This window comes from Bos mutus, chromosome 16 (genome assembly GCF_027580195.1).
Source record: "Bos mutus isolate GX-2022 chromosome 16, NWIPB_WYAK_1.1, whole genome shotgun sequence".
In the NCBI taxonomy this organism is placed as follows: domain Eukaryota; kingdom Metazoa; phylum Chordata; class Mammalia; order Artiodactyla; family Bovidae; genus Bos; species Bos mutus.
This window is the reverse complement of record NC_091632.1, coordinates 71,653,140-71,725,228: the sequence shown is the minus strand read 5'-3', so window position 1 is coordinate 71,725,228 and position 72,089 is coordinate 71,653,140. Positions and strand designations below refer to the sequence as shown.

The window sequence follows — 72,089 nt, the reverse complement described above, 5'->3', positions numbered from 1 at the left end:
CTAAGGATGGTGTTACATGTAAAAATTGTAAAGATATTCTGTAAGGCATTAAGACAGCATTCGTCAAACTAGTTAAAATCTGGAGATTTAAAGTTATTTTCTCTTTTTATTTCTTGATATATTTAAATGTACCCTCTCTCCCTCCCTCCCTCTCTCCCTCTCTCTCTCTCTCACTCTGCACATTTGTAAACCAACAAGCATTATTAAATAACTTGAAGCTGTCTCTGCCACGTGATTTAGAACTTTATGGAAATCTTATTGTTACTGTTGTGGTTTCTGTGTTTTTCCCTTTAAACATATAAAACTGTTTATAAATGATTGGGTTTTCTCTATCCCTTTTATCCATAATAATGAAAAAAAAAATTCTTTAAATCTTCATTTTCTTACTGATTGAATGAACTACTTTTCAAAATTCACCATGTGATTAAATTTGGAGTGGGAAGAAATTCTCAAATTGCCTGGAAGACTCTGTTATGGTAAATATAAAATGATATTTATAATGACTGTTGTAGAAACTGATATATTCTATCGAGTTTCATTCAGCATGTCATTCATTTCATTGTATGTCACCAATGACACTCAACATGTCATAATTGTACATAGGAAAAATAATTTTCTATTAGGCTTCTTTCTAAAATAACATAAGACCATATATTCCATATCATAGAACCAAGAAAGGCCTTAGACTTAAAATAGTCCTATTCCCTTTATTCTATGAGAAAGAAAATGAAAAAATAGAGACTATTGCAACATTTGTTCGAGTCACATCTTATTAACAGGAAATGGAGTAAAAATAATTTTATATTTATTTTTCTATTGAAGTATAACTGATTTACAATGTTGAGTTACATTCTGCTGTACAGCAAAGTGGTTCAGTTTATATATATATAAATTATATATAGTATATATGTAGTTTATGATTGTTCAGTCACTTTGTTGTATCTGACTTTATATATATATATATAATTTATATGTTATATAAATTGTTTATATATGTATAATTATTTTAAAATATTTTTCCATTGTGGTTTATCACAGAATATTGACTCGAGCTCCCTACCTATACCTTATTATCTATTCTATATATAATAGTTTGCATCTGCTGAACCCAAACTCCCATTCCATCCCTCCCTCCACCTACTTAGCAACCACAAGTCTGTCTTCTATATCTGAGAGCCTGTTTCTGTTTTGAAGATAGAGTCATTTATGTCATATTTTATAATCCACATATAGCTGAAGTCTAATTATAATCTATTATATGGTGTTTGTCTTTCTCTTCCTGACTTCACCTAGTATGGTAATCTAGATCCATCCATGTTGCTGCAAATGACATTATTTTGTTCCTTTTTTATGGCTGAGTAGTATTCCATTGTATATATGCACCACATCTTTATCCATTGATCTATTGATGGACATTTAGGTGGTTTCCATGTCTTGGCTATTGTGAATAGTGCTCCTATGAACATAGGGGTGCATATATCTTTTTGAATTATAGTTTTGTCCTGATATATGCCCAGGAGTGGAATTGCTGGATCATATGGCAACTCTATTTTTAGTTTTTTGAGGAACCTCCATACTGTTTTCCATAGTGGCTGCACCCGTTTATATTTACACCAACAATGCCAGAAAGCTCCCCTTTTCTCCACACCCTCTCCAGCATTTGTTATTTGTACAGTTTTTAATGATTGTCATTATGATCAGGGTCAGGCAGTGGCTCATTGTAGTTTTGACTTGGATTTCTCTAATAATTAGCAACAATGAGCATTTTTTCATGTGCCTATTGGCCATCTGTATGTCTTTTTTGGAGAGATGTCTATTTCATTCTTCCCCATTATTCAGTTGGTTTATTGTTATTGAGTTGTGTGAGCTGTTTGGTTATTTTTGAAATTAAGCTTTTGTTGCTCATGTTGTTTGCAAATGTTTTGTTTCAATCCTTATATTGTCTATTTTGTTTGTTTATTTGTTTGTTTATTATTTCCTTTGCTATGCAAAAGCTTATAAGTTTGATTTTGCCTCAGGAGGCTAACCTAAGAAAATATATTGGTATTATATATGTCAGAGATTGTTTTGCCTATTTTCTCTTTAGGAGTTTTATGATGTTATGTCTTATATTTGTCTTTAAGCCATTTTGAGTTTATTTGTGTGTGTGTGTGTTGTGAGAATGCGTTCTAACTTCATTGACTTACATGTGACTGTCCAGTTTTCCCAACATCATTTGCTGAAGTGATTGCCTTTATGGAAGATTAATTGACCATAGGTGTATGGGTTTATTTCTATGCTCCTTATTCTGCTACATTGATCATGTTTGTTTCTGTGCCAATACCTCACTATTTTGATTATTGTAGCTTTGTAGTATTGTTTGAAATTAGGGCAGAGGGGTTATGCTTCCTGCTTTGCTTTTTGTTCATTTTGTCCTTTTTCTGGAAATTCTGGATCTTTTATTGTTTCATACAATTTTAGGATTGTTTGTTCTAGTTCAGTTAAAAAATGTAATGGGTGATTTGATAGGGACTACTTAAATCTATAGATTGCTTTGAGTAAATATAAATATTGACTTATTTTATATGCTTTTTCAACTCTTCCAAACAGTCTTATTTAGGGAAATTTATGAAAACTATGTGGAGAAGGCAATGGCACCCCACTCCAGTACTCTTGCCTGGAAAATCCCATGGATGGAGGAGCCTGGTAGACTGCAGTCCATGGGGTCGCACAGAATCGGACACAACTGAGCAACTTCACTTTCACTTTTCACCTTCATGCATTGGAGACGGAAATGGCAACCCACTCCAGTGTTCTTGCCTGGAGAATCCCAGGGATGGAGGAGCCTGTTGGGCTGCCGTCTGTGGGGTAGCACAGAGTCGGACACGACTGAAGCGACTTAGCAGCAGCAGCAGCATGAAAACTATGTAACCTAGTTGAAATAATTGTGAACACCAGAAGGCTTAGAGGTGCTGTTTTGCTCAGACTGAGAGTTTTTCAGTGGCTAGGTATTATATTGGCTATTTAATTCATTTTGCCTATATATTTAGTGAATATTAGTGAGAATGGACTTTTGGCCAGAGCATAAATTTCTGTAGCAAAGGAAATACAGGGAAAAGAAGCCATATTCCTAATACCAATTGATAAAACTAATTAAAAACTAAAACATAGAGACCAAAAGCATATGTGTATCATTTCATCCCAATTTTTTTTTTACTTCAGTTAATTTTCCCATAGTTCTTAAATGTCATCACTAAAGAAAATGAACGATGGTCTTACTAAATTTCTTTTACTATGTCTCATTCGCCTATATCATTTAAAACTCAGTTTTCATCAACCAACCAACAAATAAATAATCTAAAATAAAAATCTACTTAGAGCTTTCTCCTTTTGGATAATGTCAATCTCTTATTTCTCTTTGTTATAAACAGATAATAAAATCTGCCTCTCAACTTTGCCATGATAATTAAATGGCTTATAACAAGAACTCAGGGTATCTCCCTCCCATCTTCTCTCTTTGTTTCTCTCTATCTCTCACCACTTCCACCTTCAAAGATTTTTTTTTTTTTTTTTTTTTTACTTCAGAAAACATTTCACTTAATACAGCATACTTGGAGTGAGGTATTTTCATTAATTCCAATTATACACCAGAAATTGTAAATGTAATTCTTATTTATCTCTGGACTATGTGCAACACAAGCCTGTGTTGTTCTGTTTCTTCACCATATTCCTCTATCTGTCCTGCTTTGCTCTTCCCCACCAAAACCATCTGAGCACTGATTTTCAAGCCATCCCATTATACTTTCTGAAATGTAGTTTCCTTTACTGTAAATTTTTTGTAGTATGTAAACCATCAGAGATTTTAAGCATTCTGGTGGTTTTGTTGTAACCTGAAGTGAGAACTTATTCTTTCACATCTATCTAAATCCTTTGCATGTTAAAAGCATTACTAGATATTCCATCTCCTTGTGTAAAATGTGTCAATTACAAATGCCAGACAAAGCAGTCTGTATATATATTATCCTTGATTTGCCATTTGTCAATATCTTTGACATTTCCTCAAATTGTAGTTAATTTCATAATCCACTGATATTGGGTCATTCCTCCTCATTTCAAAAGTATTATGGCTTACAGTTCATTTTAACTCTAATACTAATCCATCTTAATTTTTTTGTCATTTCAGTGTAGATGCATATAAAGGATTTTCCCTTTCCTTGAATCAATTTTTTGTCTCATTAATTATTTTCATCAGTGTAATTTCATGCTGGTGTTTCTCTCATCTTAAAACCAACCAACAAACAAATAAGCAACTAGCCAATGCCTCATTTTTCCCCCGCTTTGGCTATTCTTTTCAAAAGCAAAAGCAAAAGGATTATTTATAGCCTTTCTCCAGTTCTTCTTCTCTTTTATGATCTCTTTCCAAATCAAGATTCATACACTTCACCAGTTAATGTCATTGTTCTTACAAAGTTTGATAGTGATCTTCATTTTGCTAATCCCAGCAACCAGTTATCAGTTTTTATTTCAGCTAATGTATATCCTTCCTCCTTGATGTGTTTTGTCCTGTCTGGTTTCTAATCTCTCACATTTGTGCTTTTGCTCTCAGTGCTCTTCAGTCTCTATCAAGTCCTCTGCCTCTTCCTGCTCCATTAACATGAACACTTCAACCCTCCTCCACCCCAGTGGACACTCCTAGGTCTTAATTGTTGATTTTCTTCTTTATACCCTTGCCTTTTGTGATCCCACTTAGTATGTGAGATTAAATATCATCTATATGCCAATAATTAACAATTTCCGCACAGGTATCTCACCCTAATACCAGACCTTTGCTTTAACTTGTACAGTGGACGGTTGACATTTTACACTTGATAGATATCTCAAAATCTATATTTCAAGGATAACTTAATCTGAGCCATCAAACATATATTTCCTCCTGCTCCCTACAAGCACATACACATACATCTCTCATTTTGATGGCAGCTTTTTTTTGGGGCAGATTATTGAGTTCATCACTGACATCTTGCTTTATTTCACATTCTGTATTTAATGTGGGCTTCTGTGGTGGCTCAGTGATAAAGAATCCATCTGCCAATGGAGGAGATGTGAGTTTCAATCCCTGGGTGGGGAAGATCCCCTGGAGAAGGAAATGGCAACCCACTCCAGTATTCTTGCTTGATAAATGCCATGGACAGAGGAGCCTGGTGGGCTATCATCCACAGGATCTCAAAAGAGTCAAAGACAGCTTAGCTACTAAACAACAACAACATCTAATGTACCAGAAAATCTGTCTCTATCTTCATATATTAGAATTTTGCCACATCTCAATTCCTATTCTCATCATCACATTTTCCACTTTGGTACTATAATTTGCAGACTTGAAGTTTAAAGGTTATATTAAAAAAGTTGTGTAGGGTAGCTCTGTGTATGTGTGTGTGTTTAATGGTGTCTTGACTCAGGTCTAAGGCCTTGATTAGAAACTGACCAGTTCCCTTTTTGAGTAGTAAGTGAAGGTCACAGTCCAACCACAATGCCTGGTTGGGTTCTCCCACTCTGGGCCACTATGCAGTTGCCTTCATTGCCATGGGGCCCAGTACCAGATAGCTGGGGACAGTTCTTTGTCCTGATTCTAGGGAAATTATTCAAATTAGGTAATCAACAGGGAGCCCAGGAAACAGCCAACTGTACCCCAGTTACCATAGAGAAGCTTCCCCCCAAACTCCAGCTTGTTGTCCTCTCCCCACTATAGCCATCTCTGTAGCTCTGCTTGACATCCTTCTTTTGTTCAGAGGTGTAACCAAGAGTTCAGCTTTTCATCTATTCAGGTGACATATATTGTGTCCTACATCAAAGAATCTTTAAATCGCAAAAAGCACTTTGCCTTCTGAATTCTTCTTACTTTCTTCAAAATGGAGAAACTTACAGAACAGCAGATGAGAAAAGAAATTGGTTGGAGCATTCATTCCCTAGTTTCTTCTCTGGTGAAAGTGATTTTGGAGGGAGAGCAGTGATCAGTCCTGAAGAGAGATCTTAGTTCCCAGTCCAGGAATTAAACCAGGGTAACCTGGATGAAAATCAAGTGTCTTAGCCACTAGAATGCCAGGGGCTAGAGGCAAGAAGCAAAGTGGCCCTGGCTTTTGCCCCTGTTTGAAAGCAAGAATGTTTCAAGGAGGCAAAAATGGTAAAAACAGGTACAAAGTTTATTATTAGAGACACAGAACAATGCATGGGAGAGCACAGAGGAAAATAGTTTGTTTATCCAACTCAGAAGCAGGGCAGAGATGCACACCCAGAGAGAAAGGGTATAGGCATCCTCTCGAATGAAGGGGAGGGCAGTAAGTCAGGCACTAGGCAGACACACACCCAGAGAGAAGTGCGAGCATCCTGAGTGATGAGGAGCACAGTGCAGAGGTGATGTCAATCACTTATATAGGATGGTCCTTCTGGACGTTGTTCAGTTCAGTCACTCAGTTGTGTCCGACTCTTTGTGACCCCATGGAACACAGCATGCCAGGCCTCCCTGTCCATCACCAACTCCTGGAGTCCACCCAACTTCATGTCCATTGAGTCGATGAAGCCATCTAACCATCTCATCCTCTGTCGTCCCCTTCTCCTCCCACCTTCAGTCTTTCCCAGCATCAGGGTCTTTTCAAATGAGTCACTTCTTTGCATCAGGTGGCCAAAGTATTGGAGTTTTAGCTTCAGCATCAGTCCTTCCAATGAACACTCAGGACTGATCTCCTTTAGGATGGACTGGTTGGATCTCCTTGCAGTCCAAGGGACTCTCAAGAGTCTTCTCCAATGCCACAGCTCAAAAGCATCAATTCTTCGGCACTCAGGATCTTCGTTTACCTTTGGCCAATTATCTTTCTTCTTTCTTTACATCTGTTTGGTCCATGGATCCTCCCCAAGATGAATGAGCAAATTTTTGCTAAGGTAGATCCCACCACAGAAGCCTATGGGTGTATGTCCACGTTTATTATGGGATGTGTTCCCTCTCTTTTTGACCCCCAAGAAGCCTTCCCGTGCATGTGCAGATAAAGAAGTCTTCCTTGACCTCAGAAGTGGACACCTTATCTCTTTGTTCTAGTAGAGCTCAGCTTTTACCACTAACTTTGTCCTTGGAGAATCTTGGGGAGAACGAAGCTTAAATTTTACTTCCCTTGATAAATACAGGGTGTCTGGCTTAGAGACCACCTGTCTTGTACCTCAGAAGTTCAAAAGTGATTATGTTTCTCTACCAAAGGGCACAGCTCATAAGGTGACTTTTTCTATGGCTAAAAGTTTCACCGAGTTCTGTTCACTACTCATTCTCCTGATCTTTTAGGTGTGTGGTAGGTGTTTTCTTCTTGACTCATCATGCCTTGTTTCTTTTTATTTTTTCCTTTAAACAAGGAAGCAATTTTGTAAAAGTTTTCTTTATTATATTACATTTAATTATTTATAAATTAATATTTATTACTTTAAGAGTGCGATTTGTTTCCTCCTTGGACCCTGACTGATACTATTACTGCCATGCAAAATTGAACCATTGTCATATGTGCCTGGATTATAGTCTCCCAACAGGCATTCTTGCTTCCACCATTGTCCCTTTATAAGTTCTCTGCAAAACAGCCATAGGTTCAAAAACATATCCTTTTATCTATTACTCCTCTGCTCAAAGCCTTCCAGCAGATCTCCATTCTGCTCAAAGTAAAAGCCAAATTTTAAAAAGTAACTTTAAATAAAATGGACCATATTATCACTCTGATATTAGCTCCTATTGTCCTTTCTCTTTACTTAACCCAGAAATACAATCCAGATTGATTCCTCAGTGGTATAAGCATCTTCTAATGCTGGGCTTCCCTGGTAGCTCAGTGGTAAAGAATCCCCTGATCCCTGATTAGGGAAGATCCCCTGGAGAAGGAAATGGCAAACTACTCCAGGGTTCTTGCCTGGGAAATCCCACGGACAGAAGAGCGCTGTGGACCACAATCCATGGGGTTGCAAAAGAGTCGGACAAGACTTAACAACTAAAACAAAAAACAACAAATCTTCTGACTCTAGACAATTTCAGTATTAATTATATAAATATTTAAGACAATAAAATTACCTTCAATAAGTTTTCCTTAAAGAATCAAAAAATATATGTGATTTCAATTATTTGTCATTTTTGTGATTAAGAGAATTTAAACTATTGGATAATAGTTCAGTCTTTTAATTCCATTTATGATATCATATTGTGCAACTGAATTATATGTGTTTAAAGTGATATTTTGCTGATATAATTATATAATTTTAGGTATATTTCTACAAATATATCCCTTCTGCATACTCATGTTCATATAATTAAGAAATATCTTGTTAAAATTTTAATTTATTATAACCTATCAATTATTTTTTAAAGTTATGATAAGTCATTAAAACAGAAACATATTTGTTAAGGAAATTATCTATAGCAACTTTCAGTGCACTTAAAGTAATTAACAGTATAAACCAATTCAATAAATAGATTGAACACTAATTCAAATACTCCTAAAAGGAGTTGCAAATATTTACTAGACTTATAAATAGAAAAATAATATTTAGAAACTGAGCTTAAAAGACTTAGGAAGGACATGGATTTCGAACATAAATCCTGACTGAACTGATGGTACATTTATAAGACTCTAGTAACTTCTAAAAATTTTTTATTTGTACATAGAAACCGCCCTGAGGTTTCAGCTTTTGCTTGAATTGTATAAATCTACAAAGAGCAGTGCCCACCTTTAAGCAAAAGCAGACAATCTAAAAAAGTCACTTCCTTCCTTGATCCCATCAGAGAGGGAAGGGTGAGAGACAGGGGAAAGCTTCCACAGTCATGCAGGCATGGGGAGGGGAAAGAGAAGACATAGCAGGAGATGCACAAACCAGAATCATTCTTCTCATTTTCCCTGTGGAACAAAAGCCTTCGGCCATTGGAGAAAGGGCAGATTTAGTGTCACCTTATGGGGATAGGTGAAGGCTCATTAGATCTAAAGAAGGATAATAACTTCAAAAAAAAAGACCAATATAAGGGGCAACAAATACAAGTATTTCCTTCAATCGCTCTTCTGTTTTCCCCTGGAAATAAAAACATGCACACATGCTCCTTCTTAAAACCTGAACAAACGAAAAATATGTACTTTTTTTTTAAAGTGCTGCTCCTTTTCTCTTTTATCTCTGTGTGTATTTTCTTATTCTTCATCCACTCCTCAATTCGGTACAATCTGGCATCACTCCCCTAGCCCTCTATTGAGAACGCCAGTCCTAATTGCAGCAGCAGCCTCTGATTTGTCAGTCCTTAGCTTTTATACCCTACACTTTCTGTAGCACTTTGCTTTATGAAAATATGTCAACATTTCTATTTTTAAATGTCCAGTCCTTTAACTTCATTAATTGTACATTGTTTCTTGGTTTTCTGCTTATTCTATGAGAGGTTCACCTGCCTTCATTTGCAAGGGATTCTTTTCTTACACCTGTCCTTTCTCAGTTAAAATCTTATCTACTGTTCTCAGACCAACCCCTTTGTGATCTTTTTCTTGCATTAATGTCACTTCATGGGTACATTAATTCAAGACCCATCTTTCATGTTTCCTTGATTAGTGCATTAACTTTTTCAACCATTTTCTATTCAATACCTGTTATAAATGAAGCAGTGTGTTAGGCAGAGAAGGTAGAAAGATGAGTTAAGATATAGTTCCTTCTTCCACTAAGCTTATTGTTTATAGAAAGAAATGTTTTAATATAAAATAATACAGTTGCAACGATAGATATCTGTATAATAAATGCAAAAGGTTAGATTACTTCTTCAAAAAGGAAGAGCAATCACCATTGGTTTTTAAAAGGTGTTGATGATGGACTTGACTTGTAAATGATGAATATCTTTGGTTTCTGGGTGGTCTAACTGGGTAGGTACATTCTCTAACTGATCTTGCCTTCATTCTGAATATTCCTAACATCATTATCCACAAAGTAATAAGATATCTTTTCAAGAATTAAATTCTGATCATATCATTCCCCAGTTTACAATCTGTCAATGATGCCTATTGCTTTCTGAAAACATAACAGGAAGTGCAGTGACCACTTGGTTTGTCCCAGCCATCATCCCTTTCTACCCTTCCCCATTTCAGGATAATTTCACTACCCTGAAATGTGGCATGTTCTTTTTCCTAGTGACCAGAATGCTCTCCTCGGACTTTGTCACCTAACCAACTGCAATACATCCTTCAGATTACAGCTTTAATGTTGGTTCCTCAGAGAAGTCTTCTATAGCTCCTTAGGTAATGTCACCCCTGTTTATGCTCTCAGGAGCATAATGCATTTTCTCTTGAAAGAAATTGTGTCTACTGCAATTCAGTACTTGTAGTGATGATTTTATTTTTCAGTCTTTTTCCCCCCATTCTATGTTCAACAAAGGCATAGGTGATTTAGCTCAACACACAACTTTCTATATGGTATGTACCAGACATTCGATAAATGCTAAATGAATCATGAAAGACTACAAATTACCAACACTTTAGGCCCACATTTCATGAGCCCTTTATATACTTTAGCTGGAATATTAATGAAACAGGCATTTTAGTAATAGTCTTCAAAAGAAATAAAATGATCCAAATAATTATATATGTACACAGAGCATAAGCACATGCACATTCACCAGCGTTTAGTTGAGTGATATGATACAGAAGGGAAACTTATCAACTTGAAACCATGGATCACATTTAATTCCAACTTATAGTCACTTTGCTAAAGAGAAAATACCTCAAGGGCAGGGTAAAAAGTAAAAAAAACCAAGGATATGTAAATTTTTTGATATTAAAATTGGAGAAGTAAAATTAATTCACATTTATTGTGTTAGAATACATACAGACAGATGTAGTAAATTATTATATTGATAGGAAAAACATTAAAAGAGCTGTCTTAATTTTTACATTAGTTATGCTGTTATTGGTTACCAATGGATCATAAAAATCAAAGAATGAGAAAATGAGATACCATTTATGTCATAAAACCAATGCCAATCAATTAATTAGGTCTTTACTGCTTGTTGAGAATACTTCTAAAAGGTGGAAATATGAATGTGAATTCAGTTAGAAATAAGTTTGTACTTGAAGTAATAGTGATCCTCTCCCAAATATATGTGTACAGAAAAGTGCATACTATAGAGCAGAACAGAATTTTTATGACAGGTACAAAATTTGGAATCATATGCCCTGTTATTCCACTAGCTCCCTTACTTACTAACAATGTGACCTTTGCTGAATTAATCTCTTATGTTCTAGATTTCTTATCTACAAAATACAGATAATAAAATAACATTTCATATAGTTGATTTGCTCTCCTAATGAATTTACCAATGATAAGAACTTACTAAAACTCCTAACACATAGTAAGTACTAAAATGTTAGCTAGTATTATTGTTATCACTGTCTATCCAGTATTGTATGCACTAAAATACAGTCTTTAATTATTCAGATTTCATGTAATACAATTGTTTTGTTATTTCACTCAATTTTTACAAATAGGCAAGAGAAGAGAAGAAAGGATATTTTTCAAGAATGGGCTGGTGTGAAGTTTGAATTACTAAAAGAAAGCTTACAGATTTTAGATTTTAGAAGATAACATAGTAGAAAACCTAGATGACTTTGGGAATGACAGTTATACTTTAGCTACAACACCAAGGACAGGCTCTATGAAAGAAAAAATTAATAAGCTGGCCATCATCAAAATGAAGTTTCTTCTCTGTGAAAGCTTATGTCAAGGAAATAAGAAAACAAGCCACAGACTCGGAGAACTACTTGCAATAACATACCTGAATAAGGACTCTAAAAACACAAAGAACTCTTGAATGCAAACTAGTACAGCCACTATGGAGAACAGTGTGGAGATTCCTTAAAAAACTGGAAATAGAACTGCCTTATGATCCAGCAATCCCACTACTGGGCATACACACTGAGGAAACCAGAAGGGAAAGAGACACGTGTACCCCAATGTTCATCGCAGCACTGTTTATAATAGCCAGGACATGGAAGCAACCTAGATGCCCATCAGCAGATGAATGGATAAGAGAGCTGTGGTACATATACACAATGGAGTATTACTCAGCCATTAAAAAGAATACATTTGAATCAGTTCTAATGAGATGGATGAAACTGGAACCTATTATACAGAGTGAAGTAAGCCAGAAAGAAAAACACCAATACAGTATACTAACACATATATATGGAATTTAGAAAGATGGTAACAATAACCCTGTGTACGAGACAGCAAAAGAGACACTGATGTATAGATCAGTCTTATGGACTCTGTGGGAGAGGGAGAGGGTGGGGAGATTTGGGAGAATGACATTGAAACATGTATAAAATCATGTATGAAACGAGTCGCCAGTCCAGGTTCGATGCGCGATACTGGATGCTTGGGGCTGGTGCACTGGGATGACCCAGAGGGATGGTATGGGGAGGGAGGAGGGAGGAGGGTTCAGGATGGGGAACACAGGTATACCTGTGGCAGATTCATTTCAATATTTGGCAAAACTAATACAATATTGTAAAGTTTAAAAATAAAATAAAAATTTTAAAAATATTGTTAAAATTAAAAACACAAAGAACTCTTTAAAAATATATACAAAATATACAGAAGGTCTTAAAACACAGTAAGAATTTAAAGAACCTGATTTTTAAAAATAAGCTAAAGTACTTAAGAGACACTTTACCAAAGAAAAGATACAGATAATTGAAAAGATGCTCCGCGTTGTCATCAGGAAAATGCAAATTAAACCAAGATATCACTACACACCGATAAGAATGGAAACAACTTGGAACTCTGATGACAACAAATTTTGGCAGAGATGTGAAACAATAAGAATTCTCATTCATATTCAGAGGAATGCAGAACGGTACAGCTAGACTGAAAGATTGTTTCAAGATTTCTTACAAAGCTGAACATTCTTTCAACATATGATTCATCAATTATGTTCCTGTAGTCTATGCAAAGTATTTTAAAACTTGTATGTATGAAAACCCACATGTGTATTTTGTACCAGTCTTACTCATAGTCACCATGACTTGGAAGCAACCAAATTATATAATTCAGTAGGTGAATGGATACATAAACTTTGGTAAATCTAAACAACGGAATATTCAATTCAGTTCAGTTGCTCAGTCATGTCCGACTCTTTGTGACCCCATGAATCGCAGCACACCAGGCCTCCCTGTCCATCATCAACTCCCGGAGTTCACTGAGACTCACATCCATTGAGTCAGTGATGCCATCCAGCCATCTCATCCTCTGTCATCCCCTTCTCCTCCTGCCCTCAATCCCTCCCAGCATCAGAGTCTCTTCCAGTGAGTCAACTCTTCGCATGAGGTGGCCAAAGTACTGGAGTTTCAGCTTCAGCATCATTCCTTCCAAAGAAATCCCAGGGCTGACTCCTTCAGAATGGACTGGTTGGATCTCCTTGCAGTTCAAGGGACTCTCAAGAGTCTTCTCCAACACCACAGTTCAAAAGCATCAATTCTTTGGTGCTCAGACTTCTTCACAGTCCAAATCTCACATGACCACAGGAAAAACCATAGCCTTGACTAGACGGACCTTTGTTGGCAAAGTAATGTCTCTGCTTTTGAATATGCTATCTAGGTTGGTCATAACTTTCCTTCCAAGGAGTAAGCGTCTTTTAATTTCATGGTTGCAGTCACCATCTGCAGTAATTTTGGAGCCCAGAAAAATAAAGTCTGACATTGTTTCCACTGTTTCCCCATCTATTTCCCATGAAGTGATGGGACCAGATGCCATGATCTTCGTTCTCTGAATGTTGAGTTTTAAGCCAACTTTTTCACTCTCTTCTTTCATTTTCATCAAGAGGCTTTTTAGTTCCTCTTCACTTTCTGCCATAAGGGTGGTGTCATCTGCGTATCTGAGGTTATTGATATTTCTCCTGGCAATCTTGATTCCAGCTTGTGTTTCTTCCAGTCCAGCATTTCTCATGATGTACTCTGAAAATAAGTTAAATAAGCAGGGTGACAATATACAGTCTTGATGTACTCCTTTTCCTATTTGGAACCAGTATGTTGTTCTATGTCCAGTTCTAACTGTTGCTTCCTGACCTGCACACAGATTTCTCAAGAGGCAGGTCAGGTGGTCTGGTATTCCCATCTCTTTCAGAATTTTCCACAGTTTATTGTGATCCACACAGTCAAAGGCTTTGGCATAGTCAATAAAGCAGAAATAGATGTTTTCCTGGAACTCTCTTGCTTTTTCCATGATCCAGCGGATGTTGGCAATTTGATCTCTGGTTCCTCTGCCTTTTCTAAAACCAGTTTGAACATCAGGAAGTACACGGTTCACGTATTGCTCAACCCTGGCTTGGAGAATTTTGAACATTACTTTACTAGCGTGTGAGATGAGTGCAATTGTGCAGTAGTTTGAGCATTCTTTGGCATTGCCTTTCTTTGCAATTGGAATGAAAACTGACCTTTTCCAGTCCTGTGGCCACTGCTGAGTTTTCTAAATTTGCTGGCATATTGAGTGCAGCACTTTCACAGCATCATCTTTCAGGATTTGGAATAGCTCCACTGGAATTCCATCACCTCCACTAGCCTTGTTTGTAGTGATGCTTTCTACCCACTTGACTTTACATTTCAGGATATCTGGCTGTAGATGAGTGATCACACCATCATGATTATCTGTTTCATGAAGATTTTTTTTGTACAGTTCTTCTGTGTATTCTTGCCACCTCTTCTTAATATCTTCTGCTTCTGTTAGGTCCCTACCATTTCTGTCCTTTATTGAGCCCATCTTTGCATGAAACGTTCCCTTGGTATCTCTTATTTTCTTGAAGAGATCTCTAGTCTTTCCCATTCTGTTGTTTTCCTCTATTTCTTGGCATTGATTGCTGAGGAAGGCTTTCTTATCTCTTCTTGCTATTCTTTGAAACTCTGCATTAAGATGTTTATATCTTTCCTTTTCTCCTTTGCTTTTTGCTTCTCTTCTTTTCATAGCTATTTGTAAGGCCTCCCCAGACAGCCATTTTGCTTTTTTGCATTTCTTTTCCATGAGGATGGTCTTGATCCCTGTCTCCTGTACAATGTCACAAACCTCATTCCATAGTTTATCAGGCACTCTATCTATCAGATCTAGGCCCTTCAATCTATTTCTCACTTCTACTGTATAATCATAAGGGATTTGATTTAGGTCATACCTGAATGGTCTAGTGGTTTTCCCTACTTTCTTCAATTTAATTCTGAATTTAGTAATAAAGAGTTCATGATCTGAGGCACAGTCAGCTCCTAGTCTTGTTTTTTTGACCATATAGGGCTTCTCCATCTTTGGCTGCAAAGAATATAATCAATCTGATTTTGGTGTTGACCATCTGGTGATGTCCAAGTGTAGCGTCTTCTCTTGTGTTTTTGGAAGAGGGTGTTTGCTATGACCAGTACATTTTCTTGACAAAACTCTATTAGTCTTTGCCGTGCTTCATTCTGTATTCCAAGGCCAAATTTGCCTGTTACTCCAGGTGTTTCTTGACTTCCTACTTTTGCATTCCAGTCCCCTATAATGAAAAGGACATCTTTTTTGGGTGTTAGTTCTAAAAGGTCTTGTACATCTTTGTAGAACTGTCAACTTCAGCTTCTTCAGCATTACTGGTTGGGGCATAGACTTGGATTACTGTGATATTGAATGGTTTGCCTTGGAAATGAACAGAGATCATTCTGTCGTTTTTGAGATTGCATCCAAGTACTGCATTTAGGACTCTTTTGTTGACCATGATGGCTACTCCATTTCTTCTGAGGGATTCCTGCCGGCAGTAGTAGATATAATGGTCATCTGAGTTAAATTCACCCATTCTAGTCCATTTTAGTTCGCTGATTGCTGGAATGTCGACATTCAATCTTGCCATCTCTTGTTTGACCACTTCCAATTTGCCTTGATTCATGGACCTGACATTCCAGGTTCCTATGGCATCTGGTCCTATCACTTCATGGGAAACGGATGGGGAAACAGTGGAAACAGTGTCAGACTTTATTTTTCTGGGCTCCAAAATCACTACAGATGGTGACTGCAGCCATGAGATTAAAAGACCCTTACTCCTTGGAAGGAAAGTTATGACCAACCTAGATAGCATATTCAAAAGCAGAGACATTACTTTGCCAAGAAAGGTCTGTCTAGTCAAGGCTATGGTTTTTCCTGTGGTCATGTATGGATGTGAGTGTTGGACTGTGAAGAAGGCTGAGCACCAAAGAATGGATGCTTTTGAACTGTGGTGTTGGAGAAGACTCTTGAGAGTCCCTTGGACTGCAAGGAGATCCAACCAGTCCATTCTGAAGGAGATCAGCCCTGGGATTTCTTTGGAAGTAATGATGCTAAAGCTGAAACTCCAGTACTTTGGCCACCTTATGCGAAGAGTTGACTCATTGGAAAATACTCTGTTGCTGGGAGGGATTAGGGGCAGGAGGAGAAGGGGATGACAGAGGATGAGATGGCTGGATGGCATCACTGACTCGATGGACGTGAGTCTGAGTGAACTCCGTGAGTTGGTGATGGACAGGGAGGCCTGGCGTGCTGCAATTCATGGGGTCGCAAAGAGTCGGACACAACTGAGCAACTGATCTGATCTGATCTGATCTGATGCAATATTTGTCTTTACAGCATTGGACCTTGCTTCTATCACTAGTCACATCCACAGCTGGGTATTGTCTGTGCTTTGGCTCCATCTCTTCATTCTTTCTGGAGTTATTTCTCCACGATACCCAGTAGCATATTGGGCACCTACTGACTTGGGGAGTTCCTCTTTCAGTTTCCATCTTATCATTTTCCCTTTTCATACTGTTCGTGGGTTTCTCAACGCGAGAATACTGAAGTGGTTTGCCATTCCCTTCTCAGTGGACCACATTCTGTCAGACCTCTCCACCACGACCCGCCAGTCTTGGGTTGCCCCACAGGCATGGCTTAGTTTCATTGAGTTAGACAAGGCTGTGGTCCTAGTGTGATTAGATTGACTAGTTTTCTGTGAGCACGGTTTCAGTGTGTCTGCCCTCTGATGCTCTCTTGCAACACCTACTGTCTTACTTGGGTTTCTCTTACCTTGGGCTTGGGGTATCTCTTCACGGCTGCTCTAGCAAAGCGCACGCTGCTCCTCACCTTGGAAGAGGGGTATCTCCTCACCACCGCCCTTCCTCACCTTCAACGTGGGATAGTTCCTCTAGGCCCTCCTGCACCTGCACAGCCACCGCTCCTTGGATGTGGGGTTGGTCCTCCCAGACGCCGCCCCTGGCATCGGGCATGGGGGAGCTCCTCCCGGCCATCGCCCCTGACCTTGAACATCAGGTAGCTCTTCTCGGCCGTTCCTGAGCCATTGCAGACTGGCACTCTCGGCCGCTGCTCCTGACCTCGGACGTGGGGTAACTCCTCTTGGCTGCCGCCCTTCGGGTATGGGGTCCTCCCAGCTTCTGCCTCTGACCTCGGACGTGGGGTAGCTCCTCTTGGCCATGCTTAGTGTAGCCGCCCGCACTTAGTGTGGAATATTATTTAGCATTAAAAAGTGGGTAGTTTCTATTGTGTGTGTGTGTATCTGTCACACCTTCTTTATCCATTCATCTGTAGATGGATGTTTGGGTTACTTCAGTGTCTTAATTATAGAAAATAATGCTGGTTTAAACACTGGGGTGCATGTATCTTTTTGAATTTGAGTTTTCTCTGGATCATGAGGCATATAACCATGATGGTGTGATTACTCACCTAGAGCCAGACATCCTGGAGTACAAAGTTAAGTGGACCTTAGGAAGCATCACTCTGAACAAAGCTAGCAGAGGTGATGGAATTCCAGCAGAATTATTTCAAATCCTAAAAGATAATGCTGTTAAAGTGATGCACTCAATATGCCAGCAAATTTGGAAAATTCAGCAGTGGCATTTTCACAGGACTGGAAAATGTCTGTTTTCATTTCAATCACAAAGAAAGGCAATGCCATAGAATGTTCAAACTACTGCAGAATTGCACGCATCTAACATGCTAGCATGGAGAAGGAAATAGCAACCCACTCCAGTGTCCTTGCCTGGAGAATCCCAGGGACAGGGGAGCCTGGTGGGCTGCTGTCTATGGGGTCGCACAGAGTCGGACACGACTGAAGCGACTTAGCAGCAGCAGCAGCAGCAACATGCTAGCAAATAAATGCTCAAAATTCTCCAAGCAAGACTTTAACAATATTTGAACCAAGAACCTCCAGACATTCAAGCTGGATTTAAAAAGGCAGAGGAACCAGAGATCAAATGGCTAACATCCTTTGGAATATAGAAAAGCAAGAGTTCCAGAAAAACATCTATTTCTGCTTTTTTGACTATGTCAAAGCCTTTGACTGTATGGATGACAACAATCTGTGGAAAATTCTGAAAGAGATAGAAATACCAGACCGCCTGACCTGCCTCCTGAGAAATCTGTTTAGAGGTCAAGAAGCAGGAGTTAGAACTGGACATGGAACAACAGACTGGCTTCAAACTAGGAAAGGAGTATGTCAAGGGTGCATATTGTCACCCTGTTTATTTAATTTACATGCAGAGTACATCATGTGAAATGCCTGGTTGGATGAAGCACAAGCTGGAATTAAGATTGCTGGGAGAAATATCAATAACTTCAGATATGCAGATGACACCACCCTAATGGTAGAGAGTGAATAGGAACTAAAAAGCCTCTTGATGAAAGGAAAGAGGAGAGTAAAAAAGTTGACTTAAAACTCAACATTCAAAAAACTAAGATCATTGCATCTGGTCCCATTACTTCATGGCAAAGAGATGGGGAAACAATGGAAACATTAACACACTATTTTCTTGAGCTACAAAATCGCAGCAGATGGAGATTGCAGCCATGAAATTAAAAGAGGCTTGCTCCATGAAAGAAAAGCTATGAACAACCTGCTGCTGCTAAGTCGCTTCAGTCGTGTCCGACTCTGTGCGACCCCACAGACGGCAGCCCACCAGGCTCCACCGTCCCTGGGATTCTCCAGGCAAGAACACTGGAGTGGGTTGCCATTTCCTTCTCCAATGCATGAAAGTGAAAAGTGAAAGCGAAGTCGCTCAGTCAGGTCTGACCCTCAGCGACCCCATGGACTGCAGCCTTCCAGGCTCCTCTGTCCATGGGATTTTCCAGGCAAGAGTACTGGAGTGGGGTGCCATTGCCTTCTCCAATGAACAACCTAGACAGCATATTAAAAAAAAAAGTCCGTCTAGTCAAAGCTATGGTTTTTCCAATTGTCACATATGGATGTGAAATTTGGACCATAAAGAAATCTAAGCACTGGAGAATTGATGCTCTTGAACTGTGGTGTTAGAAAAGACTCTTGAGTGTCCCTTGGGCTGCAAGGAAATCAAACCAGTCCATCCTAAAGGAAATCAGTCCTGAATGTTCATTGGAAGGACTAATGCTGAAGCTGAAGCTTCAATACTTTGGCTACCTGATGTGAAGAGCTGACTCATTAGAAAAGACCCTCATGCTGGGAAAGATTGAAGGCAGGAGGAAATGGAAATGACAGAGGATCAGATGGTTGGATAGCATCACCAATTCAATGGACATGAGTTTCAGCAAGCTGCAGGAGGTGGTGAAGGACAGGGAAGCTTGTTGCAGTCCATGGGGTTGCAAAAAGTCAGACATGACTAAGGGACTGAAGAACAACAATGCCCAGCAGTGTGATTGTTGGATCATATGGCAGCACTATTTTTATTTTTTTTAAGGAACCTCCATGTTTTTTTTTTCTTCAATAATGGCTATACCAATTTACATTGCCACCAACGGTGTAGTAGGATTCTCCTCTCTCCACATCCTTTCAAGCTTTTGTTATTTATAAACTTTTTAAGTTTGATAGGGATCACATTAAATATATAGATTTCTTTGGGTATTGTGAACATTTTAACAATATTAATTCTTTGAATTCAAGATTATGGGATATTTTTCCATTTCCTTGATTACCTTTAATTTTATCGATGTGTTATAGCTGTCAGCTTATGTTTTTCATCTCTTTGGTCAGGTATATTCCCAAGTAGTCAATACTTTATTTTTAATGCAATTTTAAAAGGGATTGTCTTTTGCTTTCCTTTCCTGATATCTCATTGCAACTGATTTCTGTAAGCTAATCTTAGATCCTGCTACCTTGCTGAATTCATTTATCAGTTCCAGTAGTTTTTGTGTTGAGTCTTTAGAGTTTTCTATATATAGTCATGTCATTTGCATATAATGACAATTTTACCTCTTCTCTTTCAAGTTGGTTACTTTGGGTTTTTTTTCCCTCATCAATTCTCTGGATAAGATTTCCAATACAATATTAAATATAAATGGTGAGAGTGGGCATCTTTGTCTCATCACAGATTTTAGTAGGAAGAATTTCAGCTTTGCACCATTGAGTATTATGTTGTCTGTTGGTTTGTCACAAAATGCCATTTGCAGCAATATGGGTGGATCTAAAGATTATTATGGAGAAGGCAATGGCACCCCACTCCAGTACTCTTGCCTGGAAAATCCCATGGACAGAGGAGCCTGGTAGGCTGCAGTCCATGGGGTCGCAAAGAGTCAGACATGACTGAACGACTTCACTTTCACTTTTCACTTTCATGCATTGGAGAAGGAAATGGCAACCCACTCCAGTGTTCTTGCCTGGAGAATCCCAGGGACAGGGGAGCCTGGTGGGCTGCCGTCTATGGGGTCACACAGAGTCGGACACGACTGAAGGACTTAGCAGTAGCAGCAAAGATTATCATACTGAGTGAAGAAAGAATAATCCAAATACCATGTTATCACTTATATGTAGAATCTAAAATATGATACAAATGAACGTATTTACAAAATAGAAGTAGACTTACAGAAAACAAATAAATGGTTACCAAAGGAGAAAGGGGGTGTTGTTGTTGTTGGGTAGGTATCTAAGTCATGTCGACTCTGCCATCCCATGGGCTGCAGCACCCCAAAGGAGAGATAAGTTAGGAGTTTAGGATTAGCAGATACAAACTACTATATATGAAATAAACAGTGCCCTACTGTATAGTATTGGGAAGTGTCTTTTTCTGACTTTTTTCACTTAGCATAATGTCATCATAGTCTATCTGTGTTGTCACAAATGACAAAATGTCCTTCTCTTTTATGGCTGAGTAATATTTCTGTGTGTGTCATATTTTTAAAATCTATTCATTCATCACTAGTCACTTAGGTTTTTACCATATCTTGGCTATTATAAATAATGCTGCAATGAATATGGGAGTGCAGATAACTTTTCAAGTTACTGTTTTTGTATTCTTTGAATGAATACCCAGAAGTGGAATGCTGCATTTTATTGCAGTTCTATTTTTAACTTTTTTGAGGAACCTCCGTATTGTTTCCTATGGTGGCTTCACCAATTACTTTTACTAATGTACTAAATTCATTAGAGTATGTTAAAGTTCTTATGTTCCTTATCATGAAAGAACTTATAAATGTGAATAAAAAAACACATGAGGTAGAAAACTAGCCTTGGAAAATCATCTGGAAATGAAACCTATTTGTGAATAACAAATTATCTTGATTACAAACATAATTATTTTATTAGTTCGTAAAATGTGGAACTCATTTAAGCATCAATTGTTAACAAAATTGGTATTATTTGATACCAAAGATAAAAACTTATAAGACCATAAGCCTTCAGTATAAAGTTTATAATTTTTCCATACCAAATTAAATAATTCATATAGCAGAGCAAAAATTCCATGTATTCAAATGAAATAGAAATATAATAGAGTATGACTTACATTTCTTATTTTCTTAGAATCTTACTTTTAAATAAGAAATTAGGAAGGACACATTTTGATGAGGATCATTATCACATATTATAAAATCAAAATTGCTGGAAGATTATAAGACATAACATTATTTTCTGTAACACTGTTTTTTTTTTTAAACTCCTCATTAAAGTTATTTCAATAATTATAAGATGCATCATGATTCAAAGATGTTGAAGTGTGGGGCATAAGTGCATCTTAGAGTCTTTAATTTATATGGTAATTTAGTAGGTATAAAGAAACGATTGAGTTTGGGTCCTGATTCACAAAATGAAGCTTTTCCCCTCTACCAAAAATCTTATGCTGAAATAGTGAATTAGAATCCTTTCTATAATTCTGTGCTTTTTTACCCTTTAATTTTTATTTTATATTAGAATATAATTGATTTACAATGCTGTGCTAGTTTCATGTGTACAGCAAAATTAGTTATAGTTATGTCTTTTTTTTTTTCAGATTCCTTTCCCTTCTAGGTTATTACAGAATATTGAGTAGAGTTCTCTGTGCTGTACAGTAGCTACTTACTGATTATTTTATTTTATATATAATAGCATGTGTATGGTAATCCCAAGCTTTTCATTTATCTCTCTCTACCTGCACCTTTCATCTTTGATGACTATAAGTTTGTTTTCTTTGTCTGTGAGTCTATTTTTGTTTTGTAAATAAGTTATTTGTATCATTTTTCAAAATTCCACATACAAGTGATATTGTGATATTTTTATTACTCTGTCTGACTTACTTCACTTAATATAATAATCTCTAGATCATCCTTGTTGCTGCAAATGGTATTTTTTCATCCTTTTCATGGCTGAGTAATGTTCCATTGTATTTATGTACCACATCTTCTTTATCTATTCCTCTCTAAATGGATGTTTAGGTTTCTTTTATGTATTGACAATTGTAAATAGTACTGCAATGAACATTGGGGTGCATGTATCTTTTCATTATGGTTTTATCTAGATATACACCATGTAGTGGGATTCCTGGATCACAGTGTAGCTATATTTTTAGTTTTATAAGGAACCTCCATACTGTTCTCCATAGTGGTTGCACTAATCCCCATCATCTCACTGGCTAGTAAAGTAATGCTCAAAATTCTCCAAGCCAGGCTTCAGCAATACGTGAACCGTGAACTTCCAAATTCCAAGCTGGTTTAAGAAAAGGCAGAGGAACCAGAGACCAAATTGCCAACATCCGCTGGATTATCGAAAAGGCAAGAGAGTTCCAGAAAAACATCTATTTCTGCTTTATTGACTATGTCAAAACCTTTGACTGTGTGGATCACAAGAAACTGTGGAAAATTCTGAAAGAGATGGGAATACCAGACCACCTGACCTGCCTTTTGAGAAATTTGTATGCAAGTCACGAAGCAACAGTTAGAACTGGACATGGAACAACAGACTGGTTCCAAATAGGAAAAGGAGTACGTCAAGGTTGTATATTGTCACCCTGCTTATTTAACTTCTATACAAAGTACATCATGAGAAATGCTAGGCTGGAAGAAACACAAGCTGGAATCAAGATTGCCAGGAGAAATATCAATAACCTCAGATATGCAGATGACACCACCCTTATGGCAGAAAGTGAAGAGGAACTAAAAAGCCTCTTGATGAAAGTGAAAGAAGACAGTGAAAAAGTTGGCTTAAAACTCAACATTCAGAAAATGAAGATCATGGCATCCGGTCCCATCACTTCATGAGAAATAGATAGGGAAACAGTGGAAACAGTGTCAGACTATTTTGGGGGGCTCCAAAATCACTGCAGATGGTGACTGCAGCCATGAAATTAAAAGATGCTTACTCCTTGGAAGAAAAGTTATTTCCAACCTAGATAGCATATTGAAAAGCAGAGACATTACTTTGCCAACAAAGGTCCATCTAGTCAAGGCTATGGTTTTTCCATGGTCATGTATGGCTGTGAGACTTGGACTGTGAAGAAAGCTGAGCGCTGTAGAATTGATGCTTTTGAACTGTGGTGTTGGAGAAGACTCGTGAGAGTCCCTTGGACTGCAAGGAGATCCAACCAGTCCATTCTGAAGGAGATCAGCCCTGGGATTTCTTTGGAAGGAATGATGCTAAAGCTGAAACTCCAGTATTTTGGCCACCTCATGGGAAGAGTTGACTCATTGGAAAAGACCCTGATGCTGGGAGGGATTGAGGGCAGGAGGAGAAGGGGACGACAGAGGATGAGATGGCTGGATGGCATCACTGACTCGATGGACGTGAGTCTGAGTGAACTCCGGGAGTTGGTGATGGACAGGGAGGCCTGGCCTGCTGCGATTCATGGGGTAGCAAAGAGTTGGACACAACTGAGTGACTGAACTGAACTGAACTGAACTGAATCCCCATCAACAGTGTAGGAGGGTTCCCTTTTCTTCACACCCTGTTCAGCATTTATTTTTCATACACTTTTTGATGATGGTCATTCTGACTGGTGTGAAGTGATACCTCACTGTAGTTTTGACTTGCTTTTCTCTAATAATTAATGATGTTGAGCATCTTTTCATGTGTTTGTTGGCCCCCTGTATATCCAAAGTATGATCTCTCCTAGTGGAGATCACTGAATACATCTTGTAATTTTTGTATGTTACAAACTGCCCACATACAACACTTTTCTTTGTATTTTGTGAAACAGTTTGTGAAATGCTAATTGACTTAGTCTACACTTTATGAAACAAAATATATATTACACAGATTGTGGTAGGCACAATAATGCCCACCCCCAATTTCCACATTCTAATCTTTGAAACCTATTAATATGCTAGGTGACATGTCAGGGGGAATGAAAGTTGCAGATGAAATTAAAGTTTGCTAATCATCTATCCTTAAAATAGGAATTACTCTGGATTATCCAGGTAGACTCAGTGCAATCACAAGGATTCTTAGAAGTAAAAGAGGTATACAAAACCAAGAAAATGCCTGAGTGATACTGGGTGAGAAAGACTCTACCAGTGCTAAGGGCTGTGAAGATAGATGGGGGCCACTAGCTAGAAAAGGCAAGGAAATAAATTCCACTCCAGAACCTCCACAAAGAAGTCAGCCCTGATGACAGCTTGCTTTTAGCTCAGTCAGAATTGTATCAGATTTCTGACCTACAAAAATTTAAGATAATAATTGTATGTGTTGTAACCCCTTGTGTGTGGTCATTTGCTATTGCAGCAATAGGAATCTAATACACAGATTCCTGTGTATTTTTTTCCCCTCAAAATAGTCCCTCAAAATCTCATACTCCTTAGAGTGTGGTATAATAATAATAATGTATTGAGAAAATATAGGTTAAACCCTAGATTCTTTATATGATTTCATAAATCCTCATAGTAATCCTTCAAGTTAAATGTTTTTATTCTTCATCTTTCAGTTGAGGAAACTTTTTCAAAGATACTAAATAAATTTCCCAGCATTGTAGCAGTAATTGGCTGAGCCAAGATTTGCAATTGGGCATTTGACTCCAGATCTCATAAATATATCTTTCTTGATTGACTTTTATTTAAAAACATTATTTAACATTTTAGGACCTTCCACTCATTCCCAACAGAAACTACATTGTCCAAAAGAGCAGAGCAGGTATAAATTCTATCACCTTTGTTTATATTCTTAGACTTTCAGAAATCTAATTCCATTTCCTTTAAAAAGTAGAATGTTATGTAACTATTATAATTACCATAAATATAATTTACTTTTTAATAAGTTCTAAAATTGACAATACTAGTAACTGAAACCCAATCTTGTAATTTTTTCTCTCTTCAGTGGTATATGTTAATTAATCCTAAAATTCCATATTGCAGTTTTTGTTACCAAATATCAGATTAAGTTAATAGAGTCATATATACATATATATGGGCTTCTCAGGTGGCACTAGTGGTGAAAAACCCACACGCAAATTCAGGAGACATAAGAGATGTGGGTTCCATCCCTGGGTTGGGAAGATCCCCTGAAGGAGGGCATGGCAGCCTACTGCAGTATCCTTGCCTGGAGAATCCCATGGACAGAGAAGAATGGCGGGCTATAGTCCATGAGGTCATGGAGAGTCAGACAGGACTAGAGCAACTTAGCATGCATACATATACACACACACACACACACACACACACACACATATATATATATATACACACATATATATGTGTGTCTGTGTATGAAAGTGAAAATGTTAGTCACTCAGTTGTGTCTGACTCTTTGTGACCCCATGAATGGTAGACTGCCAGACTCCTCTGTCCATGGAATGTCCATGTGAGAATCCTGGAGTGGATTGCCATTCCCTTCTCCAGGGGATCTTCTTGACCCAGAGATGGGACCTGGGTCTCCCTCATGGCAGGCAGATTCTTTACAATCTGAGCCACCAGGGAAGCCCATGTCTGTGTGTGTGTGTGTGTGTGTGTAATATATGTATATATGTATGTGTATGTATGAAGTGAAAGAAAGTGAAAGTGAAAATCACTCAGTCGTATCCAACTCTTTGCAACCCCATGAACTATACAGTCCATAGAATTCTCCATGCCAGAACACTGGAGTGGGTAGCCTTTCCCTTCTCCAGGGGATCTTCCCAACCCAGGGATCAAATCCAGGTCTCCCACATTGCAGGCGGATTCTTTACCAGCTGAGCCACAAGAGAAGCCTGAATTTCAATCAAAGAGTCACAAATTTCCTAGAAATCAGAAAGCAATGAAAATACTCAGTTTTGCAAGTAAGAAGATAATCCAACCCCTGCTTATTAATATTGCAGTCAAATATCTAGAGTTTAACTTCACTTCATGCTGCTGCTGCTGCTGCTAAGTCTCTTCAGTCATGTCTGACTCTGTGCAACCCCATAGATGGCAGCCCACCACGCTCCCCCGTCCCTGGGATTCTCCAGGCAAGAACACTGGAGTGGGTTGCCATTTCCTTCTCCAATGCATGAAAGTGAAAAGTGAAAGGGAAGTCGCTCAGTTGTGTCTGACTCTAGCGACCCCATGGACTGCAGCCTACCAGTCTCCTCCATCCATGGGATTTTCCAGGCAAGAGTACTGGAGTGGGGTGCCATTGCCTTCTCCGTCACTTCATGCATCACACAGTATATTTTCTGAAATTATAAGCATTTATTATTGGAGAAGTTAATTTTTATAATATAAACAGCAATATCAAATTAAGCTTTGACATGAGAATAGCTGTTTTAAGTTTCCTAAAAATAACATGGTCATTTTGTTAAATGTTAGCTAGCAAAGACAATAAAAGATCAAAAGACAAGGGTATACAGATATCTAATTATAGCAACAAGAGAGGATGCAGGAGAATCTGTGTTGAAAATGTGTAACAACAATGACTAACATGTTCATGAAAATGAACTCTCCCCCAAATAGCTAGAAGGGATATTTATTTATAATATTTGATACTGAAATCACATTTGAGAGGAAGAAGAAATTATTTCTTCCTGATACATGTGACACAAATCAAAAGAGTTTAAAGACCTTCAACTATTTCTGGATCTTAACTCTACTCATCCTACGATCAAATATTTCTATAACAACACAAATTCACTGTTTTCTAATGCATACTATTGATCATGAATGTCAAAGGAAGATAAATATATGCCTCAGTTTAAAGTTTCATCAACCACCACTAAACAAAGAAATGGATGCTGCTATTGTATGTATTTCAAGAACATATTTGCATATGTAGAAATAATGTGGAGGGCCTGCTGCTTGTCACAATGAAAGAGTTTTTCATTAAAAGCAGTAATTGTTGGTGATAATACAATATGGCATGGTAAATGGGTGTTTCAGATGTATAACTAAAAATTATTCTAGGAATTATTCTTTGATTGTCCAAAATTTTTATCTAGAATATCCTAGCAAAATAAAAATCAAGGAAAATAGAAAAGGAAAAAGCTTGTCTTTCAAAATATGAGAGAAAAATGATGCTTTAACATGTTTCTCTGTTACTTGGTATGATACTCCACTAAAAATTTTCACAACATTCATAAGGGATCAGTGTTTACAAAAGCTCTTGTATATGGGGAAATTTCAAGTTATTTTAGGGATCTTTATCAAATTAGCTTTCAAGATAATAAATAATGCATATTTGTATTTAATTAGAAGATCATCTATTCCTTTACAATAATATAAATCACTGTCTCTATTTCCTCTGTTGTCTGATATCTTGACTGGGACTTTTTTTTTGCTATGCTGCACATTACATGGGATCTTAGTTGCCTAACCAAGGATCAAACCTGCACCCATTGCATTGGCAACATGGTCTTTACCACTGGAATGCCAGGGAAGTCCAGGACATATTTCTTACCTTTAAAGAACTGCATCTTAAATATATTCCCATTATTTCTTATGCTATCTGGTTAATCAGAGATTTATTTTAAGTATTCTTACACAGTATGCAGTATTCTTTAAAAGTTTCATGGAGATATTTAAAATATTATAGAATCTAAATGAACTCATTCTCATTTAGGTAGATTTAAAGAAAAGATCACAATGAAGAATGGTATTTAGAAAGAAAATCTCAGTATTGGCATGAATTTATTGAGTTATTTTATTTGCCCCTGAGCAATAAGCAACCAAAAGCAATATACACAGTCTTGGGAAATGTCATTACATTAGTATTACTCAATTAATAATATTGTAATATTCTTTGTAATTTCTATACTAAAAATAAACTCTTTAATTGGCTACCATGGATAAATAAAGGAGAAGGCGATAGCACCCCACTCCAGTACTCTTGCCTGGAAAACCCCATGGATGGAGGAGACTAGTAGGCTGCAGTCCATGGGGTCGTGAAGAGTCGGACACAACTGAGCGACTTCACTTTCACTTTTCACTTTCATGCATTGGAGAAAGAAATGGCAACCCACTCCAGTGTTCTTGCCTGGAGAATCCCAGGGATGGGGGAGCCTGGTGGGCTGCCATCTATGGGGTCTCATGGAGTTGGACACGACTGAAGCGACTTAGCAGCAGCAGCATTGATTAAGAAAGGGGCAGATATGAGGTAAACATTCCAAAATATTTTCGTATCAAGCTTTATGTTTGCAATGTTTATCTTTTAGTGATGAAATGTAGGTTCCTTTTTTTAATTTTTCATGGAATACCGGGCCCTACAGCTACTATATTTTTCATTTTATCAAATGTTACCAAGTTTTCTCTATTCTGTGAATAGCTAATTTGTCAAATCCAGTATCTGTAGAAAATGCTAATGAGATTATTACATGGTATGAGTGAGTAAGTGATAGTCACTCAGTTGTTTCTGACTCTTTGCGACCCCATGGACTGTAGCCTGCCAGGGTCCTCTGTCCATGGGATTCCCAGGCAAGAATACTGTAGTGGGTTCCCATTTCCTTCTCCAGGGATCTTCGCTATCCAGGGATTAAACCCAGATCTTCTGTATTGCAGGCAGATTCTTTACTGTTTGAGCCATCAGGGAAGCCCATGAATCATTAAGTAACTCAACTTTGTACGGTACTTTCTTCTCCCCATTCATTTTGTTTTTCTGTATGTTCATAGGGAACTTTTGTTTTAGGTCGACTAAAGATCACACATAATATGGACATATGTGCTAAGTCGCTTCAGTTGTGTCCGACTCTCCAACCCCATAGACTGTAGTCTGCCAGTCTCCTCCATCTATGGGATTTTCCAAGCAAGAATACTGGAGTGGGTTGCCATGCTCTCCTCCAGGGGACCTTCCCAACCCAGGGATCAAAGCTGTGTCTCTTGCATCTCTTGCATTGATCTCCAACTAGTTCCATCTCCTTGCTGCCAAAGGGACTCTGAAGAGTCTTCTCCAGAACCACAGTTCAAAAGCATTAATTATTTGGTACTCAGTCTTATTTCTGGTCCAACTCTTACATCCATACATGGCTACTGGAAAAACCATAGCTTTGACAAAATGGATCTTTGACAGCAAAGTGATGTCTCTACATTTTAATATACTCTCCAGGTTTGACATAGCTTTTCTTCCAAATAGAAATATCTTCTAATTTCATGTCTGCAGTCACTGTCCACACTGATTTTGGAGCTCAAGAAAATAAAGTTTATCACAGTTGCCATTGTTTTCCCATCTATTTGCCGTGAAGTGATGGGACCAGATGCCAGATCTTATTTTTTATTTTATTTTATTTTTAAACTTTACAATATTGTATTAGTTTTGCCAAATATCAAAATGAATCTGCCACAGGTATACATGTGTTCCCCATCCTGAACCCTCCTCCCACCTCCCTCCCCATACCATCCCTCTGGGTCGTCCCAGTGCACCAGCCCCAAGCATCCAGTATCATGCATTGAACCTGGACTGGTGACTTGTTTCATACATGATATTATACATGTTTCAATGCCATTCTCCCAAATCTTCCCACCCTCTCCCTCTCCCACAGAGTCCATAAGACTGATCTATACATCAGTGTCTCTTTTGCTGTCTCATACACAGGGTTATTGTTACCATCTTTCTAAATTCCATATATATGCATTAGTATACTGTATTGGTGTTTTTCTTTCTGGCTTACTTCACTCTGTATAATAGGCTCCAGTTTCATCCACCTCATTAGAACTGATTCAAATGTATTCTTTTTAATGGCTGAGTAATACTCCATTGTGTATATGTACCACTGCTTTCTTATCCATTCATCTGCTGATGGACATCTAGGTTGCTTCCATGTCCTGGCTATTATAAACAGTGCTGCGATGAACATTGGAGTACACGTGTCTCTTTCCCTTTTGGTTTCCTCGGTGTGTATGCCCAGCAGTGGGATTGCTGGATCATAAGGCAGTTCTATTTCCAGTTTTTTAAGGAATCTCCACACTGTTCTCCATAGTGGCTGTACTAGTTTGCATTCCCACCAACAATGTAAGAGGGTTCCCTTTTCTCCATACCCTCTCCAGCATTTATTGCTTGTAGACATTTGGATCACAGCTATTCTGACTGGGGTGAAATGGTATCTCATAGTGGTTTTGATTTGCATTTCTCTGATAATGAGTGATGTTGAGCACCTTTTCATGTGTTTGTTAGCCATCTGTATGTCTTCTTTGGAGAAATGTCTATTTAGTTCTTTGGCCCATTTTTTGATTGGGTCATTTATTTTTCTGGAGTTGAGCTGTAGGAGTTGCTTATATATTTTTGAGATTAGTTGTTTGTCAGTTGCTTCATTTGCTATTATTTTCTCCCATTCTGAAGGCTGCCTTTTCACTTTGCTAACAGTTTCCTTTGTTGTGTAGAAGCTTTTAAGTTTAATTAAGTCCCATTTGTTTATTTTTGCTTTTATTTCCAATATTCTGGGAGGTGGGTCATAGAGGATCCTCCTGTGATGTATGTCGGAGAGTGTTTTGCCTATGTTCTCCTCTAGGAGTTTTATAGTTTCTGGTCTTACATTGAGATCTTTAATCCATTTTGAGTTTATTTTTGTATATGGTGTTAGAAAGTGTTTTAGTTTCATTCTTTTACAAGTGGTTGACCAGATTTCCCAGCACCACTTGTTAAAGAGATTGTCTTTAATCCATTATATATTCTTGCCTCCTTTGTCAAAGATAAGTTGTCCATATGTGCGTGGATTTATTTCTGGGCTTTCTATTTTGTTCCATTGATCTATATTTCTGTCTTTGTGCCAGTACCATACTGTCTTGATAACTGTGGCTTTGTAGTAGAGCCTGAAGTCAGGTAGGTTGATTCCTCCAGTTCCATTCTTCTTTCTCAAGATCGCTTTGGCTATTCGAGGTTTTTTGTATTTCCATACAAAATGTGAAATTATTTGTTCTAGCTCTGTGAAGAATACTGTTGGTAGCTTGATAGGGATTGCATTGAATCTATAAATTGCTTTGGGTAGTATACTCATTTTCACTATATTGATTCTTCCAATCCATGAACATGGTATATTTCTCCATCTATTAGTGTCCTCTTTGATTTCTTTCACCAGTGTTTTATAGTTTTCTATATATAGGTCTTTAGTTTCTTTAGGTAGATAAATTCCTAAGTATTTTATTCTTTCCGTTGCAATGGTGAATGGAATTGTTTCCTTAATTTCTCTTTCTGTTTTCTCATTATTAGTGTATAGGAATGCAAGGGATTTCTGTATGTTGATTTTATATCCTGCAACTTTACTATAATCATTGATTAGTTCTAGTAATTTTCTGGTGGAGTCTTTAGGGTTTTCTATGTAAAGGATCATGTCATCAGATCTTAGTTTTTTGAATGTTTTAAGCCAACTTTTTCACTCTCCTCTTTCACTTTCATCAAGAGGCTCTTTAGTTATTCTTCACTTTGTGCAATTAGGGTGGTGTCATCTGCATATCTGAGGTTATTGATATTTCTCCTGACAATTTTGATTCCAGCTTGAGCATCATTCAGCCTGGCATTTCTCCTGATGTACTCTGCATATAAGTTAAATGAGCAGAGTGACAATGTACAGCCTGGACATACTCCTTTCCCAATTTGGAACCAGTCCATTGTTCCATGTCCGATTCTAACTGTTGCTTCTTGATCTGCATACAGGTGACTCAGGAAACAGGTAAGGTTGTCTGGTATTCCTATATCTTTAAGAATTTTCCACAGTATTTTGTGATCCACACAGTCAAAGGCTATGAAGCAGAAGTAGGTGTTTTTCTGGAATTCCCTTGCTTTTTCTATGATCCAGTTAATGTTGGCAATTTAACCTAGTACTACTCATTTACTTTACCTTGTAGACTGATATGCTGTATTCAAATTCTAAGTTTTTGGGGATAATTTTATAACGAGACAACTGAGACATGGAATCTTTTCCTGCTGGATCCATATACAAGGATGTTACAGTCAGCAGCAATTGCAGCCACCATGGATGGTGAGCTGGTCAGCCCTGAGGTAACTCAAGAAGGAAAGAATATCTGATATCTCCAGTATTAAATACTGATAGTAAATGCCTATCTATCTCCAGACTGCAGCCACTCCCTACAATGAGCCCTGAGGAAAATTTAGAATGTGAAAACTCAGGATTCTGGCCCAACATAGCTGAGATGCATATCTCAGGAATGATTTCAATGAGCCTAGACACTTGCATCTTCCCATACACTGAAAAGGGCATTCCAAGTGGTGCATTGGTAAAGAATCTGCTGCCAATGCTGGAAACACAAGAGATGTGGGTTCTATTCCTGGGTCCAGATATCACCTGGAGTAGCTGCCTGGAAAATCCCTTGGATGGAGGAGCCTGGTAGGGCTCCAGTCCATGGGTTACCAAAAAGTCAGACACAACTGAGTGAATTCTCTTCACTTCACTACTTGAACTTACTAGGTGGAAAATTTTCCAGTCTGAGATGTACATTATGTGATAGATTCTTCTATTGTAGTCATGATACACACTTTTAATTCAGTCCATATTATTTGCTATATTCAAGTACTTAGAATATGGGATACTGGCTCTTTCAAAGAAGGAAATTTATAAGTTGGAGAAGACCCATTATCAATGAGGTTGTTGTTGTTAAGTCTCTAAGTCTTATTTGACCCTTTGTGACCCCATGGGCTGCAGCACATCATGCTTCCCTGTCCTTCATAATCACCCAGATTAATTAAACTCATGTCCATTGAGTCAGTGATGCCATCCAACCATCTCATCTTTGTTCTCCTTCTCCTCCTGCCCTCAATCTTTCCAGCATAGGGTCTTTCCTCATGAGTCAGCTCTTAGGATCAGATGGCCTAAGTATTAGAGCTTCAGCTTCAGCATCAGTCCTTCCAGTGAATATTCAGGACTAATTCCCTTTAGGAGTGACTGGTTTGATCTTCTTGTAGTCCAAAAGACTCTCGAGACTTTTTCAGTACCACAGTTTGAAAACATCAATTCTTTTTTATTGCCAAATGCAGACTTTAATTGAAGAAAGTAGGGAAACAACTCAATCATTCAGGCATGACCTAGATCAAATTCCTTGTGAATATACAGGGGAAATGCCAAATAGATTCAAGGGATTAGATCTGATAGACAGAGTGCCTGAAGAACTATGGATGGAGGCTCGTGAAATTGTACAGGAGGCAGTGATAAAGAACACCACCAAGAAAAATACGTGCAAAAAGGGAAAATGGTTGTCTGAAGAGGCCTTACAAATAGCTGAGAAAAGAGAAGTGAAAGGCAAAGGAGAAAAGAAAATATATACTCATTTGAATGCAGAGTTCCAAAGAATAGCAAGGAGAGATAAGAAAGCATTCCTCGGAAATCAATGCAAAGAAATAGAGGAAAACAATAGAATGGGAAAGACTAGAGATCTCTTCAAGAAAATTCAAGATACCAAGGGAACATTTCATGCAAAAATGGGCACAATAAAGGACAGAAATTGTACAGACCTAACAGAAGCAGAAGATATTAAGAAGAGGTGGCAAGAACACACAGAAAAGCTATACAAAAAAGATCTTCATGACCCAGATAACCAAGATGGTGTGATCACTTGCCTAGAGTCAGACATCCTTGAATGTGAAGTCAAGTGGGCCTTAGGAAGCATCACTACAAACAAAGGTAATGGAGGTGATGGAATTCCAGTTGAGCTATTTCAAACCCTAAAAGAGGATGCTATGAAAGTGTTGCACTCAATATGCCAGCAAATTTGGAAAACTCAGCAAGGCAATGCCAAAGAATGTTCAAACTACTGCACAATTGCACTCATCCCAGGGTCAGGGAGCCTGGTGGGCTGCCATCTATAGGATCCCACAGAGTCAGACATGACTGAAGCAGCAGCAGCAGCAGCAGAACACTCTGGTAAAGTAATGTTCAAATTTCTCCAAGGAGGCTTCAACAGTATGTGAACCAAGAACTTGCAGATGTTCAAGCTGGATTTTAAAAGGCAGAGGAAACAGAGATCAACTTGCCAACATCTGTTGGATCATTGAGAAAGCAAGAGAGTTCCAGAAAAAAAAAAAAAATTACTTCTGTTTTATTGACCTCGCCAAAGCCTTTGACTGTGGGGATCACAATAAATTGTGGAAAATTCTTAAAGAGATGAGTATACAAGATCACCTTATCTGCCTCCTGAGAAATCTGTAGGCAGGTCAAAAAGCAGCAGTTAGAATTGGAAATCGGAAAACAGACTGGTTCAAAATTGGAAAAGGAATACATCAAGGCTGTATATTGTCACCCTGCTTATTTAAGTTATATGCAGAGTACATCATGAGAAACTTTGGGCTGGGTGAAGCACAAGCTGGAATCAAGATTGCTGGGAGAAATATCAATAACCTTAGATATGCAGATGACACCACCTTTATGGTAGAAAGCAAAGAAGAATTAAAGAGCTTCTTGATGAGAGTGAACGAGGAGATGAAAAGTTGGCTTAAAACTCAACATTCAGAAAATTAAGATCTTGGCATCTGGTCCCATCACTTCATGGCAAATATTAGGGGAAACAATGAAAACAGTGAAAGATTATTCTCTTGTGCTCCAAAATCACTGCAGATGATGACTGCATCAGTGAAACTAAAAGACACTTGCTCCTTGGAAGAAAAGCTATGACAAACCGAGACAAAGTATTAAAAGCAGAGACTTTACTTTGCCAACAGAGATCTGTCTAGTCAAAGCTATGTTTTTTCCAGTAGTCCTGTATGGATGTGAGAGTTGGACTATAAAGAAAACTGGGTGCTGAAGAATTGATGTTTTTGAACTGTGGTGTTGGACAAGACTCTTGAGAGTCCCTTGGACTGCAAGTAGATCAAACCAGTCCATCCTAAAGGAAATCAGTCCTGAATATTCATTGGCAGGACTGATGCTGAAGCTGAAACTCCAATACTTTAGCCAACTTGGGAAGAACTGACTCATTGGAAAAGACCCTGATGCTGGAAAAGATTGAAGGTGGGAGAAGGGTACGACAGAGGATGAGATGGTTGGACTGCATCACCAACTCAATGGACATGAGTTTGAGCAAGGTTTGGGGGTTTTTGAAGGACACGGAAGACTGGTGTGCTGCAGAGTAGGACACAACTGAGTAACTGAACTGAACTGAAATGCCTTTTAATTTCATGACTGCAGTCACTGTCTTCAGTGATTTTGGAGCCCAAGAAGTTTAAATCCTCTACTATTTCTATTTTTTCCTCATCTATCTGCCATGAAGTGATCTATGAGGAAAGTTATGTTAGTAACTGAAAGAATGAATAAAAGAGCCTAAGTTGAAAAGCCTAACTACTTGAGAAATAGGGGTTGGAATTATAGAGATATTAAAGGGGTTTCCAAGGGCTCAGATTTCTGGACAATTGTTCAAGAGTAGCTTTGTCAGAAAGTAATGGAAAGCTATTAATTCTACTATATACTGTTGATTCTAGGATAAAAATACGATGTCTATATTTAATACTATATCATTTAAAACGTACTTAGAGTGATATTATTAGGCAAATTTTTTTCAGTGATAAACTTCCAGACAAGTATATTTCAGGCTTAAGAAGGGATACATTCACTTGCAAGGTAATACAACAAGATCCATGGCAATAGTGAGTGTGTGCTTGTGTGTGTATGTATACACATTGAGTGGGAATATGGGCTTCCCTGGTGGCTTAGACAGTAAAGAATCTGTCTGCAATGCAGGAGAGCCAGGTTCAGTCCCTGGATCTGGAAGATTCCCCTGGAAAAGGGAATGGCTATCCACTCCAGTATTCTTGCCTGGAGAATCCCATTAACAGAGGAGCCTTGGTAGGCTTCAGTCCATGGTGTTGCAGAATTGAACACGACTGAACAACTAACACTTTTACTTTTCTTTTCATGGCAAGAGTATCTAATATCCTTTGCCTTACAGCCATTTTTATAGAAAAAATTATAGAAACATATCTTTATATTCAATTTTTCAGATATATAAAATTTCACTTTTTTTTATGCAGTCTTTCAAATTTGCAGTTGATAGTTGTAAATATCTCTCATCACTACTATCTTTTCCTTGTTTGTTTCATTTATAGCATTATCATAATCTGATCCCATAAAAAATGTGTCTGCACTTGCTGTATAGAAAATTAGATAATAAAGTTCTTGAGGGCAGTTAGTTTAGCTCTTTACCCACTGATAGACACTCATTGCTGGAAAAGTGTTATATGATAATGATTTATGAAATATGTAAATAAATGACTTAATTATACCATATCTTAATAGTTAATACTTAGTAATATTTAAATTTTTCAAATAACGTTTTGAATTTACAAGGGACAACTTAATAGGAATTTTTTGTTAATAGGAATTGCTTGCAATATAGTTTCTAACATAAAATTGCTTTAACAATGCATGAAATACTTGAGTCTCCATAGTGTTATTAAGCAATGTTATGATTAAAAAAAAATGGAATATAATGTCATGTAAAAATACCCAATAAAGAGGAATGTTAACATTGTGTCTCTGTATATACTCAGTTGTGTCTTACTCTCTGCGACCCCATGGACTGTAGCGTGCCAGGCTCATCTGTCCATGGCATTTCTCAGGCAAGAATACGGCAGTGGGTTACCATTTCCTCCTCCAGGGAATCTTTCAGGCTCAGGGGTTGAATACATGTCTCTTGTATCTCCTGCACTGGCAGGCAGATTCTTTACCACTGGAACCACCTGAGAAGCCTATGTTAAGATTAAAAATATATAATTGAACTTTGGTAAAAACTTTTCAGCTTTGTGTTAACTGACTTGTGTTAATGGCTAGAAATTGAAATGCATGGCAGTTTCTTATTCCCATGAAAATTTAGTAATCACTAATAAAATTTATTGTCCTAAATATATTGATAATAAAATTGATTAACATTATGTTTGTTATCACATGAGTATTAAATTAATCATCATTGTTGATTTGCCCATATTCTAAGTAAACTGTATTAACTATTTTATCTCTGTTCCAAAATGTCTTCTATTGTTTCACAGCCAGGAATCTTAGGAAAATTCTCTTCAAGATTAAACTTTAGCTCTTGTCCTATAAACTCTCAACAAAATACAAGCATGCTGTTTCAATGTTTATTTAAATTTTGGGCTTTCTGCCTACTAAAGAAATGAATATTACTAATGTTTATTATAAAATTCAACAAAAGAATATTCAATTTATTATAACACTTAACTGACACACAGTAATTGCCTTTTCTTCTAACATTCTGATTACTTTGAGAGGTCACTATTTAGAAACTTATCTGTAGCCAGTATGCAAAAATCAGTAAACAGCATGCAGTAAAATAAAATGCAGTAAGAATGGCAGTTCTTACAATCTACATTCTAATTTGCTGTGTTGAACAACCTAAAATGATCAGGTGAAACAATCATATTTGCATGTAGCAGTACTTGATTCTTAATATTGCTGCTGCTGCTGCTGCTAAGTCACTTCAGTCGTGTCCAACTCTGTGTGACCCCATAGATGGCAGCCCACCAGGCTCCCCCATCCCTGGGATTCTCCAGGCAAGAACACTGGAGTGGGTTGCCATTTCCTTCTCCAATGCATGAAAGTGGAAAGTGAGAGTGAAGTCTCTCAGTCATGTCCGACCCCTAGCAACCCCATGGACTGCAGCCCACCAGGCTCCTCCATCCATGGGGTTTTCCAGGCAAGAGTACTGGAGTGGGGTGCCATTGCCTTCTCCAGATTCTTAACATTAGAGGTCATTTTAACAAATCTTAATTCTCCTTTTTCATTTTCAATAATAACCATCTTAACTTGTTCCTTTTTCTTTTTAATTATTTTAAACAAAGGACTTATACCGACAGGATTTCCAGCAGTTTTTGATAATTTGTGCTCAATGAAGTTTATTGATTTAAAGAAATAGGGAGGGGACAAATATCCCAGTTCATTTTTTTCATATTGTAATACTATTTTCAAGTGAATAATAAACAAATTCAGAGCTCACAGTGTGTTATTCTTAACTGGAATGATATAATCGAGTACCTTATTGGAAACATTTTCTACCATTTGGTTTAAGAAAACATTGGTCAGGAATATATTTTTGAATGATGTGCTTGTGTGTCTGTGCATGTGTGTGTGTGAGTGCATGCTTGCTCAGTCATATCCAGTTCTTTGTGATCTCATGGACTCTAGCCCACCAGTCTCCTCTGTCCATGGAATTTTCAAGGAAAAAATACTGGAATGGGTTGCCATCTTCTATGTTAGGGGATCTTCCCTACCCAGGGGTGGAACCTGCATCTCTTGTATTTGCTGCACTGGCAGGAGGATTCTTTTACGACTGGTGCCACCTGGGAAGCCTTTTATAATAATATATCAGCTAAAGTTTTTGGAATTATATTTGTCTAAAATGTGGTTTTTAGTTTATATATCCATTGCCTTCTCTGTTAGCAGCTAGAATCTAACTGGGAAATATGTGTCACATAGGTGTTAATATTATTAATTTCTATTATCTTCCAAATTCATTTTGACCGTTAGAAAATGCACCTTTTAAAAATTAAACTTTTAATGTCACACAGACTCAAATACACTTGTAAAAGACTCTAAAATGTCTTCTTGTTTCTATTCCAAATAATATCTCAAATCTCTCAACTTTTACAAATTCTACTACCTCTATATTAGTCTCTATTATCATTTCTTCCCAGATGAGAGAATTTCGCCCCTCCTCTTTTTTCTCATATGTCCTGCACCCAGATTTATGAATCATTAAAAAAAATTTTTAATTGATTATCTTAAGCATTATAATGTCTTTCAGTTGTACTTAAAATCACATCTGTGATGCTGGAAGTGATGAATCATTCTTCTGCCTTCCTCCCTGATTTCATCATGTGCCATGCTTCCCCTAGGTCAGAATGCTTCCAGGAGCTCTCCTCTTCTTATAATTCCTCTAGCACTGAAGACCTCCCCAATTCAAGTTTGTGCTCACAGATTTCATTACCTAGAAATTCCTTCGCCTTGACTGTTCTCCTCCAGCAATGACTGCCCTCCAGTTTTGCCTAAACCATTATTCTCTCACAGTACTATCTACATTATAGCTCCTATTAAAATAAGTAATCATATATCTAGGTATCTTTTATGGTTTTACATCTTTTTCTACCAATGCTTCATGGAAGTAAGTTATGTCTTTTGTGCACACCCATGTGCCCTGAAAACTAATGCAAAGTTTGGCAGATATGCTTGTTGAATGCCAAGAAGTATGAATAAGGAAATCAGTGGCAACTACTGTGACCCTTTCTTCTGTTGTATCTGTTCACTGGGACTATTAATTTCTTTTCTTAAGTGAATTCTCTATCTCTCTCACTCACATTTTTGAAGTTTCAATATCTCCCTCTCAAATGAACTTTTCTTTAACCTTCTATCTACTTTTTAAAATAAAAGCAATAAAGTAAAAGCATTGCCTTTTCACTAAATCATGAACAAATATCATATATCTTATGACATCTAAATTTATGAAAATGCCAAGGTCAACTAAAACTTTTATTGAGTTCTACTCTCAAAACAAATTTTCTAGGTTTTGTGTATTTCCTCTGAGCATTTTCTATGTTGAAGATGGTTTTCTTCCATCTGTCTGCATAAATCTGACCTATTCTCGTGTGCCAATCCCAAATACAATGTATATTATAAAGTTATTTATCATTATTACAGATAAGTTTTTTTCTCATTTGTTTTCTCATAATATTTTTGTCTATGCAGTTATATTTACATCTTCTACTACCCAATAAAATATGTCTTCTTATTCTTGTAACAAAAGGGAAAAAAAGAATCTAAAAAATCTTAAAATAATTGAAAACCCCTTGACACACTAGAACTACAACAGAACTCGCTAATTATCTTCTTCAATTATTTCTCCCTGAAACTAAAATTTAAAAAATTTAATGAAAATACATCTTACCCCTTGGTCAATTTGCTTATTTATTCTTCTCTGTTTTACTAAGATATAATTAATATATACCATTATATTAATTGTAGGTGTACAAATTAATAATTCAGTATTTGTGTGTATTGCAAAATGATCATGGCAATGTCCAGATTACATTCACCACCACATATAGTTGCAATTTTTTTCTTGTGATAAGAACTTTTAAGATCTACTCTCTTTAATAGTTTTCAAATATATAATACAATGTAATTACCTATAGTCACTATGATGTACATCTCCAGAATTTTTAAAAATTTTATTTTTCTTTGGGACTTTATTTCAAAATCCAACTGTATTGGTGTGTTTTGTCATCTGTTGAATACCTTGGGAAGTATAGGCAATCATTTCATCTAAGGATTCTTATAATTGCCACATAGATATGTATCAGATCAGATCAGATCAGTTGCTCAGTCGTGTCCGACTCTTTGCGACCCCATGAATCACAGCATGCCAGGCCTCCCTGTCCATCGTCAACTCCCAGAGTTCACTCAGACTCATGTCCATCGAGTCAGTGATACCATCCAGCCATCTCATCCTCTGTCGTCCCCTTCTCCTCCTGCCGCCAATCCCTCCCAGCATCAGGGTCTTTTCCAATGAGTGAACTCTTCGCATGAGGTGGCCAAAGTACTGGAGTTTCAGCTTTAGCATCATTCCTTCCAAAGAAATCCCAGGGCTGATCTCCTTCAGAATGGACTGGTTGGATCTCCTTGCAGTCCAAGGGACTCTCAAGAGTCTTCTCTAACACCACAGTTCAAAAGCATCAATTCTTTGGCACTCAGCCTTCTTCACAGTCCAACTCTCACATCCATACATGACCACAGGGAAAACCATAGCCTTGACTAGACGAACCTTTGTTGGCAAAGTAATGTCTCTGCTTTTCAATATGCTATCTAGGTTGGTCATAACTTTCCTTCCAAGGAGTAAGCGTCTTTTAATTTCATGGCTGCAGTCACCATCTGCAGTGATTTTAGGGCCCAGAAAAATAAAGTGTGACACTGTTTCCACTGTTTCCCCATCTATTTCCCATGAAGTGGTGGGACCAGATGCCATGATCTTCATTTTCTGAATGTTGAGCTTTAAGCCAACTTTTTCACTCTCCACTTTCACCTTCATCAAGAGGCTTTTGAGTTCCTCTTCACTTTCTGCCATAAGGGCGGTATCGTCTGAATATCTGAGGTTATTGATATTTCTCCTGGAAATCTTGATTCCAGCTTGTGTTTCTTCCAGTCCAGCGTTTCTCATGATGTTCTCTGCATATAAGTTAAATAAACAGGGTGACAATAAACAGCCTTGACGAACTCCTTTTCCTATTTGGAACCAGTCTGTTGTTCCATGTCCAGTTCTAACTGTTGCTTCCTGACCTGCATAAAAATTTCTCAAGAGGCAGATCAGGTGGTCTGGTATTCCCATCTCTTTCAGAATTTTCCACAATTTATTGTGATCCTCGTGTCTGACTCTTTGCGACCCCATCAACTGAAGCCAACGGGGCTCCTCCGTCCATGGGATTTTCCAGGCAAGAATACTGGAGTGGGTTGACATTTCCTTCTCCAGGGGAACTTCCTGACCCAGGGATCGAACCCGGGTCTCTCACATTGTAGGCAGACGCTTTACCATCTGAGCCACAAGGGAAGTCCCATGGATATGTGTAGAAAAGTCCTATATCTTTTAACATACCGTTAGCTAACCAGAACAAAATGTGATCTTATCAGTGTTCCTGAAGCTCTCTATCTAATATCACTTCCAAAGCTGAAGAAGTAAAATAGTACAATAATGTGTTAATGAATGGTTAGTATTTAGTTTTCCAAAAACTGTTAATACTTATATACTTAAAGAGTTAAAACTTATAAACTTTCCTGAAATGATATATTTTTGCAAAAGAGGAAATTCTGATGTAATATCATGAAATTTATAAAGAAAATATAAGAGCATTAATTTCAGCGTCCATACATTAGAAAAATTAAATTTTCTAAGGGAATATTCAATTCAAAAAGCTTATTAAATTCTTCTCACACAATACTCTCCATGCATACAAGAATAGATATACTCAAACCTCCAGAAAAAGATGACAGTTTTGGAAAGTACTTGTGGTACTTATTCCTGCTTAAATTATTTTGGAAATTAATGTTCTTGTTATTCATGTGTTATGTGATGAAATTTTGTAATCTGACTGGACATGGAACAACAGACTTGTTGCAAATCAGGAATGGAGTACGTCAAGTCTATATATTGTCACCCTGCTTAGTTAGCTTATATAAAGAGTACATCATGAGAAATGCAGGGCTGGATGAAGCACAAGCTGGAATCAAGATTGCCAGGAGAAATATCAGTAACCTCAGATACACAGATGACACTACCCTTATGGCAGAAAGTGAAGAAGAATTAAGAGCCTTTTGATGAAAGTGAAAGAGGACAGTGAAAAAGTTGGCTTAAAACTCAACATTCAGAAAACTAAGATCATGGCATCTGGTCCCATCACTTCATGGCAAATAGATGGGGAAACAATGGAAACAGTGAGAGACGTTATTTTGGGGCTCCAAAATCGCTGTAGATGTGACTGCAGCCATGAAATTAAAAGATGCTTGCTTCTTGGAAGAAAAGTTATGACCAACCTAGACAGTATATTAAGAAGCAGAGACATTACTTGTCAGCAAAGGTCTGTGTGGTCAAAGCTATTTTCCAGTAGCCACGTATGGATGTGAGATTTGGACTGTACAGAAAGCTGAGCGCTGAAGAATTGATGCTTTTGAACTGTGGTGTTGAAGAAGACTCTTAAAAGTCCCTTGGACTGCAAGGAGACCCAGAGAGTTAGTCCTAAAAGAGACCACTCCTTGGTGTTCATTGGAAGGACTGATGTTGAAGCTGGAACTTCAATATTTTGGTCACCTGATGTGAAGAGCTGACTCCTTGGAAAAGACCCTGATGCTGGGGAAGATTGAAAGCAGGAAAAGGGGACGACAGAGGATGAGATGGATGAATGGCCTCACCAACATGATGGCCATGAGTCTGAATAAGCTCCAGGAGTTGGTGATGGATAGGGAAAGCCTGGCATGCTGCAGTCCATGAGGTCGCAAAGAGTCGGACACGACAGAGCGAGTGAACTAAACTGAACTGACCTTAAAAAAGTAGTGATATATAAGTAACAGACTTAAGAATAGGGTTTCCTACTCATAAGGTTAAAGATGGATGAGACAATATTATCTGTTTCCCACTAAATTACAATTTTCTATCAATACTAGTGCGACTAGCACACACATACTCCTATAATTTAGCACTCACAGTGTCTATTCTAAAAGTTACCTAGTGTTAATTCTTTTAGGGTCAGATTTTTCTCTTTTCCCATCAATTCCACACACTAGAACCAGATCTTTCTCCAGAGAGGCAGGCTTTGGTCATAGTGATGATCTCATTCAAAACATTTCTTTGAATTTCAAATCCCTGTAGGAAAGAAATGTGACATGAGATAGAAAGCTTTCCTAATTCTGCCATCCTCACCTGCACATAAAATCCATTTCATGTACCACTGCTGCCTTTTATTTATGCTTCAGAACTTCATATACCTCTTCTGCCTTAACATATTTTGTTAATTATTCTCCTTTCAAATGAATATCCTCCTGCATCATATCTTTCTATACAAATTTCACCCAACTTTCAAAGAAAAATATGTCAGTCTCTTCATAATATTTGCATTGATGCTGTAAGAAAACAAGGCTTGTTCTTTTAAACTCCTTGGAAATTTATTCAGTGTCTCTCTCAACGACACTTGCCACCTTATACCCAGTTTTCTGCATTTGTGCCCCAAATAACTTTTCTCATTACACAAATGTGGTGCTCATTGTCAGCATTGTTTTTCATGTTTTCATACTTTTTAGTTTCTAGTACATTGTATATGAAATCTCTTCATAAATGTTTGTTGAATAAAGGCCTAGGAATATAAACACTTTCAAATAATAAGTCATATGAGCCATAATTTCTTCTCAATTACCTTTTAATTGTACTAGCATGTCTCTGTTGAATTAAAACCTTGAGCATATCTAAATTTAGGCAAATATTTCTTAGCTCATGGAAGGCTCATCATCTTAGGGATGTCTCAGTTTCAAGTACCATAATACCTACCACCTTAAAACTGCTCATAAAAATCCACGTAATCCCTTTGTGACTTCTGACCGAAGCAAGAATCGAAAAAGGCATTTCAATGCGCCTTCCCACATTCTCAGGAAAATTATGTCTTCTCCTCTTTCTAAAGAGCTAAGACAGAAGTACAACGTTCGATCCATGCCCATCTGAAAGGATGATGAAGTTCAGGTTGTACGAGGGCACTACAAAGGGCAGCAAATTGGCAAAGTAGTCCAGGTTTACAGGAAGAAATACGTCATCTATGTTGAACGAGTGCAGCGGGAGAAGGCTAATGGCACAACTGTCCATGTGGGCGCTCACCCCAGCAAGGTGGTTATCACCAGACTAAAACTGGACAAAGACCACAAAAAGATCCTGGAACGTAAAGCCAAATCTCGCCAAGTAGGAAAGGAAAAGGGCAAATATAAGGAAGAAACAATTGAGAAGATGCAAGAATAAAGTCATCTTGTCTACAGCTTTCATTAAAAACCGTTAAAATGGAAAAAAAAAAATCCACATAATGGACTCCCCTGGCAGTCCAGTGATTAAGAACTCCATGCTTCCCATGCAGAGGGTGTGGGTTTGATTCATAGTCAGGCAAGTAAGATCCCACAAGCTGCACAGGCCAAAAAGAAAGGAAAGAAAATCCACTTAAGAAGAGACCTGAAAGTGAAGTCACTCAGTTGTGTCTGACTCTTTGCAATCCCATGGACTGTAGCCTGCCGGGCTCCCCCGTCCATGGGATTTCTCAGGCAAGAATACTGGAGGGGGTTGCCATTTCCTTCTCCAGGGGATCTTTCCTACCCAGGGATCAAACCCTGGTGTCCCACATTGCAGGAAGACTCTTTACCATTTAAAGAGAGCTGGAGTTAGGCATGTTAGTGTTGGGTGAGACAGCTTATCAGTACCCTGGCTTTGACTGGATTGCCTTGTGACTCCTTAGCCTTTTCACTGTCTGCGAGGGCATAGGGAAACCATGCAGGGGCCAAAGGCTCACATCCTCAGGCTACAGTGACCAGAACAAAAGAGTTCAGAAGATCAAAGGAAAGAAAAGAATCCTATTTATTCTTCCAAAAGAGAGTAAAGTCTTTCTTGAAAATGCTTGAGCCAGATTTCCCAGGCATATCATTGGCCAGAGTTAGTTCAAACACCCAACTGGTAAAGGAAAACAGAATCTTTTAAAACCAATTTAAAGCCATGATTTCTTACCTCCAAGTGCATATTGCTGTCAAAACAAAATTGTAAGTAAGAATAAGAAATGTCTGGTAGATAGAAAATTAACCATACTGTCATTGTGTAAAACCCATGATTAAAACTGAAACTCCTGTGTTATTACTTCAGCTTTATATTTATTTGCATATTCAACCTAGCAAAAATTGCAAACAACAGAAAAAAAAAAATCAACCAACCATAATACCCAACCAAAGGAGCCAAATAAAATATTGCACTGAATTATTTCTCTACAATGCTTGCATCCTATTTTTCATGTGAGTTGAAATACAGAAACATACACCAATACTGCATATGGTTGTTTATCTGTACTGAACGCATTATATCTGTTCCTTCTCAGATAATAATACTACACTTAGGGTACACTTCCTGTTATAGTTTTCCTCACATTGCTTTGTGATATATTAAAATGCCTTGCTTCTTCACTTAAATATCAGTTTTTAAATGGCAGGCAAATCTTTATATTTTTGTAGCCTTGCAGATTTGGATACTACTAGTTCATAGGAAATAAATAAATATTTATCATATGAATAGATGTTGAGGAATAATGAAGCCGAGGAATATGGATGGATGAATGAATAACAGTCTTGTCATATTGAGGTTTAATCATTGTTTTCTGTAGGGAAAGTCAATATCATTCTTTCCAGTTTATTCTTAATCACTAACTAGCTACACACTCAGTTGGATTTCTATTCATGATTGCAAGTTCTTTACAATTTTAATTGGCTCACCAGACAGACTTCTTGTTTTTGAGTTTTAAAATGAGATAAAATAGATTATCTATCTTATTCAAAAATGAGCTTTAGATTGCAAAGTATAAATCTTTTGGACTGCTATGCTTTTGTGTGTTTATAAAGAATAGTGTAGTGTTTTTCTAATATGTCACCTTAACTAAACTGGATCTATATATATTTCCCAGAATTTCATTTTCTTTTGGTTCCAGGTTAGTGTTGGCCTAAGAAATTCACATGTCATTTGTTAAACAGAAGTGAGTTAGCGTTTCCCCACTGTGAAGGTGCTTGTAGTCAATGCACACTTTGAATCTCATGTATATTTTTACTAAACAGCTGGCTCACATGGCTGGTGTCTTCCAGCAATCAGTTCCTTCATTCTTTCCACTTTCATCTGATCCTCCACCTTTTCCAAATGCAGGACCGGATGCAAATACACGTCTGAACTAAAAGGCTGCATCCTGCAGGTTACTGACATTACCAATGGTGTTGTTTACGAGAGATGGAGTGGGGTTCAGTTTTAATTTGTGAGTTTCATTTTATTCTTGTGGGTTCCAGTTTGGGCTTACTCTCCCTCATTTCTTGCCAACCTTCTGTTCCCAAGTGCTGGCCCTAATGACCCTGTTCACAATACTATATGCAGAAGCAACAAGGTTACACGATTCTGCAAAGTTTAATCCCTACAACAAATTCCTTAATGGATATTGCATATAGTAAATTTACTGATCAAACTGATACAACTAATACATGATGTATTATAGGTTCATGAATTTGAGCAATTAAAATTTTTCCTGGTTGTATTAAAATGAAGAGTCAATTTTTGTCTTAAAATGGAAGAATTAAGAAATAAACCTTTTGAAAAACTCAGCAGAGCTGCTGAGAGAGACCCAGAGCTGTCATGCCAAGATCCAACCCCAAGCAGAATGACAGGCACCTTTCTAAGCAAAGCGCTTCCACACAGAAGCTTTTCTTAGAGAATAAGCAAACGCAACTTTCATTTTCTTCTGGTATATATTACTTCATATGATTATTATTTCAGCTAATAATTGACGGCACCACTTTTCTGTCTTTAACACTCTGTTGTAAGCTTCTTAAGAGTCTATGTGTTTGTAGATCTTGGACACGTGGTTGGTTCTCAAAAACATAAGTTGATAAATGAATACTCTAGCAGAATACACTGAAGGAAAATGCAGCTTCACAAATGTCACTGTACATAGGTCTGACTAGTAGCTGGAGTTTAGAAACAGAGTGGTTGAAGGAAAAAAAAAAAAAAAAAAAACGGTTCATGGGAACAGCAAGCCCAGTATGAAAAGTAAGGGGTAAAAGAAATCATTAGTTAAGAACACACAAGAAAATCCCATATGAGGTTGCGAAAAGAAAGAAGGTGATAGAGAGTAAGAGACAGAGAGAGGGACAGGAAGAAAGAGGGAGAGGGCCAAACAATTTCAAAACCCATATAGTTTTCTTAATTTGACATGGATAAGGGCTTTAATAATTCCTATTGAAGACTTAGTTTATTATTTGAAGGAACTGTATAGTATACACAGTTGTTAGGAAAATTGAATGATAATTGACTATTAACTAAATGTAAATCAAGCAGTTTTTATTTTGATTTAACGATTCTTCCAGGAATTTTTGTGAACAGATTTCCAACAAAGGTGGACTATACATGATGTTTGGTAAAATTTTGCTACCTTATATTACAGTCTTCTTTCACAAGGTTCATTGTTTCTTTATGTGACATAAATTATTTTCTTTCCTAATTAGAACATTTTTATTGTTTGAGACTTGACCTGAATGTCCATAAATCTTCACCATTTAGAACTTCTGCTTTATAAATGTTTAAACTATCCATATATCTCTGATCTTATGTTTGGCGTTTACTGAACATTAATTAATTCATTAGTCAGCTAATTAAAATTAAATCCAAGGGAAACTGAAGTGTGGCATTATGAAAATCAGCATGCACAATTAATTCATTGTCTCCTTGGCTTACAAACTTCACCAAAAATAACTTTTATTTTCTGGTCTTCAATAGTCTAGGAGGCATGTTCTGTTTCATTGCCACACAGCTACATTATTAGGATTTAGAATTCAAGGGTATTTCTGTTAATTCTATAAAGAAGGCCCATTAAATTTATAAATATGCTAATATTTGAGCTCAAAACTAAATGCATAAGATTCACAGTAAATAGCTCAAGGAGATGGAGAATAAAAGTGGTTTCTTATGATTAAAGGAAGTAAGCACTCTATTCAATAGTATGAAAAATGAAAGTTGAATGGTCAACAACACATAAGGAGATGAATAAGTGCCACATATAAACTTACATATGGAGCTTAGTGTATCACCTAGAAGTTCTTTAATCTGCAAAAATCATTAACTTGCCTGTTTAATCATCAGTGAAATAAACAGGAGTGTTGTTTATTTTTGAGTAACAGAAAACTGTGGATATGCTGTTTTTGCCAGTGGTTTAAAATTGTGAAAACCAACTTTTCTATGATTCTCTTATCTTCTCTTTATGATAGTAAATAGTTGCTAAAGCTCCAAGTATTATAAGCATGTTCAGTGCAGGAGAAAGTATTAAGGTGCAGAGCCAGCTGTGACCCCTCCTATGAGGTAAAAAGTTTTAAGCAGCCTTTCACAAACCCAATAATCAGAGTTGAATGTCTTAGTAATGGTTCTGGGGAAAATGTGTCTAAATATGATTCAAATTCACATATAATGAAAGAAAATATTGACACATTTGAGAATATTAAAACATTAAATAAACTTTTCCATGAGGAATAAAAGGAAAGATAAAAGACGAACAGGGGGAAAATATTTGTAATACACGCTACAGAAAATTCTAAAATCTGTAATAGGACTTTAAAAACATCAAGGGAAAAGATCAAACCGCAGTGAAAATGGAGCAGAATATATACACAGACAAATCACCAAAGCTCTTAAACATAAGACAAACTGCTAATGTCACTAATGAGAAAAAATGCAGTTTCAAATTATTCCAAAATAACCATTTCTCATCGGTCAGTATTGTCAATATTCAGAAGTTTGACAACACACTCTTTCAGTCAGTCTGTGGAGAAACAGGCAATCTCCTATATTTCTTGTAGAATTAAAAATGATATAACCTACATGCCAATGCAGGAGATGTGAGTTCGATTCCTGGGTTAGGAAGATTCCCTGGAGAAGCAAATGACAACCCACTCCAATAATCTTGCCTGGAAAATCCCATAGACAGGGAATCCTGGTGGGCTAGAGTCCATGGGGTCACAAAAGAGTTGGACATGACTTAGCGACTAAACAACAGCAACCACCCTAGTGTAAATGTATTTCACAGTAACTATAAAAATATAGATTGCCCAGGAAATTCCATGGAAAGAGGAGCCTGGTGGGCTATAGTCCATAGAGTCACAAAGATTTGGACATGACTGAGCACGCTTGCAAAAAAAAAAAAAAATATATATATATATATACATATATGTGCATTAATCCATTGGATCAAAAATCACACTTTGATACAGTAACTCTAAATATTCATCTCTAAAAATATTCCCAACATGCAAATATGTACTCTTCTGGTATTATTCCTAATAACAAGCTATAAAGTGAAATCACTCAGTCATGTCCGATTCTTTGTGACCCCATAGACTGTAGCCTACCAGGCTCCTCTGTCCATGGGATTTTCCAGGCAATAGTACTGGATTGCTATTTCCTTCTCTAGGCGATCTTCCCAACCCAGGACTGAACCCAGGTCTCCCTCATTCTAGACAGACGCTTTACCATCTGAGCCACCAGGGAAGTCCTATAACAAGCTATAGGACACACCTAAATGGGCATACCTTGTTGTTGTCTGGTTGCTCAATGGTGTCCGACTCTTTGCAACCACATGAACTGTAACACACCAGGCTTCCCTGTCCTTCACTGTCTCCCAGAGTTTGCTCAGATTCATGTGCATGGAGTCAGTGATGCCATCCAACCATCTCATCCTCTGTCAGCCCCTTCTCCTCCTGCCTTCAATCTTCCCTAGCATTAGAGTCTTTTCCCGTGAGTCAGCTCTTTGCATCAGGTGGCCAAAGTATTGGAGCTTCAGCTTCAGCATCAGGCCTTCCAATGAATATTTAGTCTTGACTTCCTTTAGGATGGACTGGTTTGATCTCCTTGCAGTCCAAGGAACTCTCAAGAGTCTTCTGCAGCACCACAGCTTGAAAGCTTCAGTTCTTCAGTGCTCTGCCTTCTTCATGGTCTAACTCTCACATCCACACGTGACTACTGAAAAAACCATAGCTTTGACTAGAGGGACCTTTGTTGAAAAAATGATATCTCTTCTTTCTAATACACTATCTAGGTTTGTCATACCTTTTCTCCTATGGAGCAAGTGTCCTTTAATTTCATCACTGAAGTCACCATCTGCAGTGATTTTGGAGCCCAAGAAAATAAATTCTTTCACTGTTTCCCCATCTATTTTCCAAGAAGTGATAGGACCAGATGCCATGATCTTTGTTTTTTGAATGTTGAGTTTTAAGCCTGCTTTTTAACTCTCCTCTTTCGCTTTCATCGAGAGGCTCTTTATTTATTGCTTAAATGATTTTTTATCTATACATTAAACTACAATATTAAAAAATGAAGAGATTGGATTCTGGCATGACATTTTAAGGGGCTCCATGTACCCAATTCTCAGTGAAAAGAATAAAAGACATTTAAGAATAAAAACATATGAAGTCTTTGGGAATAGACCTAAAAGTACAGCAAATGATGGAACATTTAGTCAAGAATGTCTACTGAAATTCCACAAGAACAGAGAGAAGCTGTGGTGTTTGCTTTACGACCTGCCCCTTTCATTCTGCTAGCCCAGAGTAATGGAACCCCCAATCTCCAGATGGGTGCAGCTAAGGACACAGGCTTCCTTTCTCCCAAGGTCCCAGTTTGGGGACAATGACACCTGATCTGGATGGGCAGAACATAAGCAGTTTTCATCCTTTCCTCAGCTACCTTTTGCAGACATTAATTTTGATATAATTGGGGATAAGAAATTGAAAATTCCTTCTTTCTTTCAGCCACCACTTGTGGCAAGGTGTCTCTATGTGAGGGCACAGCAGACTGTAATTCTAAATACCTATATTAAAAAAGAAGAGATAGCTCATAGATCACATCAGGTCTGATCAGTTCAGTTCAGTCGCTCAGTCGTGTCCGACTTTTTGAGACCCCATGAATTGCCGCACGCTAGGCCTCACTGTCCATCAGCAACTCCCAGAGTTCACTCAAACTCACCTCCATAGAGTCAGTGTTGCCATCCAGCCATCTCATGCTTTGCTGTCCCTTTTCCTCCTGCCCCCAATCCCTCCCAGCATCAGAGTCTTTTCCAATGAGTCAACTACTCACATGAGGTGGCCAAAGTACTGGAGTTTCAGCTTTAGCATCATTCCCTCCAAAGAACACCCAGGGCTGATCTCCTTCAGAATGGACTAGTTCGATCTCCTTGCAGTCCAAGGGACTCTCAAGAGTCTTCTCTAACACCACAGTTCAAAAGCATCAGTTCTTCGGCACTTAGTTTTCTTCACAGTCCAACTCTCACATCCATACATGACCACAGGAAAAACCATAGCCTTGACTAGATGAACCTTTGTTGGCAAAGTAATGTCTCTGCTTTTGAATATGCTATCTAGGTTGGTCATAACTTTCCTTCCAAGGAGTAAGCGTCTTTTAATTTCATGGCTGCAGTCACCATCTGTAGTGATTTTGGAGCCCAGAAAAATAAAGTCTGACACTGTTTCCACTGTTTCCCCATCTATTTCCCATGAAGTGATGGGACCAGATGCAATGATCTTCGTTTTCTGAATGTTGAGCTTTAAGCCAACTTTTTCACTCTCCACTTTCACTTTCATCAAGAGGCTTTTGAGTTCCTCTTCACTTTCTGCCATAAGGGTGGTGTCATCTGCATATCTGAGGTTATTGATATTTCTCCCGGCAATCTTGATTCCTTCTTGTGCTTCTTCCAGCCCAGCGTTTCTCATGATGTACTCTGCATATAAGTTAAATAAATAGGGTGACAATATACAGCTTTGACGTACTCCTTTTCCTATTTGGAACCAGTCTGTTGTTCCATGTCCAGTTCTAACTGTTGCTTCCTGACCTGCATATAAGTTTCTCAAGAGGCAGATCAGGTGGTCTGGTATTCCCATCTCTTTCAGAATTTTCCACAGTTTATTGTTATCCACACAGTCAAAGGCTTTGGCATAGTCAATAAAGCAGAAATAGATGTTTTTCTGGAACTATCTTGCTTTTTCCATGATCCAGCAGATGTTGGCAGTTTGATCTCCGGTTCCTCTGCTTTTTCTAAAACCAGCTTGAACATCTGGAATTTCTTGGAAAATTTTGAGCATTCCTTTACTAGTGTGTGAGATGAATGCAATTGTGTGGTAGGTTGAGTATTCTTTGGCATTGTCTTTCTTTGGGATTGAAATGAAAACTGACCTTTTCCAGTCCTGTGGCCACTGCTGAGTTTTCCAAATTTGCTGGCCTATTGAGTGCAGCACTTTCACAGCATCATCTTTCAGGATTTGAAATAGCTCCAGTGGAATTCTATCACCTCCACTAGCTTTGTTTGTAGTGATGCTTTCTAAGGCCCACTTGACTTCACATTCCAGGATGTCTGTCTCTAGGTGAGTGATCACACCATCATTATTATCTTGGTTATGAAGATCTTTTTTGTACAGTTCTTCTGTGTATTCTTGCCACCTCTTCTTAATATCTTCTGCTTCTGTTAGGTCCATACCATTTCATTGACTTGCTATTCCACCTTTGGAAACAACGGCAACAGAAAATATCAAATTAAAGCAAGCAGAAAGAAAGGAATAACAAGGGCTAGAGTGTATATAAATGATATAGAGACTAGAAAATCAAAACCACAAGACAACAATTTAATTGTACTAGAATATGTTATAATTAAAGTTCAGATAATATGTTTTTAATGTGGATGGATAGAAGTTGACATCCTCATGTATTGTTGGTAAGAATGTAAAATTTTACAGATTCTTTGTAAATCATTCTGTTATATTTTCTAAAAGTTAAACATAAAGTTGCCATTTAATGCAGCAATTCCACATATACATGTATACATAAATGAAATGAAGGATGGACAACTGAATATCTATCAAGTAATGAACAGATAAATATAATATACATAACACAAGCAAACTATGTACACATACATACAATGAAACATTATTTGACCATAAAAAAGAATGAAGAACACCACCACATATGATGAACTTTGAAGATACTGTGCTAAGTGAAAAGAGTCATAAAAACACACATATATTATTCTATTTATGTGAAAGTTCCAGAATAGCAGTACATAGAGATAGAAGATTAGTGGTTCTCTAAGGCTGTGGGTCATTGTGGATTGACTGGTTATATCTAAAAATTATGGAATTTCTTCTTGAGGTGATGAAAATGTTCTGTAATAGATGGTAGTGTAGGTAGCAAAACTCTGTGGCTATGCTAAAAGTTATTGCACTATTCATTTTTAGGTGGGTGAATTCTATGGCATGTGAAGTCAATAGATCTCTTATAAAAATAATAAAGAACTCTATGTACTGTTATATAGATATTTTCATACTGTATCAAGAGAACAAAAAAGGCACACTTTTTTGCTTTATGTATATTATGTACTATATCTGATTAAGAAATATGAAGAAATAAGAATGCACAGATTTTTGAAACCCACAAATATATAACAGAATTTAAGGAAAGCAGAGACCTATAGGAGTTGAGAGGGGATTAGGTATAAAAATAGGAAAGGAATGGGCATATTCTGAGTAAACATATTAATTTTAAATATTTAATTTTTTAATTGGAGGATAATTGCTTTACAAAAGTCAGAATAGGAAAAACAAATATTGTACATTAACATATATATGGAATCAAGAGAAATGGAACTGATGAACATACTCATAGATTTTAAAAGCAATTAGTATGGAAAAGAAGAAGTAAAACTCTCACTATTTGCAGATGACATGATCCTCTACATAGAAAACCCTAAAGACTCCACCAGAAAATTACTAGAACTAATCAATGATTATAGTAAAGTTGCAGGATATAAAATCAACACACAGAAATCCCTTGCATTCCTATACACTAATAATGAGAAAACAGAAAGAGAAATTAAGGAAACAATTCCATTCACCATTGCAACGAAAAGAATAAAATACTTAGGAATATATCTACCTAAAGAAACTAAAGACCTATATATAGAAAAAACTATAAAACACTGGTGAAAGAAATCAAAGAGGACACTAATAGATGGAGAAATATACCATGTTCATGGATTGGAAGAATCAATATAGTGAAAATGAGTATACTACCCAAAGCAATCTATAGATTCAATGCAATCCCTATCAAACTACCAACAGTATTCTTCACAGAGCTAGAACAAATAATTTCACAATTTGTATGGAAATACAAAAAACCTCGAATAGCCAAAGCGATCTTGAGAAAGAAAAATGGAACTGGAGGAATCAACCTACCTGACTTCAGGCTCTACTACAAAGCCACAGTTATCAAGACAGTATGGTACTGGCACAAAGACAGAAATATAGATCAATGGAACAAAATAGAAAGCCCAGAGATAAATCCACGCACACATGGACACCTTATCTTTGACAAAGGAGGCAAGAATATACAATGGATTAAAGACAATCTCTTTAACAAGTGGTGCTGGGAAATCTGGTCAACCACTTGTAAAAGAATGAAACTAGAACACTTTCTAACACCATATACAAAAATAAACTCAAAATGGATTAAAGATCTCAACGTAAGACCAGAAACTATAAAACTCCTAGAGGAGAACATAGGCAAAACACTCTCTGACATACATCACAGCAGGATCCTCTATGACCCACCTCCCAGAATATTGGAAATAAAAGCAAAAATAAACAAATGGGACCTAATTAAACTTAAAAGCTTCTGCACATCAAAGGAAACTATTAGCAAGGTGAAAAGACAGCCTTCAGAATGGGAGAAAATAATAACAAATGAAGCAACCGACAAACAACTAATCTCAAAAATATACAAGCAACTCCTCCAGCTCAACTCCAGAAAAATAAATGACCCAATCAAAAAATGGGCCAAAGATCTAAATAGACATTTCTCCAAAGAAGACATACAGATGGCTAACAAACACATGAAAAGATGCTCAACATCACTCATTATCAGAGAAATGCAAATCAAAACCACTATGAGGTACCATTTCACACCAGTCAGAATGGCTGCAATCCAAAAGTCTACAAATAATAAATGCTGGAGAGGGTGTGGAGAAAAAGGGAACCCTCTTACACTGTTGGTGGGAATGCAAACTAGTACAGCCACTATGGAGAACATTGTGGAGATTCCTTAAAAACTGGAAATAGAACTGCCTTATGATCCAGCAATCCCACTGCTGGGCATACACACTGAGGAAACCAGAAGGGAAAGAGACACGTGTACCCCAATGTTCATCGCAGCACTGTTTATAATAGCCAGGTCATGGAAGCAACCTAGATGTCCATCAGCAGATGAATGGATAAGAAAGCAGTGGTACATATACACAATGGAGTATTACTCAGCCATTAAAAAGAATACATTTGAATCAGTTCTAATGAGGTGGATGAAACTGGAGCCTATTATACAGAGTGAAGTAAGCCAGAAGGAAAAACACCAATACAGTATACTAACGCATATATATGGAATTTAGAAAGATGGTAATGATAACCCTGTATACGAGACAGCAAAAGAGACACTGACGTATAAAACAGTCTTATGGACTTTGTGGGAGAGGGAGAGGGTGGGAAGAATTGGGAGAATGGCATTGAAACATGTAAAATATCATGTATGAAACGAGATGCCAGTCCAGGTTCAATGCACGATACTAGATGCTTGGGGCTAGTGCACTGGGACGACCCAGAGGGATGGTATGGGGAGGGAGGAGGGAGGAGGGTTCAGGATGGGGAACACATGTATACCTGTGGTGGATTCATTTTGATGTTTGGCAAAGCTAATACAATTATGTGGAGTTTGAAAATAAAATAAAATTAATTAAAATTTAAAAAAAAAAAAAGTAAGACAGAGAGTCGGAATTTTAAATAGTTGTGCCAATGGTTTTTTATGGATATAAAGATGGCAGCTCACTGAAATCCTGATGTATTTTTATAACAGCAATAACTAGAAGTCATGAATTTTAGTTGACATGGTAACAATCAGAAATCTTCACAGATACCCAAGAAAAATATATGTAACCTTTTCCTGAAAGGTCATGTAATTAATGTACATCCTTGTTTACTAAATAACTGCTTTCTCTGTTTTGTAAACCATAAATATCACATTTCTCTGACCACTGTATCACAAGAACAAGAATGTTTCCAAATGCTTGTAATCTGTATTTTGATCAAAGATTATAGAGTAAACTTTGGAAAGTTTTATTTAAAAAAAAAAAAAAAGCAATTAGTATAACCCAGATAAGAAATATAATGCAAGTGAATAGAAATGGAGATTAGGGAACCTGATATTATCTTATTGATATCATTATCCACATACAAATGAATTTGACCACAGTCCTCTTATAACTGAAAGGTTATATTGAGTTTTATTAATAGTTTTATGTGTGGGAGTGATGTCATTTTTATCTGCAAAGTAAGATTTAGTATATGAGTAATTATCAGGATGCTATTGTTGTTGAGAACAGTCTTCTAACTGTGAATTAATATAAATGATAATACTGGATGGAAAGATACCCAGTGATGCTTGATTGGATCTCGTGATTTAAAGTACTTTCTGAGATATTTTTCAGTTTCTCTAGCGGCAATATGGACATTTAGTGCATGAACCATATTCCACAGAAAAGGAATCATGTATTCTTAGAACATAGATGATATCGGGACTGAGACTAAGAAATCTCAAGGTAATCTTGGAGTCAGAAAATGATAAAGTGCTAAAAATATGTCGAAACATAAAAGACGCTGGAGGAGTGGTCACTAGCCAAATCTGAAACAGCTCGGAGATTGTCACGAATAGAATGGATTATAAAGCTCTGGCTAAAAAAGTTTCTGAGTTCCTAAAGTATTCTTGTAGAAGCTCTTTCCGAGCAGTTTCAGGTTCACAGCAAAATTGAGTGCAAAGTACAAAGAGCTCCCACACGCCCCCTATTCAGTCCTCACTCCCCTCACCTCATAACCTCTTCATCATACCCCACACCAGAGCAGAACATTTGTTATATCAATGAGCAAATATTGACAGATTATTATCATCCAGAGTCCATAGTTCATCTTGGTGTCATCCATTTTGCAATTTTGACAAATGTATAATGACATATACCCTGCATCATGTGGAATAGTTTCACTGCTGAAAGTCTTCTGTGCTCCACCTATTCACCAACTCCCAACCCCTGGCAAACACTGATTTTATTTTGTTTTACTCTCTTCATAGTTTCAGCTTTCCCAAAATATCCTGTAGATGGAATCATATAGTATGTAGCCTATTAGATTGCTTTTTTCCCCACTTACTAATACACAGTTAAGTTTCACTCATGTATGTTTGTATCTTGATAATGTAATATCTGTATGTACCGAAATTTGTTTACCCATTCACCTACAGAAGGGCATTTTGATTGCTTCTATGTATTGGAAGTTACAAATACAGTTTTGGCTGCTTTAAATATCTCTGTGCAGGTTTTTGTATAGACATAAGTTTTCAATTTATTTACTTGGGTAAATACCAAGGATTGCAGTTGGTGGATTACATGGTGAGAGTAAGTTTCCTTTTGTAAGAAACCACCAAATGGTCTTCTAAAGTGACTATACTATTTTGCATTCCCATCAGCAATGAATGAACCTTCCTGTTGCTTCACATCATCAGCATTTGATGTTGGGAGTGTTCTAGATTTAAGATATTTCAGTAAAAAGTATCTCATTGTTATAATTTGAAAGTGTACAGTGATAGAGGACGACTCACTTTTTTATATGCTTCTTGTACATCTGGGTATCTTCTTTGGTGAGATGGTTGTTCAGGTCTCATAATCTTCTAACTAGGTTTTTATTTGTTTTTATCTATTGAGTTATAAGAGATTTTTTTTAATTAACTTTAGCTGAGAGACCTTTTTCATATAGACATTTTGCAAATATTTTCTTCTAGTCTGTGGTTTGCCTTGTTTTCCTGATGATGTCTTTGCAGAGCAGAAACTTTTTTTTTTTTTTTTTTTTTTTGAGGAATTTCAGTTTATCAGTGCTTTCTTTCATGAAATGGTTCAAAGATCAGTTTACTATATTTGTGTGGAACTACTTCTGGGCTCTCTATTTTGTTCCATTGATTTATCTATTCTTTCATCAATACCATACTCCCTTATTTTGGAAGAAAAGTTATGACCAACCTAGATAGCATATTGAAAAGCAGAGACATTACTTTGCCAACAAAGGTCCGTCTAGTTAAGGTTATCATTTTTCCTGTGGTCATGTATGGATGTGAGAGTTGGACTGTGAAGAAGGCTGAGTGCCAAAGAATTGATGCTTTTGAACTGTGGTGTTGAAGAAGACTCTTGAGAGTCCCTTGGACTGCAAGGAGATCCAACCAGTCCATTCTGAAGGAGATCAGCCCTAGGATTTCTTTGGAAGGAATGATGCTAAAGCTGAAACTCCAGTACTTTGGCCACCTCATGTGAAGAGAGTTGACTCATTGGAAAAGATTGATGATGGGAGGGATTGGGGGGGAGGAGGAGAAGGGGACAACAGAGGATGAGATGGCTGGATGGCATCACTAACTCAATGGAGGTGAGTCTGAGTGAACTCCAGGAGTTGGTGATGGATAGGGAGGCCTGGTGTGCTGTGATTTATGGGGTCACAAAGAGTTGGACACAACTGAGCACCTGAACTGAACTGAACTGAAGTCCTAAAGTCAGGCATATTAATTATTTACCTTTGTTGTGTTGAATTGTTGCCTCTTTTTAGTTAGAGATTTATTCTTTTCCTAATATTGTAAGGAGATTGCAAGCCAGCAAGACATGGGACAACAAAACCTGTTTTCAGTCTACCTTCTCAGGTAAATATTATGATATAAAATGTCATCCAGCTGATTTCTGTAACAAACATTTGTGATTTTTCTTGTCCTCTTCCACTGCTTATGCCAAATAGCACATTTTCTTTAGGAGAAATGACCATTCCCCATTTACGTCTTAGTGGTACTGTCACAGGCTAGAGGAGTGATTGAAACTAGAATAATCTAAATATTTTTTTCTATTAATAGAGCCAGAAAAGAGTGAATAAAGGCAACTCAAACAAAAACATGTTGAAAACCTTGTATTCCAGTGATGATATGCAAGAAAATGTAGGTCTACTGTCTGCTCAACTAAGATGCTTTTGTTCTCATTCTGTCTCCTGGCCTACTTTTCCTGACCCTTGACCATTTTAATAATTGTTAGCTTTATTTGCTCAAGTAGAGTCATTTACTGTTACTTTTCTTTAGAAATTCCTGTTAGAACAAATATAAAAACATTTTATGAATTTGATTAACTTAAAAACAAAACTGAACGTTTAAAAATATTTGTAATTGCCTTTATGCTAATTGACAATCCATGCCTTAGGATTTTTCAAATTTTTTTCTTATATGTTTCTCAAAATTTAAGCTCATTGAAAGTAATTGCTTTCAATTCTTTTTTTTTTTTTTTTTAATAATGGGGTTGTGGGAATTACAGCGTAACGGCTAATATATATCATTCAAAGAAAAGTACACTTAGGAATACAAATTCTGATTTTTCTGATTTTCAATTAACAGAAATGAATTTGCTATTGCTAAGGTTTTAAAATACAGTTAAATATAGTAAATGTTCCATATGAATTGAATCCTCAGAATTTGTCAGAGTTGAATAGTCACAGCCCAGATGATAAATGACTAAGAACTTTTTGAAAGGACAAAGATAAAAGGACAACTTTAAAGTGTTAGCAAAACAATGAGCCATTTTTAACATTTTCCTGGCCTATATTTGTTAATGGACTAAGGAAAATGCCTAAATATATCAAGTAAATGCTCTGCTGCTGCTGCTAAGTCACATCAGTCGTGTCCGACTCCCTGCGACCCCATAGACGGCAGCCCATCAGGCTCCCCGTCCCTGGGATTCTCCAGGAAGGAACACTGGAGTCAGTTGACATTTCCTTCTCCAATCCATGAAAGTGAAAAGTGAAAGTGAAGTTGCTCAGTCGTGTCTGACTCTTCGTGACCCCATGGACTGCAGCCTACCAGGCTCCTCTGCCCATGGGATTTTCCAGGCAAAAGTACTGGAGTGGGGTGCCATTGCCTTCTCCAGTAAATGCTCTAATTATCTAAAATTTGTGTTATTAGCATTTGGGAACATTTATTTCTGGGTAATAGATGTTATCAAGACCTAAATTTGATACTATGTGTTCTTTCATCACAAGATTGAATGTAAAAGACTATTTCATTTAAATTTATTTAAATATAAATATGGAGATTCTCCACAACAATAAAGAATTATAGGCCCACCATCTAGAAGAGACAGAAAGTATAAACACGAGGCTATTTTTGGGTCCTCCTCATCTCTTCTATTGAAGATTTCTCTGAATCTATCATATGCTGCTGAGAAGCTGAGGAATTTTGATAGACTCATAAGGCTATAGAGGACAAGATTTGTTCAGGACTTGCAAAGGAGAAGCATTTCTGACCAACAAGGCAGATTTTAGAGTGGGATCCCAAAGAGACACACCTTAAAATAATCTCAAACCTTGATTAGACACATCTCAAACCTTCTTGGATACCTTGTACTTCTTCCATGCCAGATTATTTTTGTCTTGTTCAGTATGGTAGCCACCAGCCATACATGGCCATTTAAAATAAATGAGTATCCCTTTCTGAAACTTAAGAATTTGAAAATGTAGACTCTAAACTTATTGCTTTTTTTTTTTTCCCCTGCCATTAGAAATCTCAGATCTTATTAAGCAAAGCTCAGTAGTTGATTTTCACAGCTTGGGGTTTGCTTCCCTAAAATTATGTCATGTCCTCAGAATGTCACAGAATATCTCAATTATTTTTCCCTGAAAAAGCCTGGTGTTATGTCTATTAGGCTGCCCTACTTTAACAATAGGAATGAATGGTTGCTTCACAAAACATTGTTTTTACTGACTGTCCTTTTGCTGTTACGGGATGTTATCCATGATAGCATAATTACATTTGGATGTTGTGTCTCCCCGGACTCCTCTTAGCTGTGACAATTCCATCTGACTTTTGCAGAAGCCATGGAGGTAAGTTGAAAAGGGATTTGATAAAAGTCTAGGTCTTCATTCTTTAAATCTTTTATAGTGACACTAAACTCTACAAATCTTTCCAGGGTATGCTACAGCTTTGGATTTATTATCTTGATCAAGGATTTGAGGATATTTAAGAGATTTCCACTCGAGGCTTCCTGTCATATGGTACATGCTTGCTTTAAGTTAAACCCTTAGAGAACTGTTCCTGCCCTTTCTTTATCTGATCAATAGCCACACATGTTCCTCACATTTTTTTCCTGTTTAAAAATGGGTTAGAAAATTGTTGATGATTTCATATTGTTTTTGGAAACATAAAAATTGTAATTACATATTGAATCAAGGGAAATAATACTGTAAAATAGACATTCTTTTTTTTTAATTTATTCTCTATATTTTGTTCCTATATTATAGTAGATTATGTTGAAGCATAAACCTTTCATAAAGACTAAGCCAATGGAAAACATCTACTTCTGCTTTATTGACTACACCAAAGCCTTTGACTATCTGGATCACAACAAACTATGGAAAATTCTTCAAGAGATGGGAATACCAGGCCACCTGACCTGCCTCCCGAGAAATCTGTATGCAGGTCAAGAAGCAACAGTTAGAACTAGACTTGGAACAACAGACTGGTTCCAAATAGGAAAAGGAGTACGTCAAGGCTGTGTATTGTCACCCTGCCTATTTAACTTATATGCAGAGTATATCATGCAAAATGCCAGGCTGGATGAAGAACAAGCTGCAATCAAGACTTCTGGGTGAAATATCAATAACCTCAGATACGCAGATCATACTACCCTATGGCAGAAAGTGAAGAAGAACGAAAGAGCCTCTTGATGAACGTCAAAGAGGGGAGTGAAAAAGGTGGCTTAAAACTCAACATTCAGAAAACAAAGATCATAGAATCTGGTCCCATCACTTCATGGCAAATAGGGAAACAGTGGAAACAGTGAGAGATGTTATTTTTTGGCTCCAAAATCACTGCAGATGGTGACTGCAGCCATGGAATTAAAAGACCTTTGCTCTTTGGAAGAAAAGCTATGATCAACCTAGACAGCATATTAAAAAGCAGAGACATTACTTTGCCCACAAAGGTCCGGTCTAGTCAAAGCTATGGTTTTTCCAGTGGTCATGTATGGATGTGAGAGTTAAGACTATAAAGAAAGCTGAGCACCAAAGAATTGATGCTTTTGAACTGTGGTGTTGGAGAAGACTCTTGAGAGTCCCTTGGACAGCAAGATCAAACCAGTCCATCCTAAAGGAAATCAGTCCTGAATATTCATTGGAAGGACTGATGCTGAAGCTGAAACTCCAATACTTTGGCCACCTGATAGGAAGAACTGACTCACTGGAAAAGTCCCCGATGCTGGGAAAGATTAAAGTCAGGAGGAGAAAGGGACAATGGTAGATGCAGTGGTTGGATGGCATAACTGACTAGATGGACATGAGTTTGAGCAGGATTCGCAAGTTGGTGATGGACATGGAAGCCTGGTGTCCTGCAGTCTATGGGGTCACAAAGAGTCAAGCATGACTGAGCGACTTAATTGAACTGAACTGAATGGTGCACACAAAACAATTGTGATTAGATCATCATTTAACAAACTTCACTTTCACTTTTCATTTTCATGCATTGGAAAAGGAAATGGCAACCCACTCCAGTATTCTTGCCTGGAGAATCCCAGGGACAGAGGAGCCTGGTGGGCTGCCATCTGTGGGGTCGCACAGAGTTGGACATGACTGAAGTGACTTAGCAGCAACAGCAGCAGTACATGTAGTAATATTACTAAAGATTTTAGGAAAAATGGGTATTTTGTGTCCTAATTTTAAGTCAACTTAAAGTGATTGGTTTATCTAGGAAATTACAAAGAATGTAATATAATAATTATCCTACATAGGTGTTTGTGTGTCTGTCCAAGTTGGGTATATGTTCAGCAAAATATTTTTTAAATTTCTTGAAAAAATATTACTTGTTTTCATTTTAATTCACAAACATAATATTTTATAAACATTTAGTTTAAAAATATCTTGGAGTTTTGGGCTTATTTTTAGGTATGCTCATCTAATTAGGTCTCTGAACAGGTATTAACACCTTCAAATAGTCCTGAGAACTGGTCTAAACTTTTCCATTGTATTTTAAGTTTCCGTATATGATGGAATCTAGTTTAGTTTTGTTGTACTTAATATAAATAATAACAATATAATTGATAATTGTTATCACTTTATTAAAGTTACTTTTAATCAGAAGTCATTGAAATAATCAACTATGATATATCTCAAGGTTAAGAATGAGTCTCTACATATTAATGGTCCAAAATCTTTAGAGTAATTTATAAATAAGGACATTTATTATTTAATAATAGATAAATTAGTAAATTTACTAAGAGACAAGTCTGCCTACAGAGGCCAAGGAATGTAAAGAATAAATTCTAAGCACCATCATTATATTGTTATTAATCCTTATTGGTGTTTTACTTATTATCAATGTTGGTAACTATGTTAGGAAAACGTCTTTGACAATCTAATAACTGGTTAGATTAAACAAATTAGAAAACGAACTCATTTAATATTCTCTCCCTCAAAATAATTACATAAAAATAAGATTATATTTTATCACACATACAGAATTTAGCACTTGATTTCAAGGTGTTGCACATTTCTCTGAAGACTAATTTGGATTTTGGTTTAATTTTGAAAATATATCAAGAGAATAGCTTAGACATACAAAAACAAGAATTTTTGGACACAAAATAGACAAATGTTAGTACTTCATGTTATACACATACTTTTCTCATTTAGATTATTAGAAACCTCAGTGTATGCTGTGAATAAAGTCTCATTTAGAAGTCCATTCAAAATTAATTATTGAATAAATGATCCCAAATATTCAGAGGATAAGGACTTCTTAGTAAAGTATAAAGACATGCTATGTGTCAATACAGTTTATAATCTAATGGCTCATGAAACCAGCTGAAGTATACATTTTAACTGTGATTTCAATTAAGTATTAGGCATTTCTCTTATAGTCTTATAATAGTGATCACAAAGTAATATCCACAAATTTCATATGAATTATTTAACTCATAAATATTTTTAAAGAGGGTTTTTAGTTCATTTCAACACAAACATACCTGTTATTAACTCTCCTTCTTTTCTTCCCTGTTAGTTTTGTGTTCTCAAGTGCCAAAATTACAAGTATTAAAATATAAATAGTAAAATGATGTAATAATCAGTTAAGCTTACCAATTTCTGTGCCACCACAGATTGCCAGGTATAAAACAGACCTGGATTTATTAAAGACTAAATGTACACTTCGAATTTTGCATCAAACAGATTCACTCACTCACGAAGTTAGAATGAAGCAAAAAGACAAGACAGTGTTAAAATAAACATCTGAACCTGAAAAATAATATAGAAAAAAATGAAAGAATATGTTTACAAGAACAAACCAAGCAAGACTGTAATCAAAACAAAAAGCATAAAGGAAATTGTTAATAAACACATTAAACACTAGTGAGAGTTTTTTCTTGAAATACATATTATATAAAATTAAACTTATTTAAATTAGTAAGAAAACTATTCATCACACTAAATTATAAAAAAGAAATAATGCATATATTCTCTTTACTGAAGAAACGTATATGGGTTATACCAAAAGAAAAAACAAAACAAAACAAACCCTAATATAAAGGAAATGGGAGTTATAGCAGAATAATATGTTTTTGTGCATCAGACTGGCAGATATGATAAAGAGTAACATCAAAGCTTACTGAAATGTTAAGGAGAGAGGCACTTTATATAAACTATTACAGACATAAACGAATGTAGTAGAGTTTTCAAAATCAGTTTAAATTACAAGTGTACTCACTGACTCAGCAAGCCTATGTCTCTGTATAACCACTAGCCATATGTCAATGATCATTCCAATACCACTTGTAAAAGAAAACTGTTGGAAATAATAACTGTTTATCAATACGGATAATCTTAAATAAATTATGACATATTCACATTATGCAATGATATTTAATCATTAAAATTTGAGAAAGTGAAATGGCAAGGCTAAATCTCAAAAATATATTGTGAAATGAAAATGCGTACAGAAGGACAGATACAGGATCTTTTACTTTATGAAAAAATAGATACAAAGATAGCAATGAAAAGTGAAAATGAAGTCGCTCAGTCGTGTCCGACTCTTAGCGACCCCATGGACTGCAGTGTACCAGGCTCCTCCGCCCATGGGATTTTCCAGGAAGAGTACTGGAGTGGGGTGCCATTGCCTTCTCCGAATATATATGTATATATGCATTAAGACTTAAGTGAAGTCGCTCAGTCGCGTCCATGTTTGCGATTCCATGGACTGTAGCCCACAAGCCTCCTCCATCCACGGGCTTTTCCAGGCAAGAAAACTGGAGTAGTGGGTTGTCATTTCCTTCTCCAGGGAGGCGAGCACAAGGAGCCGGACGCTGGGCGCTGGGCGCGGCGGCAAGCCTGAAACCCACGAGTGAGAAATGGGGCAGGAAGGCGCACACCGAGGGCCGGACCGACCCGCCGCGCCCCGCCCCGCTCGAGGCGAGGACGGCCCGACCGCCCAGGGTCACCCCACGAGGGACGCAGCGCACCACGGCGGCGGCGCGGAGGAACGAGAGGGCGCCCGGCGTCGGGGACACAGGCCCGACGTCTACCTGCCCGAGGGGACTGGAGCGGGGCGCGGCGAGGGGACACGGGCGCTCCCGCCTCCTCTGGCACGCAACGACGTCGGCGGACAGATGGCGATGCCGGGCAGCGGAACGGGGCCGCGGCGACAGGGCAAGCTAGACACACCAGGGCAGAGCCCCGGGGATCCGCCAGGAGGGCCGGACGTAGCGGACGGAGACGGGACACCGACGGCGTGCGGCCACGTAGGCCGGCGTAGCGGAAGACGCAGCGGCAGCACAGAACCAGCGGTGGAGGTGGGGTGGCGGCGCGCCATTGCGAGCGGCCCCGGGGCAGCTTCAAAACGACCCGGAAGCGAGTGGGCCGCCGGGGCGCTCCTCGGGGTCTCACCTCTGAGGCCTCCCGCACAAGGGCCCTCTCGCGGCACCCAGGACGCCGACTGGCCTCCCCGGCCCCCGGCTGGCCGCCCTCGCTGGGCTCGCGCCCACCTCCGCCAACGCCCAGAGCCACAGCCGGCCCGGGAGAACGCTCTCCCGCCGCGGCCCGGCGCCCCCACTGCCCTCACGTTCACCTCGCCGTGCCCAGCCAGACTCCCCACTTCTCGGGGACCGAGGGCGCTACCGGCCAGCGGAGTCCGCGTGACGACACCCGCATGAGGCGAGACCGGCTCGGTCCCAGACAGGGGAAGAGGGCGCAGATGGTCACCGGCGCGGGCCAGGGGGAAAGCTGACAGCGCCGGGGAGGGGCGGCAAGCAAACACAGCGAGGGGCGCGGGCGCAGTCCAGGGACCAGAGAAAACCGGGGCACAGCCAGACCACCAGGAAAACAAGCTCGAGGTCCCACCGCCACACACGAGGGCAGTCCAGTGACGCCTGGGATGCTAGCTGGTCCCCGGCCACGCCCGGAGCCTCCCACGACCCAGTCCCACCGCGTGCCGCAAAGGAGCCGAGTCCACTCATCCGTCAGTCCGACCTTGGCAGATCGGGCTTCCATGCAGTCCGACCCCGAAGCTCAACGTTCTGGGGACGCGCTCAGGATCTAGCTGGCAAGCTGGTGCCCGCACACCACCACTGGCTGCATCTCTGGGCGGGGGAGGGCAGGCAGGGCAAGCTCCTCACGGGTGGGGGACTGGGGAAGGACCGGGCGTCCCCATCCCAGTGGGCCCACCACGGGGTTTGGCCGCCTGCACACAGGGCGCACGCACGGCCCCACTTGTTGGTTGCCCTGCGGGTCCTGCCTGACCCTCTCCTGACTCGGAGGGAGGAGGCGCAGCCCGTGATGCTGAGTCTGTATCCCATCAGGGTGAAATGTAAGTCGTAATCATTTCAAGTGAATAACTTCAGAATAAACATAGAGATATGCTCAATATTCTTATTATGTAAGGCAAGCATTTATATTAACTATATAAACATTTATATATATATATACATATACAAACATGTTTATATATATACATAAACATTCACAAGTATACAAAAATTTATACAAAAATTTATATTGACTATATAATTTATATTTTGTACATGTATACTTATACAAAAATTTATGTATTTATAATTCATAAATTTATAATTTATATATGTATATAAATGTTTATATACAGTTAATGTATGTTTTTGCCATACATGATAAGAATATTTAGAGTATCTCTATGTTTATTCTGAAGTTATTCATTTCAAATGATTATGACTTACATTTCACCTTGATGACATATAGAGTCAGTCATTTAAATGAATATGATCATAGGATCAGAAGACTATTCAGCTACTATTTAACCATGTGTTGTTCTTCAATCGCTAAGTCATCTTTGATTCATTGCAACATCATGGAATAAAGCGTGCCAGACTTTCCTGTCCTTCACTATCTTCTGGAGTTTGCTCTGACACAGGTCTGTTGAGTCGGTGATGTCATCTAACCATCTCATCCCCTATGACCTGCTTCTCCTCCTGCCTTAAATCTTTCCTAGCATCAGGGTCTTTTCCAGATGGAAGATCTGGCTGTTCCATCCAGGGACTAAAATATTGCTAAAGTATTTAGCCTTGTAAACTGTGGATATTAGTTAGTCTTTTGGTACTAAAGTTTCTGTGGAAAATTCTGAAACAGATGGGAATACCAGATCACCTGACCTGCCTCTTGAGAAAACTATATGCAGGTCAGGAAGCAATAATTAGAACTGGACATGTTGGAGAAGACTCTTGAGAGTCCCTTGGACTGCAAGGAGATCCAACCAGTCCATTCTGAAGGAGATCAGCCCTGGGATTTCTTTGGAAGGAATGATGCTAAAGCTGAAACTCCAGTACTTTGGCCACCTCATGCGAAGAGTTGACTCATTGGAAAAGACTCTGATGCTGGGAGGGATTGGGGCAAGAGGAGAAGGGGACGATAGAGGATGAGATGGCTGGATGGCATTACTGACTCGATGGACGTGAATCTGAGTGAACTCTGGGAGTTGGTGATGGACAGGGAGGCCTGGCGTGCTGCAATTCATGGGGTCACAAAGAGTCGGACACGACTGAGCGACTGATCTGATCCGATCTAATGGAACAACAGACTGGTTCCAAATAGGAAAAGGAGTACTTCAAGGCTGTGTAATTGTCACCCTGCTTATTTAATTTCTATGCAGAGTTCAGTTCGGTTCAGTCACTCAGTGGTGTGCGACTCTTTGCGACCCCATGAATCACAGCACGCCAGGCCTCCCTGTCCATCACCAACTCTCGGAGTTCACTCAGACTCACGTCCATCTAGTCAGTGATGCCATCCAGCCATCTCATCCTAGGTCGTCCCCTTCTCCTCCTGCCCTCAATCCTTCCCAGCATCAGAGGCTTTTCCAATGAGTCAACTCTTCGCATGAGGTGGCCAAAGTACTGGAGTTTCAGCTTTAGCATCATTCCTTCCAAAGAAATCCCAGGGCTGATCTCCTTCAGAATGGATTGGTTGGATCTCCTTGCAGTCCAAGGGACTCTCAAGAGTCTTCTCACATCATGAGAAATGCTGGGCTGGAGGAAGCACAAGCTGGAATCAAGATTGCCAGGAGAAATATCAATAACCTCAGATATGCAGTTGACACCAATGTTATGGCACAAAGTTAAGAAGAACTAAAGAGCCTCTTGATGAAAGTGAAAGAGGAGAGTGAAAAAGTTGGCTTAAAACTCAGCATTTAGAAAACTAAGATCATGGCATCTGGTCCCATCACTTCATGGGAAATTGCTGGGGTCCAACCCCGGCTGATCCAGGGTATTCAAAGGAGAGACAGCACCGGCGACCTATTTATTTAAATATTCATCAAAGATATAAAGAGTAATAGAATGAGGATAGCTCAGTGAAGAAATTCAGTGGAGAAAAGAGGCTGAAATAAGGATAGCTCAGTGAGGAAATTCAATGGAGAAAAGAGGCTGAATAATTCAGCCAGAAGGTGAGAGAAAGAACGACATGGGGAGACCAAGTTTCCGTGAACAAGGCCCGCACTTTATTTTTCAAAGTAGTTTTTATACCTTAAGTTACGCATAGAGGATAATGGGGGAAGGGGTAGAGTCATGCAGTAAGCCAGGCTTTCTTCCTGCAAACTTACATATGCAAAAGTTTAGGTGATTTGCATCATCTTCTGGCCTGGAGGCCTGTTACCATTTTAAGACCCTTTCTTCAGAAAACTTATTTTTCTCTAAAGGTGATTAGGCAGGCGCCACCCTCCAAAAGCATTAAAGTTGCATTCCTATAGGGCAAAGGTGTGGTGGGCTACAACAAAAAAGAATTAACTCAATGGTCCAAGGTTACAAACATTAAAGCTACTACTTACATCAATTATATTAATCAATACACTGCCAGGGACACAGCAGGTAAGGGATATGGAGACTTAGCAGCAAACATTGGCCCAACAAGTGAGAAACACTTCACCAATACAATTTCTAATCAATCTTTTAACTACTCAAAGGAATCTGTGTTTAGACAGTTTAGAACATCTCCTGCCTCTCACAGTTGGGAGGCTCTGAACATGTGGCCGGAAAAACCTATTCAGGCAGGCTAGAGGATTTCCAAAGGAGTTTGTAGGTTGAAACACGGTCACACCCAGGAATTATTAACTGGAGCTGTAAGCTAACTCGTTTTTCAGAGAGAGAGAGTGGAGGACAGCCCCTGTAAAGTCAGAGGTGTAGGTGAAAGCACAAAGCAGAAAGTAGGCAGACTCTGGTTTTGGGGGTAGATGCTCGAGAATTTCCAGGGGGACTCCTGAGGCTCGGTCCCACCTTTGCCTATGCCGAGCCTCCTTCCTCATGACCTTTGTCATGGGCGGAGTTCCTCACACTGGCTCCTGGCAGTGATAGACTTCCAGCTGAGTTATTCCAGATCCTGAAAGATTATGCTGTGAAAGCACTGCACTCAATATGCAATGTGTACTCAATATGCAATATGCTGGCTCCCAGCAGGAAATAGATGGGGAAACACTGGAAACAGTGTCAGACTTTATTTTTCTGGGCTCCAAAATCACTGCAGATGGTGATTGCAGCCATGAAATTAAAAGACACTTACTCCTTGGAAGGAAAGTTTTGACCAACCTAGACAGCATATTAAAAAGCAGAGACATTACTTTGCCAACAAAGGTCCTGTCTAATCTAGTCTGTGGTTTTTCCAGTAGTCATGTATGGATGTGAGAGTTGGACTGTGAAGAATGCTGAGTGCCTAAAAATTGATGCTTTTGAACTGTGCTAATGGAGAAGACTCTTGAGAGTTTCTTGGACTACAAGGAGATCCAACCAGTTCATCCTAAAGGAGATCAGTCCTGGGTGTTCATTGGATGGACTGATGTTGAAGCTGAAAGTCCAATACTTCGGCCACCTGATGCAAAGAGCTGACTCATTTGAAAAGACCCTGATGCTGGAGAAGATTGAGGGCAGGAGGAGAAGGTAACAGAGGATGAGATGGTTGGATGGCATCACCACTTGATGGACATGGGTTTGGGTGGGCACCAGGAGTTGGTGATGGACAGAGAGGCCTGGCGTGCTGCGGTTCATGGGGTCACAAAGAGTCAGACACGACTGAGTGACTGAACTGAACTGACTACAGTTTCTAACTTATAGGCAAAATTACAGTTGTGAGGGTTTGACAATATTATATTAACATGTAATTAACATCAAGAGAATTTATTAGGATATATTCAAATATATTGTTTTTGCCATTATTACTGTTACTGACCTTTTGAATATTAATATGTTTAGGATTTTCTCCTTTCATTCAGTCCAAACAATAAAATATTCACTCAAGATTTAATGTGGAAAGAATCTAACTAATCTGGTTCCTATCGAGGTGATTACTAAGACTGCATAGTCCTTTGAAGTCCAGTAATTCTTTTATTTCCATCCCCTGTTTCATGGATCCACAATCCTTGAAAAGTTTGAGAAACCACTTCCTAAGTTTTAGGCTCTCTAACAAATCGTATGTGGCTATTCCCTCTAATGGAGAAGGCAATGGCACCCCAACTCCAATACTTTTGCCTGGAAAATCCCATGGATGGAGGAGCCTGGTAGGCTGCAGTCCATGGGGTTGCTAGAGTCGGACACAACTGAGCAACGTCACTTTCACTTTTCACTTTCATTCATTGGAGAA

The 72,089-nt window shown here is 38.1% G+C and overlaps 1 pseudogene; it reads left to right on the top strand.

Moving 5' to 3' along the window:
• The first annotated feature begins 17,253 nt into the window (after window positions 1–17,253).
• On the top strand, window positions 17,254–45,101 carry LOC102281159 (large ribosomal subunit protein uL24 pseudogene; annotated as a pseudogene).
• Window positions 45,102–72,089: the final 26,988 nt, after the last annotated feature.